This window comes from Nansenia antarctica (genome assembly GCF_963989245.1).
Source record: "Nansenia antarctica genome assembly, chromosome: 8".
Classification (NCBI taxonomy): Eukaryota; Metazoa; Chordata; class Actinopteri; order Argentiniformes; family Microstomatidae; genus Nansenia; species Nansenia antarctica.
Window position 1 is genome coordinate 46,789,221 of NC_137678.1, and position 72,089 is coordinate 46,861,309.

General features: G+C 43.7%; 1 protein-coding gene and 1 pseudogene across 2 annotated transcripts; both read right to left on the reverse strand.

Moving 5' to 3' along the window:
- Positions 1–20,251: 20,251 nt before the first annotated feature.
- Positions 20,252–34,624, reverse strand: LOC308164283 (non-structural maintenance of chromosomes element 4 homolog A-like; annotated as a pseudogene). The gene is made up of 15 exons: positions 34,429–34,624; positions 33,817–33,897; positions 32,830–32,960; positions 32,433–32,584; positions 31,945–32,044; positions 31,027–31,112; positions 30,814–30,908; positions 30,572–30,620; positions 29,942–30,024; positions 29,175–29,237; positions 24,639–24,796; positions 24,371–24,495; positions 21,040–21,097; positions 20,772–20,896; positions 20,252–20,259 (listed from the first exon to the last, which is right to left on the reverse strand). The product of its transcript is annotated as a non-structural maintenance of chromosomes element 4 homolog A-like (transcript).
- Positions 34,625–40,069: 5,445 nt separating this feature from the next.
- Positions 40,070–49,139, reverse strand: LOC308164284 (tudor domain-containing protein 5-like; the record flags this gene model as incomplete). Its single annotated transcript, XM_080538418.1, has 10 exons — positions 40,070–40,252; positions 42,115–42,204; positions 42,591–42,695; positions 42,881–42,985; positions 43,125–43,325; positions 43,563–43,629; positions 44,140–44,349; positions 44,767–44,960; positions 48,369–48,790; positions 48,911–49,139. 10 exons carry the CDS (start codon positions 49,137–49,139, stop codon positions 40,070–40,072), a joined length of 1,806 nt encoding a protein of 601 aa, XP_080394544.1.
- Between the last annotated feature and the right edge of the window lie 22,950 nt (positions 49,140–72,089).

The following is a 72,089-nucleotide window of genomic DNA, read 5'->3' on the forward strand; positions in this document are numbered from 1 at the left end:
GTGTGTGTGCGTGTGTGTGTGCTGGGCTCACCCCGGTGTGTGAGGAGAGGGTGCTGTAGCCTGAGGACAGCTGCATGTGAGCCAGTAACGGGGGGAGGTAGGTGAGGGGCTCGTCTGCGCTGCGGGAGATGAGGACCGTGTCACAGCCCCAGGCGACTGCTGGCCAGCAATAGCTTTCAGCCACCGACGGCCTAGTGAACTTCTGTCTCACTAGGATCTGGAGAGAACACATATGACACATTCTAATGCTTTGGTCCTCATGTCGGGATCCGATGTAATGATCTGACTTTTCTTTCGAAAAATGTGAATACATTTCCGCGTTGTTGAAAATCAATGACACACACGTCGCTAGTCAACTAACACAGCTTGTTTTGTGAGCCTGCTAACAATGTAAAGTAGTGTTATAGTTAACTAGATAGCAGTGGAAATTACTCACCGGCAATCCATTGCCTTGCAGTATTTTGGCTTGACTAGCGAGTTTGTGTTGTGATTCTCAACAACGTTGAAATGTAGTGTTTCAAAAGAAAAGTCCGAACACTTTGATTGGTTGCCGACATGCGGACCAATGATCAGACTGTGTCACATATATTATACACATTCGTCACCACAACATCTGACTTAGACAACTGACAATCAATGAATGTGATTTCACATCTTCCAGATCACATGTAGAAACCCTCATTCAATATTTTTATTAATATCAAATTGTTACAGCCGTAGTGTGTTGCAGGGCTTAAAGTGGGAAAAAATCCTGTGCCTGAAACTTTTTCTTGGGGAGGGGGGTCACAGTTTGAGATATTGGGAGAGCGGGTACAGAAGACAGCTTCTTGTCTCAATGTTTAAATGCATTAATACTATTTTATAGTCAATACAAAATATATGTCTCAATGTTAAAATGCATTAATACTGTTTTATACTCAATACAAAATAAAATAATATATTTAGATGTCTTTAAAAGAACAAACTGATTAAATCACTTAAGGCCAAACTGATTGCATCACTTATCAAGCCACTATCACTATAACAATAGATCAATAGATCTACATCAAGTAGAATACTGATGACTAGTGACCAGTCAAGACCATTGGACTCCAGGATATCTTTGAGCTCCTGCATGAGGGCTGACGAGTTGGCGATGTTTACTTTCCTGCTGACTAGGTGTTGTGTTGTTACTTTGGCCAGATCCTAAAAAAATCGAACAAGGACATTGAGGATTTTGTCCATGTTAAGATTAGTAGCTTTGTCGATATTAATTGAAAACGTTGCTTTTTTAAGCTTTTCACACAGCCGTTTTTTCAATTCCGGGACAAAGGCCATGTGTGTTTAAATAGCTGGCGTGCTGATTGGAAACGGACAGCTTTGTCAGTGCATTTTTGTCTTCTGATAGCTTCTTGCACAAATCGACGAGTGGCTGAGCCATTGTGAAAGACAGATCATGTTCAGCTATAAACGCGCACACTCGGATCTTTTGCTCGCAAACACGGTCGGCCATTGAAGATGAAGTGGTAGGCTACCTGTAGCCGTCGCTCCCGGCAAGGTTGTTGTATGAGCAAGGTTTAAGAAACTTGGCTTCCATTTTAATAGACTCTTACTAAAGTTAGCGAGATAGCGGGCTGCTAAAAGCGAACGTCTCTACAAGCTAAAGGCCAATACACACAGCGTGCAATTTTTGTTGCACCACAACATTCGATTTTGAAGTTTGAATGGAAGTCTATGAGAAAATCTCATCCCAACGCATACGGCCCCGATTTTAATCGCACCGCGAAAATTCGATTCCATTCGTGGATGAATGGGACAAAGCACACGGCGTGCAAGTTTTGTCGCACTGTCAAATTTTGCAAATTTTGTAAAAGTTTGTGGTGCGACGGATTATTGCATCACAATGGGACAATTGGGAAAACTTCAACTGGTCTATCTAAATTAATTGAGTCACTCATAACGGGGAGAGAGACCACTGGAGCTAGCATCAAAACACTAGTCTATTAGGGCAGTGGTTCCCAACCTTTTTTGTCTTGTGTACCCCTTGAGCTGTTTTGCCATGCCAGAAGTACCCCCTCACTCATGCGTGTTGATTATTTCCCAAAAAAATCAATTAAACTCTAACTTGCAAATATAACATTTATTACTGACACACAGAGAGCAAAACCTCTTCTCATGTCTCAAACTCTAAACACATTTTCTGCTTTACACACATTTTGCTATTCAAAATGGCACTTTTTAAATGCACTGAACACGGTTTTCTGCACACAACAATCTGACATAAAGTCACATGTTTGCCATTTCAAAACATTGCCATTCAAAATTAGACTACATGAGCTAATTGGCCAATACATGTGCCACCTGGCCACCTCAATGGTTAATTGTTACCACATGCCCACACACTCACTGAAAATAGAAAAATAAATAATAAATAATAATGAATTTGATTTGATATCTGTTTCTTTTCCCTTTCTCCTGCTCCTCTTTGGCTTCTGTCTGAGGTGCAGTGATGTCATAATTTTCTCATCCCAGAGTCTTGACTGATGGGGAGAGGAAACAGACAAGATGAGACAGGATAAAACTTATCACACACACACACACACACACACACACACACACTTAAACTTCTTATCTAACTCTACTGATTATTAATGAAATCATTTGAACCACTCCCCTTTAATACATAGATATTTACACCATTGTGAAAAATAGACTCACCCAGTAGCAGTTGCAATTCTTTTTTTCATCAGTTGAGCTTTAATGAGACACTTGAGGTTGCTTCTCTTTTATAAGCTTTGACAGTTCTGGAGGCAGTGTGGCAACAGCAGTCACCAGGCTGCTCTCCACACTCAGTATGTTCCTTGGCTTGGTTTTGATGTGGGTCAAAGCTGAGAAGGTCACTTCACACATATATGTAGATCCAAAAGGCAAAAGTTCATTCAATGCACACTTTCCCAGCACTGGATATTCCTTTTCAACATCACACCAAAACTCTGTCAATGACTTGTCAGCATGTGCCATCTTCAACCCACGATCAGAGGACATGTCCATCAGATTTTCCTGCAGGCTTGCAGGAAGGCTGCTGCTGCTCCTGTCATTCACTCTGAATGGGTTCCTCACCCAGTCCAGTTTTTCTGACTTTGTTTCAATGTCATGAAAGTACTGGTTGAAGTCAGTGTCAAGTTTGGACAGATGTGCTTTAACTATTTTCACCACAGGACCTCTGTCAGCATCAGTGGTGGCGAGATGGCCATCAAGCAGTGGGAAACAGCTCACATCTCCATCCTTACATTTCCTCTCCCATAATTTAACCTTCTTTATGAATCCATTCACTTTGTCATACATGTTAAGGATGTGTGAGTACTTGCCCTGAAGTGAAAGGTTGAGCTCATTCAGCTTAGTGAAGACATCAGCAAGATATGCCAGCTGCGCAACCCACACTGCATCCTCAAACAGGGCTGCAAGAGGGTGGTCGTTTTCTGTCAGGAAAGCAAACACCTCGATGCGCAATTCATAGAGCCGCAGCAGCGTTTTGCCACGAGACAGCCAGCGAACGTCTGTGTGAAGCAGTAGCTGCTCATGCTCTGACCCGCTGTCATGACAAAGAGTTTGAAACAGTCTGTGGTTCATTGGCCGGGACTGAATGAAGTTAATCACCTTAACTGCGTCATCCATAACTGCACTTAACTCGGGGCTCATCCTTTTGCTGGCGAGTGCCTCCCGGTGAATAATACAGTGCATCCACTTAATTTCGGGGTTCACCTTCATCACACGCCCAAGCAGCCCACGCACCTTACCCGTCATTGCTGCCGCTCCATCGGTACAGATGTGACTGCAGGATTTCCACTCCAGATCGTTGTCTTTGAAGAAATACTCCAGATCGTTGTCTTAATCAGAAATATTTCCTCGCCAGTTGTCTTTCCTGGCAGCGTCTTGCAAAACAAGATATGCTCATTTATGTCCGACTCTTCTTTATAACGCACAAAAGCCAGCAGCTGAGCCTCCCCACTAACGTCGGTCATTTCATCTAATTGCAAAGCGAACTGACCTGCTTGCTTCATTTTATCCACCACTTGTCCGACAATATTTATGGACATATCATCAATCCGACGGGAGACGGTATTGTTAGATAATGGTACCAACTTGAGCGTGTCAGCTGCTTTCTTGTCCAGCATAGTTTGAGCCAAAATCATAGCGGCAGGCAAAATCAGATCTTCGGCGATTGAATGTGGGGTTTTTGACTTAGCCACTAGTAATGAAACAGCATAGGACGCCTCCAGTGCTTTGCTTGACACACTTGCCGCTTTTTTCAGTGTAGCCTGACTTGACTTGAACTCTGACAGTTTTCGCTTGAAAAAGTCGTCAGTTTTACCAACAGTTGCTAGGTGTTTGGTGCTCTGGTGTCGCTGTAAATGGGCTGGCTTCATTGAATTATTAGCCAGGACTTCGCAGCAGAAAAAGCACTGTGGCTGTGGTGGATCAGCCGATGTACATGTAAATCCCCACAAAACATATGTTTCCAAGTAATAGCGGGGTCCTTTTTTTCTTTTTTTCTCTGATCTGACCGTCTGATCTTCCTCTGATCTGACCGTCTGATCTGCCTCTGATCTGACCGTTACTGTAGCTGGTCGTTTTAGCCATCTGTCCATCTTTGCGGTATACTGACAGGCCTAGCTGACGTGCGCGCGTAAATGAACGTAAATGAACGTGATTTAAATGTGACGTGACTACCGCTTGTGTTACAGTCATTACCTGTCGGGGAGGAACTTAAGTTGCAGCGTACCATTTTAACAACAGTTTATGAAACGACTATATTTAATTATTTTTGGGGAAAGGGAAATAAATTATAATTCCAAATCTTTCCACGTACCCCCTGCAATCCCCTCACGTACCCCTAGGGGTCCGCGTACCCCCGGTTGGGAACCACTGTATTAGGGTACTGTACTGTTATAAACTGTTTAATAACAGCTTCCAATACAAACGGAACCAAATTAATTGTAACAGTTGTTTGTTTCTACCTGGCCCTGGCTAACAAACAAAGAGGTGGCTAGCTGGCTAGCTAACATTTCGGAGCTAGCATCAAAACACTAGTCTATTACGTTACTGTACTCTTATAAACTGTTTAATAACAGTTTCCAATACAAACGGAACCAAATTAATTGTAACAGTAGTTTGAAAAACATTAGTGTAACATACATAATACATACATGCAATTTCAAAGTACAAATATAGTGTTGTCAGGGCTTGACATTAAGCTTTTTCAGTGAATTTATCTATAACTTTGCATACCTGCATTCTTATGAATATGTTGTTTTTGTTTTTGATGAAATACGTGCTTTAGGGAGGGTATTAAGTTATTTAACATGATGGCATGTATTACATGTGAATAAAATATTACTAAAAAAGTATTATCATTGTTGTTATTTGTATTTTGTACTGTGCAGCCAAAAAGGCTATCGTAAATCTTTTAGCAAGTAACGTTATTTATACTTATAATATATACTATACTACAGGTGCTGGTCATATAATTAGAATATCATCAAAAAGTTGATTTATTTCAGTAATTCCATTCAAAAAGTGAAACTTGTATAATGTATACTGTATATATTATATTAGTTTACTCAAAGATCTACGATAGCACGGGGTTGCCAGATTTCTAATCTAGCACGACTGAATGACCAGCCAAATTGTACACACGTTGTATAGACACTGTCCACTGAAAACCGGACATCTGGCAACCCAAAATTAATATTTACTCTACTGTACGTGTATGTAATTTACCGGTAACCTGAATGGATGAAATGGATGACGAAAAGCTCATAACTTGTCAACCAGTCAACCTGACATCTTCAATTGTGGATGGAGCAATCATCTATTTTAACGGTTTGACAGTCAAGGGCAATATATGAACATCACCATCAGCCAGCCACTACACCTAGCCCACAGCTGCCACTATACACATTACTAGATCTACGAATTACTGCATGCATGATTTATTTCCGTGTCATGCCACATAGCTACACGGCACATCTCACATACAAGACGCCTATATTACATAATAATAACAATCGAGCATGTAGGCACAATATTGTAGCGCGAACGCAGGAACATTCGCTGCCGTGTAGTGGTGAGCACCCGGTCTTGCTGACCGCCCCTTGTAGTGGAGTTGTGTGGTGTCCTATGGCCTCGTGTCGGCCCGTATGGTTATGCTGTGGCTCGATATGAGCGTGCTTCTATGTGTGGCTTTATGAGCGTGCTGTGGCTCCAATAGAGCGTGCCTTTTTTGTACACTGTTTGTAATGGTAATTAGGGAAACCAGCTCTAACTTATTGAACTATGCCGTCCTCCGAATCTATGTCCGGCTGATCATCGCCCATAATAATAAAGTGGCTTTTATAATACACCTTTCTGGCTGTGTGTTTTGTGCGCTCCCTCTCCTGACATTTTACCAATACCCCTAAATCAGGGGACCCACATATTTTATCACAATATGTCCAGTTGTATCTTGTAGAAATTGTGGAAGCAAGGCAAGCAATATTGGTAGAGCCTATTGTAATCAGCCTGCCTGGTCCGACTACGTAACAATAAAGTAACAATTGAGAATGGAATGTTGTGGTGCAACAAAATTGCATCGCACGCCGTGTGCATTGGGATGAGATTCTTTATGATTTTCTCATAGACTTCAATGGTGTGAGTTGAAAATGGAATTTTGCGGTGCAACAAAATCGCATCGCACGCCGTGTGCATTGCAATCGAATGTTGTGGTGCAACAAAAATTGCACGCCGTGTGCATTGGCCTTAACATTACACTCATTCAAACTTCTTAAGGCCCGCCCCACTACTCTGCCTCCGATTGGCTAGAAGTCGTTGGTTGGCTTGAGCAATGTGATACCATTGGTAGGCGGAACTGTCTCTTTGCTGAAGATGACTCTTTAAATTACGATTAGGGATGGACGGTTTTTCGGTTAAACCGAAAACCGGGGTTTCTAAAATTAGAAACGTTTTTTTATCAAAACCGTCTGAAACCGGATTATTTATTTTTTTAATTTTTTTTAGAAGAATAAAATAGAATAAGAATAAAACTGGAACATGTCACATATTTGTCGTGTGTGAAAATAAAAATGATACAGTCTGAATCTGCCGCACAATGAGTGAGAGGTTTGGTCAGTTGTGAAGAATAACTGAGGATTAATATCTAATTGGGATTATATTTAAGGGTAACGAATCACTCTATGGGAAAGATAGTTGCCTTCAGTTATTGGTAGATAGGAAAGGTTTTTTACAATTACTCGCTTACATTTAATAAGATCATTTTCGCTGCTCTCTGTAAAGCGCATTGGGTCACTTTTGTGAGAAATGCGCTATAGAAATAAAATGTGATTTGATTTGATATCAATCAATCAAACTTTATTTATGTTCTATAGCACACATCATGCATTGAATGTAACTCCAAGTGCAGTATTTACTAAACCACAATATAATAAAACAAGAGCTATACGGATCAAGAGTGTACTTTGTGCACAGCGCCACTGTGTGTCACAAGTTCACCTTCAGAGCGGGTGTTCAGCGCAGCAGGCAACATTGTAAGTCCGTTCCGAGCGCAGCTGAATCCTGAAAAGGTGAACATGCTCGTGTTTCTTGCGAAGAACCTCGATTAACGGACTATTTAATAGCCTTTATGCTCATTTTTTGTTACTGCCAGTTTTTGTTATTTAGTTATTAGCCATAGGTTGTGAATTAGAATTAGAATGAATGTGATCAGTGATATCTTTGCACAATTGTTTTACCTGCTTGCACTCAATTTGCACTCGTTTGTATTTATATTTATAGATGTTTTTGTTTACGTTTTCTATTCTATTGTATATTCTATGTTGCTCAAAGAATAAAACTGGAACATGTCACATGTTTGTCGTGTGTGAAAATAACAATGATACAGTCTGAATCTGCCGCGAAATGAGTGAGAGGTTTGGTCAGTTGTGAAGAATAACTGAGGATTAATATCTAATTGGGATTATATTTAAGGGTAACGAATCACTCTATGAGAAAGATAGTTGCCTTCAGTTATTGGTAGATAGGAAAGGTTTTTTACAATTACTCGCTTACATTTAATAAGATAATTTTCGCTGCTCTCTGTAAAGCGCATTGGGTCACTTTTGTGAGAAATGCGCTATAGAAATAAAATGTGATTTGATATCAATCAATCAATCAAACTTTATTTATGTTCTATAGCACAAATCATGCATTGAATGTAACTCCAAGTGCAGTATTTACTAAACCACAATATAATAAAACAAGAGCTATACGGATCAAGAGTGTTTGTGCACAGCGCCACTGTGTGTGAAGGCGCTACTGAAAGTGATGACAGAACGCATGTCTCAGAAGATACGCGGTCACTTAGTGACGCAAAGGTAGTTCTGTATTTATCTCTATCTGTATTAGTACATTTATTTTGAAAGCTCTATTTTGACAGCTCTACCATGGGCACTTTTATTTTGATGGGGCATTCTTTGTTGATTGACTTACGACAGTTCAGGACGAGTCAGTCTCGCGGCATGTGGTTTTTATGAAAAGCTTTAAGTATGTTCACTGCATAATTCTAAGTCTAATATTTCAGTGATTATTGAGCAGTATTCAAATATTTAAATACATTGAGCAGCAGCTGAAACTTTGTCTAAGAACCAAGATATTGAGAAAGCAGTTCATTCAATGAAGACGCTGTTCCAAGAGATGATCTTCCGTGCAGGCGTGCACCCTGGATCAGCGGAGCTGGTGTGTTAAGTGTTCATGTGTTTTCATGTATGGTGTAGCTTACAAAAGTCTGCCTTTCCACTTATATTTGTGAAACTAAGTAGCCTAAATGTGTTGCGACTGTGCTTACGGTGTTTTAATGGTGTTCGACACGAGTGTATTGTAGCAGTAGGGCTCAATTATTTGAAATTGGCGGGTTTTTTTTAGTTTTTTTTTTACCTTTTCGGTTAACCGGAAAACCGCGGTTTTAGACTTTGACGGTTTTTCGGTTTCAATAATTGGAAACCGTCCATCCCTAATTACGATGTAAAGAAATAGCATGTGATTTTATTTTATTTTATTGCTCAAAATTCCCCCGTGCCGCCGGAGAACTTTAAGCCCTGCAATATAGCAACATTCTTCAGGATTTCATGCACATTCTACAGCCAGAGACAGATTACATTACATTCTTGTAGCACCTGAAAATGAGAACCCCATATTGCTGCGAGAGACAGACAGACACCACAGTCACACAGAGTTCCCCAACCCTCCATAATGTTATTCATCTTTTTTCCTCCTCCCTCCACCCTTCCTCCATCCTTACGTTTGGTTCTTGCTCTGGAGCTCCTGTAGCTCCGCTCTGGGCTCCAGCTCCTGTTCAGCCTGATTTCTTTTCAGCTTTTCTAAACGATACTACAACTGGTAGATTTGGGCTTCTATTAAGGGGGGGGGGGGGGGGGGGGGGGACAATTAGAATGCAGGAAGCTCAGTATAAGTAGTAGCACCTGGAGATATAAAAGCAATTTTCATACAATAGCACAAATAAAATCAACCTGATGGATTGCTTAAATAGCAGAGAAATGCATACCTCTCTATGTGATAGTGGTGCTACTGTTAGCCAATTCTCTCTCCAGCTCATCCCTCATGTCTCTCTCCTGGGACAGCTGCCTCTGCAGCTTCCTCAGTCTGAACTGAGGAGTGTTCATCAGATCCTGCAAGGGAGAGCTGAAGAGCATAAAAGTATTTGCAAAAATGTCTGCAGTGTACAGTACATGGGTGATTTAATTCATCAACACTAAATTCAAATGTAATTTGGCAATACCCATGCCTCGGAACAGGCAATGTACCTAGAGTCTGAGTTGCCGTTGTACCCATTTCAACACCCCCAAAATGACATGATCACAGTAAATGGAAAAGTATACCTGACTGAGGAGGAGGCCACAGTGTGGAGCTGCATGAACTGGACCCTCTGTTTGCGGTTGAAGACAGGCGACTCATCATCCGTGAAAGAGGAGGCACTAGACCCCCATCTACTAGCAAAGGCTGAAACATTTGAGAGAGAGAGAGAGATACTTGCTGTTATTTCAGAACTCTGTGCAGACCACTGCAGGGGCAGTGTTGTTGAATATGAATATGAAACACAGAAAAATGTTGTGACTTACTTTTCCTTTTCTTCAGATACTTCTCCAGATCACTGCTCACAGAGGCCGTTCTCGTCGTCCACAACAAAGCGAAGCATGGTGACAAGCTCAAGCTAAGGGATAAGGAATGAGCCACTTATGTATTTACAAATATAACTTATAAATGACATGCTACAGTATGGAACTGTCATTTAAAAACTGCTTTAAATGCTGTGGTTACTTAGGTCTACAATAATGAGGCCCTGTCCCCTACCTCAATGTTATGCCCCAGTGTGTGAAGGGTATAATGATCATTATACACAGCATGGTGGAGCAGCAGTAGAACCACCTGAGAAAACACAACAGGTATGATTGAGCACACAGGGTGACCCCACTAGTAGTAGCGATGCTCTAGTTCTGTCCAGTTCTGTCCGTGAGTGTGGATTACAATTCTGAAACTTGGTCTGTGTTTGGTCTGTGGTGGTTGATATTTCTCAGATGCATTAATATGCTTGCCTTGCTGTGGGATCATGTGATGTTATAAGGGATTGGGACAGTCAGATTGTGCCTGGAAAATCAATAACTGTCATTGATGGAGCTATTAAAGCAGATACCTTTGATAGCTCCATCTCTAGGTTTACACCATTACTGAGATGTTCCCAGGAGACCATAGCTCCGTGGTCTGAACTGTACCTGCAGTCTCCTGAAAAATAGATAGAAGGAGAGACATGTGGAGAGTTATGAGGAAGACTGACTGAGAGAGGGAGCTGGCCATCTGGGGAAATTAAGTAAAAGACTACGGCCCGGAAAGGTATTGAAGACTTCCGGTAATGGCGGCGTGCTGAGAAGACTGGTTTTCTCACCTCCACTAAAATCGTCAAACAAATTCTGTTACAAACCTAGCTAAAGTCAACGAAAATCAGCCATACCACTCGTAAAAGATGTCGTCTACACAAGGGAAACCGAGTACCCGAAAGAACCCACAAGTACAATCTAAAATTATGGACTTCAGCTCTCCTAGAAACAAGGACGATGCTAAAGCTAACTCGAGCAGCGCGGGGATCACAGAAACTGCCGAGGAAGAAGGGGGAAAATATGACAGGATTCTGGAAGCTATCAGAGAATTGAGGTCCGAGTCTGCAAACCGACATGAAGAAATGTTGGTCGCAATTGATGGACTGAGGAAAGATATGGGAGAATGTACGGAACGAATTACACATGCAGAGGTCCGTATTTCCAACATGGAGGATGAGGTGAATGTCCTCCAGGCTAAGGTCCACTCTCTGGAGGGAAAGAAACAAGAACTGGAAGACAAGGTGACAGACCTAGAATCAAGAGCCAGGCGGTCTAATCTGAGACTCGTTGGCCTGCGGGAGGGAGAGGAGGGAGACGACGCCTGCACCTTTCTCGAGAGTTGGATACCGGAGACACTGGGGCTCGCAGCACTAAGATCCAAACTCACACTGGAGAGAGCTCATCGCATTGGTCAGAGACGGGAGCCCAACGCGCCTCCGAGAACGATGATCATGAAATTCCTGAACGACAGAGATAAGGTGACTGTATTAAGAGCAGCCAGAGCCCAAAAACAAATCCTACACAAGGACAAACCAGTACGTTTCTACCCCGACCTAGCGACAGGAGAACACAAGAAGCAGAAGGAATTCGACTCGGCCAGACAGAAATTACGTAGCATGGGGATAAAACATGGCATGTTGATCCCGGCTAGATTGCTGGTGACACACAAGGACAAAACACAAACTTTTGGCACACCGACAGAAGTGGAAAGTTTCATCAAACGAATCCAAGAAGAGAACGGTAGTGGATGAGTATATGAGACACTACTGCTGGCTTTGATAACGAGCAACGTCATGTTAGACCTCTAACACGGGTTTATATTGTTCTTTTTTCTTATATGTTTATTTGCAAACCAGTTAAACTGTGTGTGTCTAGGTGATTTAACATACTATTATGTTTTCGGAGAAAATATTGGGGTCATTCAGTTGAGGGTAGCTCAGAAATTAGCACGTTAAGACTCAATGTCCCAAAATGCACTACTCGAACACAGTTCACCGTCAACAATGATTCAATGCTACGCTAGACCCATGATACGGGTTTACAATGTTATTTCACAGTTATTCGTTTTTTCAAGTTACATGAAACAAGTTGAATTGTGTCTATTTAAGCGATTAATATGCCAATGTGTTTCCCTTGAGGATATCAGAGTGGATCGGTAGGTCAGAAAGTAACGGAAAGGGTACACTAAAACTCATAATCCCACAATGCACTATTCGAGCAACACTGTTTCCTGAACAACACATGTATGTGTATGTACTATAACAGCAACACCCCATAACATGCCGCTCAAACTCAGTTTGGGCTCAGTTATTTTCAGGGTGTCAACTGCTGATCCACATTCTTTAGTTATTATAATATACAATTCACAATGGGCTTCTATACTTAACATTTAGTGGTGGTTGACCAATATACCAACTTTGTTAATTAGGTTTTTATTTCACATTTAGTGGAGGGAGAAGGTTACTCTTTATAAGGAGATTAATCAGTTCAGCCTCACTACTCCTCACTCGGTGTGGAGTAGTTTTCAGCGTTATGGGAGTGAACAGGTGGGTGGGGGGAATGCTCAGTTCTGGAGCATTGGGGGGGTCTCGGTTAGTTTGTTGAGAGACCCAGTTTGTTTGTTTGTTTTTCTTCGTTTTTCTCTTTTGACCTCTTTTTTTTTCTTCTTTACATTATTGCACAATGATACAAGGAATTTACAAATGTATTGCTATCTATGACTGGTAAATTAGACATCAAGTTCACATCCTGGAACTGCAGAGGGCTACAAAAAATAAAAAAGGTAAAGCAGGTGATGGGGAGATTAAAAAGTATTAATTCCCAAATAATTTTTCTTCAAGAAACACATCTTTCAAAAGACAAAGACATTGGGATTAGGAGGAGGTGGCAGGGTAAGGTATTCTCAGCGCCCTTTAACACTCAAGCAAGAGGGGTCATGACTCTTGTACATAAATCTATTCCTCTTAATGTCACAAAGATAATTGCTGATACGGCAGGTAGATACCTAATAATTCAAGGCATGCTTCTGACAGAACTTCTCAACCTGGTCAACATTTATGCGCCAAATAATGATGACCCTGAATTTTTCAGTAATTTGTTTTTCACTCTATCAACCCTCAAAGGTCAATATATAATAGCAGGAGATTTCAACTGTACACTAGATCCCTCTAAAGATAGGTTAACACATATTGATAAGTCCCATAATAAAAGCAGAGGAATTATACATCAGTTTATCAAGACATTAAATCTTAGAGATATATGGAGAGACAGAAACCCTGAGGTATTATTCTATTCGTGTTTTTCCAGTACACATAAAACATACTCCCGAATTGATTATTTCTTAATTTCTGCAGGCCTGGTGTCTAGAATCAAGGAATGTAATTATGACAGTATTCTGATATCAGATCATGCCCCAAATAATTTGTGTTATGTAGACCCAGGCTTGAAAAAGGATCCACCAAAATGGAGATTGCAGCAAAGTTGGCTACGGGACCCAGATCTAATCTCTTTCCTTGAGGTACAAATTGATGTATTTTTCATAATCAACACAGATGAGACTTCTGCAAGCACCAGATGGGAAGCTTTTAAAGCTTACATTAGGGGCCAGATTATTAGTTTTACAAGTTCTAAATCTAAAAGAGCTAAACAAAAATTTACATTGTTAGAGTCAAAAATCAAAGTTTTGGAGAGAAATTATTATCAAAATCCCGATCCAAAAACTCACCAGGAATTGTTATTGTTGAGAACACAGTATAATGAAATGTCAACTGCAAAAGCTACAGATAATCTCTTAAAACTTAAACAAACTATATTTGACCAAGGGGAAAAATCAGGAAAAATCTTGGCATGGCGCTTAAAACAACTTCAAACCGAAAGAGCTATTACCAACCTCAAGACTCATAATGATGACTCTATTATAGATCCTATTAAAATTAATGAGGCATTTAGAGAATATTATGGAAAACTATATAGTTCCGAAAGAGCTCCAGAATTACCAGACCAAAAGCTATTCCTAAATAATATTGATATCCCTAGTATATCAGAGGAAGAAAGGATGGAACTGGGTGATGACTTATCCTTAGAAGACATCACTATGGCAATAAAGAGCATGAAATCTGGGAAGGTGGCAGGACCAGACGGCCTACCCATCGATTTGTATAAGAAATTTGAATCTAAATTAAGGAAACCTCTTCTTGAGATGTTTAATGAATCATTTCGGGAAGGGATCCTCCCTCCCTCCTTGAGAGGGGCTTTGATTACTCTCCTTCCTAAACCTGGAAAATCAAATGATAAATGCGAAAACATGAGGCCAATCAGCCTCCTCAACTCAGATTTAAAAGTACTCTGCAAAATTCTAGCAAAAAGATTAGAGATTATTCTACCAGATATCATAAAGGGAGACCAAAATGGGTTCATTGTGGGTCGTCAGGGATTTCATAACGTAAGAAGGGTTTTAAATATCTTACATTCCCAAAGAGAGTTACCAGATACAGCTTTCCTGTCATTGGATGCTGAGAAAGCATTTGACAGGGTGGAATGGGCATACCTGTTTGAGCTTCTCGAACGATTTGGGCTGGGAGAAAACTTTTGTAAATGGGTGAAATTATTATATAAAGAACCATATGCAGAAATAATTACTAACAACAATATATCTATGCCAATTAAAATCAACAGGGGATGCAGACAGGGGTGTCCATTGAGCCCTCTCATATTTACGATGGCAATTGAGCCCTTAGCAATTGCAATACGAAATCACACATCAATATCAGGCATACCTATAGGTCAACTTGAACATCGCATAGCTCTCTATGCGGATGACGTAATCCTGTTCCTTAAAAATCTGGGAGAATCGATCCCGGCTCTTATGGACCTCATTAAAAGATTCGGCAATATTTCTGGGTACAAAGTTAATAGCCATAAATCTGCCATATTACTGCTTAATTCGAATGAGAGAGAGAACCCACCCAATTATATTGGTCACTTTAAGTCAGTTGACAGCTTTACTTATTTAGGAATACAAATTACTCACAGGTTAGAAGAAGTGGTACAGACTAATTATAGCCCTGTTGTAAATTCTATTTGCGAATCAATTGATAGATGGTCATCTCTTCCTATTTCCCAGATAGGCAGAATTAATATATTGAAAATGAACACTCTCCCAAAGCTATTATATCTCTTTCAAAACATCCCCTTGCCGCCTCCCCCAAACTTATTTCCTAGACTAAGGACATTATATGGAAAAATAGACGCCCCAGACTTCGCCTGTCTCTTCTGTATTTACCTTATGACAGAGGTGGCCTACAATGCCCAAACATGTTGTGGTATTACTGGGCAACTCAAATCAGAACTATGAGGTTTTACTACTCGACAGAAGGACTACTTTCACCAGCATGGAAAGACATTGAGTGTAACTCTATAGGGCTCCAACTGCCGACATATATATACTCTGATAATCCGAAAAACCTTAAAAGGAAAACATCGAACCCTATATTGAGAAACATGATTTCTGTATGGTACGAGGTACAAAAATACTTGTCGGAAACACCTGTTCTCTCTCGCTATAGTCCCATTTGGGGCAATAATTACTTTGTGCCAGGTAGGGCAGACGGGGGCTTTAAATTATGGGCTGACAAAGGAATAACACAAATTAATGACATATTCGACTCAAAGGATGAGCATATGGAATCATTTGAAATTCTAGTAAACAAACATTCTATCCCTCGCAAGCATTTCTTTAAGTACTTACAGCTCAGGAACTTTATTTATTCTAATCAAAATCACTCCCTGGCCATACCCGCTCTATCCTCATTGGAGAAAGTTTTAATTAAAAATCCTTTCGGAAAGGGAATTATTTCGGATGTATATGATTTGTTGATTGCTAGATCACTAGAATCTTCAGAACCCAAATTGAAAGCATGGAGGAGTGACCTTCAAGAGGATATATCAGTGGAAAAATGGAACAAGGCATGCAAAAGAGCTCAAACCCAGACCGCTAACACTCGTTTAAAGCTTCTACAGTACAATTGGATAATGAGAGTATATATAACACCAGAAAAACTCAATAAATTTAACCCCAACATTCCAGACTTATGTAACAGGTGTAGAGAGGACAAGGGTACATTCTTTCATTGTATATGGGAATGTCCAAGAATTCAAGAATTCTGGGAAGAACTTGGAATAATAATACAGGACATTCTGTCAATTAAAATTACTGTTGAGCCTAAGCTGTTTATTCTTGGCATTTATCCAGAGGGACACAGGATGAAATGCAGTGAACAGATCTTTATGGATATGTGTATTTTACAGGCCAAAAGATCAATAGCACTAACGTGGAAAAGCACAGGTAAACCAAGTATTGTGCAATGGTTTAGGGAGATGTCTCGGTGTCTACCATTAGAGAAAATTTCATACACACTCAAAGACAGGCAGGAAAGATTCCAAAGTATTTGGGGCCCATTCATAAAATATCTGGAGGACAAGGACTTATCACACTGGATGGACGAACCTGGGCGTGAACAAATGTAAACTCTGCAATAAACCATTTGAACAAGTGTGTGAATTGACCAGGAGTAGAGTAGGATATAATTAATGTATCTGTTGCAATGTACCCTTTTCTTTATTATATATATAATTATATTTTTATTTTTATTTTTTTTACAGTTTCATGTTTTTATTATTACCTTTATTTTATTTTTTCTCTCCCTTTTATTTTGTATGTGTATATATGAGCTCAGTTATATGATTGCCTCTCCATCAATGTACGTACTATATATAGGCCTACATGTGTATGGCAATTCTGGTGAGTTATCTGCTTGTATGTACAGTATATACATATATCATTATTACTAATTATTTATTTTCAAGATTTGTTTTATCGTTTTCAAAAACTCAATAAATATATTGTTGAAAAAAAAAAGACTACGGCCCAAATTACACTGGAAGCGTCAACCTCGCCTTACCTCAGCGGCTTGTGAGTTTCATTTAGGCGCCCATGCTAATGGGCTAGAGCTCTCACGTGCACCTCATGCTGGCTCCTCCGACTCGCTTGCTATAGAGTCAGAGTCTGGCCTATTTTTCACGTGTGAGGCCGACGTGAAAATTATCTTAACCAGCAACATAGACTACAGTTTCAATGTCTACATCTAAATATGTCTAACTTTTTTTTAAATCAATACTTCCGCTATCTGTTTCAAAGCAGAAACCCCAGGTAGACTATAATCATATTATGTTAATAAGTTAAAAGAACATCATGCACCATGAAGGGCAGTATTTTTCCAGTGATTTCTCCCTCTCTCTCTTTGTTCGGTAGTTTGGTTATTCTCTTGCCACGGCAACATTGTGACGGTATACATTTCCATCTTGCTTATGTTGAGATCGAAGTCGCATGAAATGACATGTCGTTGGCACGATCGCAAAATATTAAAACCAATAACATTCCTGTGGAAATGGACATGCTCTGAATAATTTGTCCACTACTCTTTCTACCGTTCTCTCTCTTGCTCACACACACACATACACACTTTCTCTTTGCTTCTCTCTGTGTTTCCCTGTCTGTGTGTGCATGACTGCGTTTTGCTTATAACCATTGCACTTTTTGAATCGCTCATTAAGGATGGATGACAGTAGAGACTGAACCCAGAACTATTCATAGTGAAATAGTTTGGACTATTGTAACGGTCTCCTTTCTGGTCTTCCGAAGAAAGCGATTGGCCAGCTGCAATGAGTCACAGCAAGAGTTTTAACCAAAACAAGCAGACAAGCTCATATAACTCCTATTTTAGAGACTCTACACTGGCTTCCTGTTAAGTTCAGGATAGATTTCAAGATCCTTCTGCTTGTTTATAAAGCTCTCACTGGCACAGCACCAGAATATCTGAAAGAGCTTTTGCTAGCATATCAGCCCAATAGAGCTCTCAGGTCTTCTGATGGTGGTTCTCTGTGTACCACATGTACAAAAGAAGAGATTTGGTCAATCTGAATGTACAAAGATAGGCCTGGCTGTAGCAGCTACGCATTAGAGGCGTAACAAAAAACATGGGCAGTAGGGAAGACAGAAAGTTCTGCAAAATTCTGCCACGCACACACAGCTAACGCAGCCAGTGTAATTTGGGCATAACAAGGTGCAAGGCATTTGTATTTTGAGTGGACAATCTAACCAGACAGATTAACCTAAACTGATTCTCTTATCCTTGAAAAGTAGTTAGATAAGTAGTCAATTGCACTTGGAAAAGACTGCAAAATGAAGCTTAACTGATTAAGTTAAGGCAACGTATTTAGAAGTGTGCCCCACCTTGAAGGAAGTCAGAGAGCAAGCTCAACCGCGCCTGAATGGGCTGGTCCAGGCAGGACTGAGGGGTCTCCACTCCCTTCCTGTTAGGGAGAAAGCTATCAATAAAGACAAGCACAACACACAAGATCATCTGCACAAAAAGACCCAGATACATGGCTGACTGCTGTGCAGATACATCAGAGAGAATGGAAGCCACACACATCCCCCCAAAAACACACATACTGTGTAGAAATGTCTACCCTACACATAGGGTGCAGAAACTTGGGCACCCCTGGTTTTAATGTCTGTTACAATTAATCTCCAAGTGATTGAAAGCAAACCTGAAAGTTAAACATGACACCTTTCCGCACATTTTAAAGAAAGGTTTCTTTTTATTTCAATGTTTTGTTTTTCTCATTTCTCATTTTTTAAAAAGGAAAAGGGCCCTGTGCAAAGGTTTGGGAACCCTTTTGGATTATTCTTTGTTACCTTTTGAGAAGATGATTACTAAGGCCCAGACCAAGGTGATTCAGTCGTTAGGGCTTCAATGAGTCAGGTGAATATAATTCCAGGGTTGAACTATATATTCTGAAGTAACTCCATGCCTTCTAAAGCCTGACTGTGGTGGCTGTTGTGTCTGGAGTTAAAAACCATGGGTTCCTCTTAACAGTTGTCCAAGGATATCAGAATGAAGAGACAGTTCACTTCCACCATCAAGGAGAAGGCTACAAAAAACTCTCGCAACGTTTCAAACTACCCATTTCCACTGTCAGAAACATCATGAGAAAATGGAAAATAAATGGAACAGATGAAGTCACGGCAAGATTTGGAAGACCAAGAAAAATGTCAAATAGAATGGCCCGAGATCTGGTGAGAAATGCTCAGAAGAGCCCACAGATCACTGCAAAAGATCTGCAAAAAACAGTAGCAGACACCGGTCTAGTTGTTCACAGGACAACAGTACAGCGTACCTTAAACAACAAAGACCTACATGGCAGAGTTGACAGAAAGAAGCCTTTCCTACGACCTCAACACAAAATGAAGCGTCTGAAGTATGCAAAAGAAAACCTTGAGAAACCTGAAGCCTATTGGAACAATGTGCTTTGAACTGACAAAACCAAAATTGAACTTTTTGGCCACAACCAAAGAAGGTATGTTTGGAGAAAAGGGTGAAGCATTTGTAGAGAAGAACAGAAAGACTCTTAGCTGGCTACAGGAAGCATTTGCAAGCTGTTATAGTTGCCAGAGGAGGAGTTACAAAGTACTAGCTGACAGGGTTCCCAAACTTTTGCACACAGCCTTTTTCCTTGTTTTATTATTTTGAAATTGTAAAAAGACAAATCTAAATTAATCTTGCTTCAAAATGTGATGAAATGTGTCATGTTTACCATTTAGAGCTTAGGTTTGCTTCTTTTTACTTAGGTATTAATTGTAAAAGGCATTTTGACTAGGGGTGGCCACATTTTTGCACCCCACTGTAGGAATTTAATGTAAAATATAACCAAGCACATTCGCTTTACTCACAAGTTATGCATTAATCTCAGCAACAACAAGCCATCTTGTAACTGATTGATTTGTAGCAATGGTTGGTCCAATTTCAAGCTGTTGATCTGGAGATGAGAAAAAGGTTTGAGTCTGCATGAACAATTATCAATATCAACTACTAGAGCTTGCTAGCTATGGCCTGTGCCATGTCATATCAAATAGTAAGCTACAGAATTGAGCCTAACTTCTTACTTACCCACTCCAACAGGACCAACACTTTGTCTTCGTCTAGTTCCATGTTCACGACTATCGTCCATTACCAGGCTAAATGGGGAAACATGTCAACACAACAGCAAAAAAGAACAACATGTCAGTCCTGATACACACTTTCCAAGTGCAGATAACTAGCTCCGTATTATCTCGCAACAACAACATTTTAAATACTAGCTAGCTACTTTAGTAGGCTAATAGAATAACAATAACACAAAGTATGTAGCTAGCTACCAATGACTTAGTTAGACGAATAATGATTTGTAAATGAAAATTCTAATGTAGCTAGTTAGGAATCACATACATTGGCTTTACATAGAGCGTTACGACTTTTTACGATACATTTGCCTCAAAATTGGAGCCAGCTTGCTACTTACTTGCGACGTCATCCGTGTTACCACTAATACTATAATATATATTACATACAGACACCACCTCCACTTACATACATACACCTCCTCCGCAGACATGCAGACATACAGACACCTCCTCCACTTGCATACATACACACACTCACACACTACAAAATCGAATACTCTGTGTCCAACTGGAGTCCACAAGCTCACCGCTGACGTTGATAGGGAGGTTCAGGGCTGCTGCCGTGACGATGGACGCACAAACAGTGGCGGCAGCTCCCATGTCAGCCCTCATGGCGTCCATCCCCGAGGGCGGCTTCAGAGAGATCCCACAGCTGCCACCAGAGAGCAGAGAGAAAGGGAGAGAGAGGGTGGACAAGGTATGAGTGAGTGCCTGAAAGGTGATGTCTGTTGTGGTGGAGGTGGTGGTAGGGTGAAGATGATGGCGGTGGTGAAGAAGGAGGTGTGTGTGTTTTACCTGTCGAAGGTGACACCCTTGCCCACCAGCAGCAGTGGAGTGTGTGCTGTTGGGGCAGCTGTTGTAATGCACCTCCAGGAAGACAGGGGGCTCCTCTGAGCCTTTAGGACACACTTAGGAACGCCCCCGTTTTCTGCTCCTCGATCCACTCCAGAGGCGTTACAAGTTTGCTCACACACACAAAGGTTGGTCAACACACACACACGCACACACACAAACAGAGACGCGTACACACACACACTCACACCTTTTATGGACGGTGACCCAGCCATGACACCACCCTCCAACCCCAACACCCTCCAGCCAGCCATGACACCACCACCCTCCAACCAGCCACAACACCACTACCACCCTCCACCCAGCCACAACACCACCAACCTCCACCCTAAAACACTAAACCCTCCACCCAGCCATGACACCACCACCCTCCACCCAGCCATGACACCACCCTCCACCCTAACACACTCAACCCTTCACCCAATGACCTAGCCATAACACAACCACCCTCCAACCCAAACACCCTCCACCCAGCCATGACACCACCACCCTCCACCCAGCCACAACAACACCACCACCCTCCACCCTAACACACTCAGCCCAGCCATAACACCACCCTCCAACCCCACCACCCTCGACCCAGCCATGACACCATCACCCTCCAACCCCAACACCCTCCACCCAGCAATGACACTACCACCCTCCACCCAGCCACGACTCCACCAATCCTAAATAAAATGATTTATTGCCTTCGCTAAAAGTATATTTATTTACAAGTGTTTACAAATATTAGACACCACCACCCTCCCCCCAGCCACGAAACCACAACCCTCCACCTAACCACAACGCCACCACCCTCAATCCATCCATCCACCCAGCCATAACACCACCACCCTCCACCCAGCCACAACACCTCCACCCAGCCACAACAACACCACCACCCTCCCCCCAGCCACAAAACCACAACCCTCCACCTAACCACAACGCCACCACCCTCAATCCATCCATCCATCCAGCCACAACACCAACCTCCACCCATTCACAACCACAACACCACCACCCTCCAACCTCGACCCAGCCATGACACCACCACCCTCCAACCCCAACACCCAGCACCCTCCACCAAGCCATGACACCACCACCCTCCACCCAACCATGACAACACCACACTCCACCCAGCAATGACACTACCACCCTCCACCCAGCCACGACACCACCAATCCTAAATAAAAGGCTTATTGCCTTCGCGAAAAGTATATTTACAAGTGTTTACAAATATTAGACACCACCACCCTCCCCCCAGCCACGAAACCACAACCCTCCACCCAACCACAATGCCACCACCTTCCATCCACCCAGCCACAACACTATCACCCTCTACCCAGCCACGAAACCACCACCCTCCACCCAGCCACAACACTACCACCCTCCACCCAGCCACAACATCACCATCCTCCACCCATTCACAACCACAACACCACCACCCTCAACACCACCACCCTCCAACCCCACCACCCTCGACCCAGCCATGACACCACCACCCTCCAACCCCAACACCCAGCACCCTCCACCAAGCCATGACACCACCACCCTCCACCCAACCATGACAACACCACACTCCACCCAGCAATGACACTACCACCCTCCACCCAGCCACGACACCACCAATCCTAAATAAAAGGCTTTATTGCCTTCGCGAAAAGTATATTTACAAGTGTTTACAAATATTAGACACCACCACCCTCCCCCCAGCCACGAAACCACAACCCTCCACCCAACCACAATGCCACCACCTTCCATCCACCCAGCCACAACACCACCACCCTCCACCCAGCCACGAAACCACCACCCTCCACCCAGCCACAAAACCACCACCCTCCACCCAGCCACAAAACCACCACCCTCCACCCAGCCACAACATCACCCTCCACCCAGCCACAACATCACCATCCTCCCCTCAGCCACGAAACCACCATCCTCCCCTCAGCCACGAAACCACCATCCTCCCCTCAGCCACGAAACCACCATCCTCCCCTCAGCCACGAAACCACCATCCTCCCCTCAGCCACGAAACCACCATCCTCCCCTCAGCCACGAAACCACCACCCTCCCCTCAGCCACGAAACCACCATCCTCCCCTCAGCCACGAAACCACCATCCTCCCCTCAGCCACGAAACCACCATCCTCCCCTCAGCCACGAAACCACCATCCTCCCCTCAGCCACGAAAACACCATCCTCCCCTCAGCCACGAAACCACCATCCTCCCCTCAGCCACGAAACCACCATCCTCCCCTCAGCCACGAAACCACCACCACCCTCCATCCATCCACCCAACCAACCTCCACCCAGCCACGACATCACCACCCTCCACCCTGCCACAACATCACCACCCTCCACCCAGCCACAACATCACCAACCTCCACCCAGCCATGACACCACCCTCTTACAAGTGTTTACAAATATTACTGACAACAGTCATATAACATTAACAATGACCCAAAAACAACTGGGGATTAACAAAGGGTAGGAGAAGGACCATGCGAACGGTGTCACAACAAAACACAACCCTATTCTTCCCTACCCCTCTGACCTACCTATATCACATACTAACTAACCTACCCGGAACCTAAACTACCTGCTACAGAACTACGGGGCGTGACACCCGCTCGCTTCTTACCTAATGTTTTTAGACAGCGGTTATCTACGTGATGTAATGTATACCCCAGGGTATCTTACCTAGCCCTTCTCCCGTGGGGAAGAAAAGAGAAAACAGGGGTCCATCAACACACTAAACCCACAGCTATGAACAAAAGAAACAATTTCTGGTAACAGATTATAAACAAATTAGTCAAACAAAACACCACCCCTTCCCTCTCTCGCTACACATGACAAAACACACATTAAGTAGGAGATGATCTTCTGGGTTTGGATGACAACTGATTGAACACAGGTGAGGGCTGACGAGATAACGATGATGGACAGGACCCAATAACCAACAGGGGAGGAACCACATGCACACCACTTCACCTAGGGGGAGACAGACAGAATGAAAACAAAAACAGACACAGGACATAATACAATACATACAAGTCTGTAACACTTGCATACATACAGACACCACCTCCACTTACATACATACACCTCCTCCACTTACATACATACAGACACCACCTCCACTTACATACATACACCTCCTCCGCAGACATGCAGACATGCACACAGACATACAGACAGACATACAGTCATACAGACACCTCCTCCACTTGCATACATACACACACTCACACACTACAAAATCGAATACTCTGTCCAACTGGAGTCCACAAGCTCACCGCTGACGTTGATAGGGAGGTTCAGGGCTGCTGTCGTGACGATGGACGCACAAACAGTGGCGGCAGCTCCCATGTCAGCCCTCATGGCGTCCATCCCCGAGGGCGGCTTCAGAGAGATCCTACAGCTGCCACCAGAGAGCAGAGAGAAAGGGAGAGAGAGGGTGGACAAGGTATGAGTGAGTGCCTGAAAGGTGATGTCTGTTGTGGTGGAGGTGGTGGTAGGGTGAAGATGATGGCGGTGGTGAAGAAGGAGGTGTGTGTGTTTTACCTGTCGAAGGTGACACCCTTGCCCACCAGCAGCAGTGGAGTGTGTGCTGTTGGGGCAGCTGTTGTAATGCACCTCCAGGAAGACAGGGGGCTCCTCTGAGCCTTTAGGACACACTTAGGAACGCCCCTGTTTTCTGCTCCTCGATCCACTCCAGAGGCCTGGGAGAGGGGCGTTACAAGTTTGCTCACACACACAAAGGTTGGTCAACACACACACACACGCACACAAACAGAGACGCGTACACACACACACACTCACACCTTTTATGGACGGTGACCCAGCCATGACACCACCCTCCAACCCCAACACCCTCCAGCCATCCATGACACCACCACCCTCCAACCAGCCACAACACCACCACCACCCTCCACCCAGCCACAACACCACCAACCTCCACCCTAAAACACTAAACCCTCCACCCAGCCATGACACCACCACCCTCCACCCAGCCATGACACCACCCTCCACCCTAACACACTCAACCCTTCACCCAACGACCTAGCCATAACACAACCACCCTCCAACCCAAACACCCTCCACCCAGCCATGACACCACCACCCTCCACCCAGCCATGACACCACCACCCTCCACCGAGCCACAACAACACCACCACCCTCCACCCTAACACACTCCACCCAGCCATAACACCACCCTCCAACCCCACCACCCTCGACCCAGCCATGACACCATCACCCTCCAACCCCAACACCCTCCACCCAGCAATGACACTACCACCCTCCACCCAGCCACGACTCCACCAATCCTAAATAAAATGATTTATTGCCTTCGCTAAAAGTATATTTATTTACAAGTGTTTACAAATATTAGACACCATCACCCTCCCCCCAGCCACGAAACCACAACCCTCCACCTAACCACAACGCCCCCACCCTCAATCCATCCATCCACCTAGCCATAACACCACCACCCTCCACCCAGCCACAACACCTCCACCCAGCCACAACAACACCACCACCCTCCCCACAGCCACAAAACCACAACCCTCCACCTAACCACAACGCCACCACCCTCAATCCATCCATCCATCCAGCCACAACACCACCAACCTCCACCTAACCACAACGCCACCACCCTCAATCCATCCATCCAGCCACAACACCACCAACCTCCACCCAGCCACAACACTACCACCCTCCACCCAGCCACAACATCACCATCCTCCACCCATTCACAACCACAACACCACCACCCTCAACACCACCACCCTCCAACCCCACCACCCTCGACCCAGCCATGACACCACCACCCTCGAACCCCCAGCACCCTCCACCAAGCCATGACACCACCACCCTCCACCCAACCATGACAACACCACACTCCACCCAGCAATGACACTACCACCCTCCACCCAGCCACGACACCACCAATCCTAAATAAAAGGCTTTATTGCCTTCGCGAAAAGTATATTTACAAGTGTTTACAAATATTAGACACCACCACCCTCCACCCAACCATGAAACCACCACCCTCCACCCAACCACAATGCCACCACCTTCCATCCACCCAGCCACAACACCACCACCCTCCACCCAGCCACGAAACCACCACCCTCCACCCAACCACAATGCCACCACCTTCCACCCAGCCACGAAACCACAGCCTTCCAGCCACAACACCACCACCCTCCCCTCAGCCACGAAACCACCATCCTCCCCTCAGCCACGAAACCACCATCCTCCCCTCAGCCACGAAACCACCATCCTCCCCTCAGCCACGAAACCACCACCACCCTCCATCCATCCACGAAACCACAACCCTCCACCCAACCACAATGCCACCACCTTCCATCCAACCACGACATCACCACCCTCCACCCAACCACAACATCACCACCCTCCACCCAACCACGACATCACCCTTTGGTCGTCTTTTACACGTTCATCATGAATGAACAATAACTAACCGGCTAACCCTTTAAACTGAAACAAAACCCCGGAATTGCTAAACGTCAAACAATAGTCCAAACTTAAATAACAAGATAGTAATACGTCATTGTCGCACGCTCTCCAAACACACAGCCAACTCTGCCACAGGTGTCTGTGGTTTCCTCTCACTCATTCAATCATCTGTCACGCCCCCGTGCACTTCCTCAAACTAAACAACATTTATACAAATTAATCAATGGGCAGAAAGAGTGATACTATAGGCATACATGACTTGCACTGGGCAAAACAATTACACCACCATGCATCACTATTGTAGTGTTTGGCAAACTGTTGCGTCGCTGAGTGAGCATTGGTAGATCCTACTAGTACAGACTTTACACTCAAACAGGCTTTCTCTCTCTCGCTGATCTCCTTATCTCAGGTTCTGGATTCACTACACTTGTCTTTATGAATGAGTTAACATTATTTATTTAGAATGATTGAGATCAAAACAATGTACATTGAATGAACAATACTGTTTAAATGCGTTTACGTAGCACTCATCTGATACTGTGACGGCTATGAGTAGCCTGGTTGTCTGTGTGTTTGTGTGTATGTCTCTTTAACAGCCATAGGAGATAAGTCCAGTCCAGAGGATCCCCCCCCCCTTGATAATTGCCAATCAACTCCAGCAGTGGTCAATCAACTCCAGCCAATCAACTCCAGCCGATCAACTCCAAACCAGCCAATCATCAGAGGCCACATCATTTAAAAGACATTGACATGAAAGCAGCAGGAGCTGTGTGCCCACCATTCTTTTGTTGTACTACTTTGTTAGTTTGATACTTGTTAGTTTGATACTTGTTAGTTTGATACTTGTTAGTTTGATACTTGTTAGTTTATACCTTGTGTTAGAAACCTGTTAGTAATTATTGTTTAAAGAACCATCACGGATGAGTTTATTGTTTATTTTTGTTTGAAGCATTTGTTGTAACTCCAGTTCTGTTTTTCTCAATACCAATAAGACTTTAATTTATCCTTGCTATAATAAAACTCCTTGTTACATAACACCAGTAATACTTTGTTACTTCTTCTTCTCCCTAGCGAACGTAGAACGTAACAGATACACTGCAATACTAATGTATGAACACGTGAGGGCGCTATCATCACGGCCATATAGCAGAAACACTAGGCACGGCGCCATCTGGTGGTCAACTGTCGTCAGCACAACACAAAGCGAATTGGCGAATCCAGAACTTCATGAGAATATTTCCTATTCAGTGGTTGAAACTATCACACATCTGGCACTCCGAATTGTTTCAGCAGCAGTATAAAAAACTGTTATATTTTCCAATGTTTTTATTTATATGAAAGGCCTCCTATTATTGATGAATGTATCCAGCTGTGTAGCAGCACAGTAACATTCCACTCCATGGAATGGAAAAGCAGTGGGATCACCAGCGCCCTCATGTGGACAACATCATAACCTGCAGCCTGCCACCTGGGTGCACTGATACTGTAGCTACAAGGAGGAAACTAGACTCTCAAACAGTCTGGATAGAATAATGGGGTGACATACGTTTTATTGCATAAAAATAGCAGGAATACAATGACCATTTTAGAACAGGAAGAATGGTTGAACTGACTCAGGCTGTAGAGCAAATATAATAATATCAGTTTTCACATGAATGTTTGGCAGAGACTTTTGGCTATGTTTTGTTGATAGCAAAACATGTCTAATATTGATAATCTGACTCCAATGTAATTATCCTATGTGCTTAGTTTTTTCTCCTCATACAGGGTTAGGGTTACACTGGTCAGATCGCTGTCATACAAAATCTCTGCTAGTCTGAGCAGAACAAGGATAGCGGGAGGATAGAAATTAATAATATTAGTGTTTCTGTGTGTCAAAGCGGGAAAAGCAAGGCTAGATGTATGCAAATAAATGATGTATCAATTTCTTCCCCGTGTATGATACTGAAGGTAAATTTATCAATGTTCAAACCTTTAAAAATGAAAGTGTTGAAAAAAAGTTCTGTGGAAAACGTCTGGCCACAGCACATAGTGAGAGGGCTGCCACACGGTACACGTTTATCATGAATGAAAAATAACAAACCGGCTAACCCTTTAAACTGAAACAAAAACCCGGAATTGCTAAACGTCAAACAACAGTCCAAACTTTAATAACAAGATAAAAATACAATACAATTGACAGATTGGTTTGGTTCTCTCCTTCTCTGTGGTAACATTCTTTCGACTGACCATTGCCAAATACCACACACTATCAATGCGCTTACATCTACTGAATTAAAATGTAAGACCTTACCAACACCGGCTTGTTTTCTGCAGAAGATCAAATCTGGATGATGTTTAGCCATTGTAGGCGAACGCAGGGCATGCGATAGTTGTGGCGAACTTTCAACTTTGACCCATACAACTCTATGAACATAAAATTCTTCTTTTCTTATATTCTCTTCTTCAGATCGCAAATTATAAATTATCTATCCTACATAGAAATGATCGTGCTATAAAAAAATAATTGTGAATTAACTAAGAAAATATTAATTATCGTCGCTCAGAAAGGTCAGAACTAAACAAATGAACATTTCCAAAAAAATTGTATTAACAGCTTCTGATGCCTCAATCTGCCTGAGCCTGTGTGCTTGGAGCATGGATTAAGGGCTCCGTTATGTCAAAGACATCAATGAGTTCCTAGGAGACAGAAAACAACAAAGCATGAGATGACATCAAATAAAACAACCTTTTTACAATCAGCTGGTTGTCAAATGTGTGAACATAAATTATATTAACTTGTTGAAAAAGAGCATTAAAAAAGTCCTTTAAGTTATGAACAAAAATATGATGTTTGGTGTGTGAGATAGATGAGCTTAGTGAGTAAGATACAAAGGGTCTGATGGGTACAGAGCTAGAGTGATGGGTATAGAGCTAGAGTGATGAGTATAGAGCTAGAGTGATGGGTATAGAGCTAGAGTGGTGGGTATAGAACTAGAGTGATGGGTATAGAGCTAGAGTGATGAGTATAGAGCTAGAGTGATGGGTATAGAGCTAGAGTGATGAGTATAGAGCTAGAGTGATGGGTATAGAGTGGTGGGTATAGAACTAGAGTGATGGGTATAGAGCTAGAGTGATGAGTATAGAGCTAGAGTGATGAGTATAGAGCTAGAGTGATGGGTATAGAGCTAGAGTGATGAGTATAGAGCTAGAGTGATGGGTATAGAGCTAGAGTGATGAGTATAGAGCTAGAGTGATGAGTATAGAGCTAGAGTGATGAGTATAGAGCTAGAGTGATGAGTATAGAACTAGAGTGATGAGTATAGAGCTAGAGTGATGGGTATAGAGCTAGAGTGATGGGTATAGAGCTAGAGTGATGGGTATAGAGCTAGAGCATCCCTCACCCTCCAGCTCTTACGGCTGATGGAGATGACACACTGCTGTGTGGACGACCCTCCAGCCTCCACCTCCCCTTCCTCCACAGGAGCTGAATCACATGAAGCACTCACATTAATAATGACCCAGTATTATTGAATCACATGCACTCACATTAATAACGACCTGTTATTCCTGCAGAACAACCTGAGATAATTCTTGCAGAATAATGGGAAGGAAGCAACATCAAGAACAGGACTCGTAAACATGAAACCTCACAGATATTACTCCTACCAGGGCGGCTAATACAACCACAACACCTTGTGACGTTAGAATTATAAGGTTCTATCTCCATTTTTGTCAAAATTGAGTTTTTTATATAATCTGATCCATTAGGTGTTTACTAATGCCTGTGTGGTGTTATTTTTTAAATGTTGATTTTTTTTTGTTAGTAATTCATAAAATACAAAGGTTTCATCTCACAAAACATAATGGAATGTAAAAACTTTGACGCTCAATATCTCTGAACTACCCTAAACGGAGATAGACCTAGAACCTTATCATTCTAAGCTCACGACCTGCACACATATTTATGACTCATTAAAGACTCATACACATGCGTACGGAAGGTGTGATGGGAAATGTAGTTTTTTTCTTACCGATACAAGGCAACTTGTCGTTATCCAGGTACATCCTTGCCAAACCATCCTAAGGAACACAAAATATAGGAATACAATAATTCTTCCATTGGCTATGTAATAGTAAATGTAGGAATCTTAAAGTTGTATCTCCCTATGTATATACAGTACTATCTGCATCTCATAAATGAGTAGCAGTGCTGCAGTGGTGGTTGCCCCCCCCATCGATTGATAACTATACCTATCAAACATAAGCCACTCACCCTGATCAGAAAAGACGTATGGAAAATGTTCTCCACTGTCCGCGAGAACGAGTTGGGATCGATCACAAACGCATAATATGAGATAGGTGATGTCGCTGTGAAGAGAGACACAACGGCTATCGATCTGATATACAATTATTAACTTAAATGTAAACATCAAGTCGATATATATAATACAATATAATATATATCAAAACAACAGTCAAAACTCACGGTCATCAGTAGCTTCGCAAGTATCCCAGAATCCTCTCTACCTCCTTCTCAGTTGCCTCCTGGTGGGATTCTTCAAAGTTCATCAACTGCAAGATAAAGTCAAGCAAACTACAGTTAAAAAACATGACCTATTTCCCCCATCTTGGACTCTGGGTGACCTCACTTAAAATGACAAACAAGTGTAAACATGTCGTCCTCCACAAATGATGTAGCGCCACACCGTGTGTGAATTGGTAACAATTAGGTATTCAAACGTATGACTAAAAAGCTACCAGAAAGTGTTGTGCTCCTTTGCTTTTTACAGAGTTGTTGTGTTTATTTGAAAGCGGTCCATAGATTTGAGGTAGGTGGAAAAGTTACCGTTGCTGGCCAAAAGATGGAGTCTGATATGTGATATATAACTAGTAGCACGAGTTATAGTGGTGCTATAAATAGATAGCACTAATGGTGGTCTAACAATGATACTCCACACTGTCTGGACTTGTACCTAGCTGCCTGAAGCTAAACGTTATTCCAACAGCAGTGGAGTTTAGCAGACAGGAAGATGTTAGCTCACGCATCATGTGACTTGGATGAGACGTAGACCCCCCCCTCTAAAAAATACATAAATTAGGTAACATCACTATCCTCCAAACACAAATCGTGAGCTTAGAATTATACGGTTCTATCTCCGTCTACGGTAGTTCAGAGATATTGAGCGTCAAAGTTTTTACATTCCATTATGTTTTGTCAGATGGAACCTTTGTATTTTATGAATTACTAACTCAAAAATGTCAACATTTTAAAAATAACACCACACAGGCTTTAATAAACACCTAATGGATCAGATTATGTAAAAAAACTCAATTTTGACAAAAATGGAGATAGAACCTTATAATTCTAACGCCACGATATGTTGAGTGTGTGAAGTACAGAGACCTGCATGGGCATGGTCCTCTTGGCTTCCTGGCCGGGCACCTTCCTCTGCCTCTCTACCCGTTGCCTTGGTGGAGGTGGCTCTGCCGGGAACGAGCCCAGCCTGGTAGAAAACAGACACTGGGATTAATCAGAGATATACTCTCCATGCAAAAATACAGGGGAAAATCATCCAAGACGATAACAATTAGTTATTATTAGTCAACTTGATCAATTTCTTCCATGCACATAACGAGATGGAGTGGTGTGTGTGTACCCAAGTGCTGCAATAACGCAGGCGTCAAGGTTCACAATAATCCAAAACGTAGGTACTTTACTAGGAAACTCAGGTAAATACAGATACATACGACAGTGAAGGCTCAGGACTGAACATAGGGTGACAATTGAGTCAGGTTTATATGCTGGTCGGATAACAAGACACATGTTGGTCAGTACGGTAGACACCTTTGTCTCGATCCTCACAAAGAGGTGAAGGAGAAGGAGACACTCACATGTAGTGGAAGGTCGGGGCTGTCCTGAAGCAGCACTCTGCTCTCTTAGCCAACTTCTGCCAGGCATCAGCGGGTAGGTAGCCGCCGGTTGCGCCATCCTTCTCTGCTTCCTCCTCCTCATCCTCCAATCGATTCAGCCCCATGAAGGAGAGCTGGGTAATCCATCCAAAACACAAACAGTGTTTCAGCAATCAGACTTATACAAAGTCCTGAACAAGCAAATTTGACAAGACTTGTGACAACCATATCAATAGACATCCTGACATCTGGCTAGTTAAATGCAGATACAATGATATGGTCCCTGACAAAGATACTTTGCTTCTGGGAGATTACTAGAGATGATTTCTATCAGAGTAACTACTATCTTCATCCTCCACCACCTCCTACTCTGACTCACAAGGTTCTCAGTGAAGGCAGCCGGGTCAAAGGTAGATCCCCCAGCATGCAGTTGGCTGGCCTTCTCTTTGCCAAGGTCTGTTGCTAGAATGAGGAGCTGGGCATCCAGCACTGCCTCCCGGGGCTGATGAACTGTGAGGGAAAACAAAGAGCGACGTCATTATTAAAGCAGGAGGGGAAATGGACTGTGAAAGGTGGTGGGAAGAGGCACTTTGCTTATAGAGTTCATAGGTCCATATATATTTGGACACTGACAGAACGTTCATAATTTTGGCTCTTTACACCACCACAATAGACTTGAAATGAAACAATCAAGATGTGCAGACGTTCAGCATTGATTGAGGGTAATTTGAGGGTAATCAGATGAACAGTGTAGGAATTTCAACAGTTTCTACATGTGACCCCCCTTTTTTTAATATAGTAGGTTAAACCCTGAACACCATGGATTGAATAGGTTGGAAAACCCTAAAACAAATAGCACACAAAGCAAGGTGGGTAAACTCTATTCACTAAGATAAAAAGGTTCAAACAGTTTACTTGCATTCACTGGACTAACATCACTGATGCCATCGTTGGTATTGTGTGGTTTAAATAAAGTTTAGTAAACCAAGATAGACGAGAGACGCACACAAATAAACAGGTGAAGTTGTTTCTTTGAACAGTAAAGATAATGCACATTATTTAGAAACTATAACCACAGCCCTGAGGTTACAATGTTTGACAATAGAAAACAGGCTTGAACAAAGCCACTTACTCCGCGACGATGGCATTTCATAATTCAAGTGCAACTCCCAAAATAGATCTATCATGTACCGAACAGATGGGCTCACTAACATTGTTTACTTCTTCTTCATTCTGGTTTCTGCCTTTTCCATGGCGTAAAAGAGACCGTCGACAAAATACTTAGGGCGAAAATGAACTTCACAATTTTGGACTCCGGCCCATGCCTTATGCAGAAAGGTGAGAGAGAATATTTATCATAGCATACCTTCTTTAAAAAGTTTGTTGGCCTCCTCCAGAACCTCAGTGAGTTTGTTGTTTTTGGGTTTCAACATGTCCTCTCGGTTTTCTGTGAACAGATATAATCAATGGTCAAGCCAACTCAGTATCCCTGAAAGGTGTCAAAAATAGTTACACAAAGTGGGGGAAATATGGCAGTCCTAAACAAGACTATCATGCTTTATACAACAGTTAGTTCCGACCAAGTAATTTGATTGGACAAGAGGCATTCCATGAGTGCTGATATACAGTATAACAGCACTGGGACCTTTAACTATGTATCACTCCGCCGCACAGATGTTCTACTAAATGACCGTTAATTAGACTACATGTTTGTGTTCAGGTTACTAGGCAACCGTCCATTTGAAGTTCAGTTGCGGAACTATTTTTTGTTTATTTTTATGATTAAATAAACAAACAAATCATAATCTGTTGTCGCTTATTACTGTTAACTAATAAATCGCGCTGTAGAACTGTTGTATAAAAGCAATATCACACTCGAGGTCTGCGGCCTCGTACCTACGACCGAATCACAGCCGTGCTGATATTCAGTATAACACACTCCCTCTCGTGTGATATTGCTTAAGTGTCCTCCACTCACGTTGAACCGTGCTGATGAGGTCTCGGTACTTGCTCCGGATCTCACTCCTTCGAGCCAGGTCATCACCATCATCCATCATGTCTACCGGACTGCATCCTGCCTCATCATCATCACCACCTGTGTCTCCGCCCTTCTCCGCTCTCCCATCCTGTCTGGCCATGGACTCTTCACCTCTGTTTACTGCTCTCCGGCTCATCTTGGACGAATTAGGTGTTCTGTGGTCTTCTAACCTCTTTTCCTCTTCCAAACTGAGACGTGATGGGGGGGGGGGGGGGGGGGGGAAACGTTTGGATTAGTAAAGAAGTGTAGCTAACCCTTCTGTGGTGGATGTTGGATTAAGAATGCCACGGTGATTCACTTAGACAGATATATATATATATATATTGTAAATCGATTTGCATGAAGGCTTCGGTTAAATGTAAAAATAAAAATAAATAAATCAATCAAGTATCGAACAGGCAACCTTCAGACTAGGGCTGCAACTAACGATTATTTTGGTAGTCGACTAATCTGTCGATTGTTTTTTCGATTAGTCGCGATTAGTCGTGTGGCCGCGGCAGTGGCCGCGGGCTCCAGTGCATGTTGTACCTCACCTTCTCAAGTCTGCACACCTGTGAATGTCACCCTGTTGTCCAGTCTCTCTGGCTTAACATACGTTCCCATTGCAAATTCAAATAATGACTCATGAAATATTTGAATTTGGACCTTCCAAAACATTTAATACATACAATAATCAATCTTTGTTTCAATGAAACAAAATAAATAATAAACGGATTTATGCTTCTGCGTCACACCGACGACGCGCCCCTTCCCCGATTACTCACTCAATCCATTGCGTCGCAGTATTTTGGCTTGACTAGCGAGTTTGTGTTGTGATTTTCAACAACGTTGAAATGTATTTCCGTGTTTCAAAATAAAAATCAGAACATTTTGATTGGTTGCCGACTTGCGGCTCAATTGACCAGCCAGTGTCACATATGCCCATGTCGGCATGGGTTCAGATCCATGCCCTGCTGCAATACCCTCTCCTCCTTACTTCCTGTCTTTCACTAAAGTCTCTGTTATGTGATTAAGAAAATAATTGACACACAGACAGACACATACACACACACACACACACACACACACACACACAGACAGACACATACACACACACACTCACACTCTCACACACACACACACACACACTCACTCACATACACACACTCACACACACACACACACACACACACACACACACTAAGTGTGACACCTCTTTTCACATCTACTCATCGAGCTGAGTCCAACGGTATGAAAACCTCTAGCACAAAGTAAGTGTGTGTGTGTGTGCGCTTCTCTACTCCAGCTCACACAGCTCAGCACTGTCACCATGGTCACCATACACCCCAAACCCAGGATAGAGGGGCTGAGTGAAGGTGGTCTGGACTCTGTGGAGGAGGGTCATGGTGTCAGAGGAGACGCTGTAGAAGGACAGACTACCTGCCCTGTGATCCCACAGGCACTAGTCACTAGGAAGCATCCATACCATCGGTAATAGTCACTAAAAAGTGTCCCTACCATGGGCACTAGTCACTAGGAAGTGTCCCTACCATGGGCACTAGTCACAAGGAAGTGTCCCTACCAAGGGCACTAGCCACTAGGAAGCATCCCTACCAAGTGTCCCTACCAAGTGTCCATAGCATCCCAACCAAGTGTCCCAAGCAATTGTCCATAGCATCCCTAGCAATTGTCCATAGCATCCCTAGCAATTGTCCATAGCATCGCTAGCACCTGCACTCACCATCAACACCGGAGCACCGCAGGGTTGTGTGTTGAGCGCATTCCTCTACACAAGTCTACACCAACGACTGCACCAGTCCATCACCCATCACTACCTAACTTAAGTACTCAGACGACACAGCCATTCTTGCCCTGCTCACAGACAACCACTCCGCCCTGGACTACCACAGCTCCATCACACACTTCACTAAGTGGTGAGAGGACAACCATCTCCACCTCAATGTGAGTAAAACAAAAGAAAGATGTTGACGCCAAGCAGTTGAAATGGTCGACAGTTTATACTCAATTGACAGTTATACTTTAAAAGGAGCAAACAAAGATTATCCGTCATCCGCAAACTTAAAGGTCTGTATGTTTCCCCCCTTCTTCTCCTACTACTGTACCAGAGCATTATCCAGCCCATCCTCATGTACTGTTCCTCCTGCTTCTTCAACATGCTCACAGTCATCAACCGGGCCAAACTCACACACATCACCAACACTGCAGACAGGATAATTGGACTCCCCACACCCAACCTCACAGCACTAAACAACAGGGCCATCTCACGCATCGCAACCACAATAAAATGGGACCCACTCAATCTGTACCTCGCCCCACTGCCATCCGGGCGTAGGTACAGAACGCTAAGGTGCAAAAGGGCTCGCTTTGGCAAAAGCCTGATCCCCGCAGTCATTGTTGCCTAATAATAGACCGCGCTGAGTGTGTGTACTTGTGTATCTGTCATGTGTAGTACTGTCTGTTGTTGTCTGTGTTATATGGTGTTGTATGTCTATACGTATGTATACTGTACAGTGGTGTGAAAATGAATTTCCCCCTTGGGACAATAAATCTAATCTAATCTAATCTAGCAAGTGTCCATAGAAATCTAATATAATGAATCAACCTTCAGGTCCCATGAAAGGAACTATGTTTAACTTATCTTATTTCCTTATTGGTATACCGTGGCCTGTTTGGGCCAATAATGTATTGATAAGAACTGTTTAGACCAATGTCTATGTGACTCTTAATGACTACAGACTGGAAGAGGAGGGATTTTTGTGAAAAACACTTCCTTGTTGTTTCAGAGCCACACCTGCCAGACCTGTGTTTACCGTACAGTACAAGGAAGTGATGGTACATGCCTTTGAGAGGGCTGCATTCAAGGACCTCTCTCACGTTACTTCTGTTTCTAGCCCACAGATAAACAGTGCAAGCCTTTTGAACTTTTGAATACATGAAAGTGAAATATGAAATATCACGGTATGATCAAATATACATTCACTTTATTAGGAACACTATACTAACTATACACTATACTGGGTAGGGCCTCCCTTTGCTTTCAAAACAGCCCCAATTATTTGTTCCATTGATTCCACAAGCTGTTGGATACATTCCTTTGAGACTGGTCCATGTTGACATTCATGCAATTCTTACAGTCTTTTTCAGGTGCATATTCAAGCTGTGAATCTCCTGTTCTACCACATCCCAAAGGTGTTCTATTGGATTGAGATCTGGTGACTGGGAAGGCCACTGAAGAACACTGAACTCATTGTCATGTTGAAACCAGTTTGAGACAACTTTTGCAGTGTGAAATGGTGCATTATCATGCTGGAGGTATCCATTAGAAGATGTTACATTGTGGCTATGAAGGGATGCACAAGGTCAGCAACAATACTTAAATAGGGTGTGGCATTCAAGCGATAAATGATGGGCCCAAAGTGTGCCATGAAAACATTCACCACACTATTACACCACCTCCACCAGCTTGGACTGTTGACAGGTATAATAGATGTGTTCCTAATAAAGTGTTCAGTGGGTGTATGTTATAGCAAATGTTATGAATTTAAAAGATGGCTTCATGCAGTATTTTCATTAGAAACAACTGATATTCCAAAGTATTTTGTCAAATTGAATTGTACCCAGATAAATTCCACATATTTCATGGATCTTTCTGCTTTAAGGCATAATATTATGATGATAATGTGATATGATAGTTCAATATATTCTTTTATTTGTTATATATTTTATTATGTCACAATGTGAGACTGAGCAGTGAATCTATTTCACAACGTAAAACAGGTACCTTACACAGGCGCTAAAGATCATAATCATACGAATGGGAAGAGAAAGTAAACAGAAATAATTTATGGAAATAAATAGATACTACATAATAGTGATCATAATGTCTACATATATAAACAGAGAAACATGTAGCCTCCTTTGCAAAAATGAATAAATGAATATGAATAAAGGAAATAATACACAAATACTACTACAAAACAACTTTAATAGTTCTAAGTAAGATGTTATCTCTAAATCAAAGCTGTTGTTGTGAATAACAAGTGGATGTAGTGGATCGTGTGTCACATGTGGAGTTAACACTTTGAACCAAACCACTGATCACGTTTTATGGCGATGCCAGCCCCTTAGTCTGAGGAGTAACTTCTCTATAAAAATAAATGGAGGAGAGAAGAGAGCATCAGTTTTGTGACTCGACCTTGAAGGCGAGGCTATACAACATACATCTATAGATATTGAGTTTAAGTTGTTAGACTTATCATTAAGATTGAGTGTTTCAATTCTTACATTTAGCAAGAAAAGGGGAAACATCGGTGAGTTACTTATACTGTACTGTATGTGTTTGCAATAAGAGAACAGTGATCAACATGTTTGATTGATAACTGATATGGTATCATGACAAGGTGCATATGTGGCTGTACAATGAGTATACTGCACTCTCTACTGAGACTTGTTTCAAGGGCCACATTAGTTGCTGTTTTTTCACTCCAGCAATGTCCACATCCCCATTTTACACCCAAAATAATATCTTCATTTAATCCTAACTTTTCATATACACAGTGTGTGAGGCATTCATGAGAAACGTCTCCTTATTATGCTCTGTAAGTCACGCCCACAGCATCTGGAATGAATGGGAAATAAGGGGAACATGCTCACATTTGTCTCTAGCGATCCTTTATTACTCCAGAACAACTGGTTCCATATGGTTCCTTCCTCTCATTCTAGCCTCAGTCCCCCACCCTCCCATTCTGGGAATGCTGTAGCTGCAGGCTGTAGGGTGATCCTATAACCAAACATGGATCAGCCAGAAAAGCCAGTAGATCAGGGGTGTTCAAACTACGACCCACGGGCCAACTGTGGCCCCTTGCCTGTTTTCTGAGGCCTGAATTTAAAAAAATAAAATGGATATGGCCGTTAGAAAATAGTCTTGCGGAAAACAAAATAAAAAAACCTTGATCAAAAAGAAAATAGTCTGAAAATGAGATTGAGAAACCTGGTATTCAAGACCAAATGTGGCCCCTGAGCCAAAAGGTTTGCCCACGCCTTCTGTAGGGTGATCCTATAAGCAAACACGTATCAGCCAGCAAAGCCGTACAGTAGATAATCTGGCTCAGTGGTTTAATATGTAGTATCAATTATTTCAAATTAGGAGCAGTTTGGAGATGCAATACATTTGATCATATGTATCTTCTCTAATAACATGCAGAGAATAAATCACATGAACACAATCTCTTTGTCGTGGTTAGACCTGCAGCATGACTGATACAACATTACCACCCAAACAGTCTCTATGCATAATAGAAATCATGAACATTACAAACTCTTACCTGATTTTTATTACATTTTTATTAACATTATAATAAATTTAACAGAACTGGTTCCATGTGGTTCCTTCCTCTCATTCTAGCCTCAGAGTCGTCTACCTCACCCAGCTCTGTCTCTAATCTTCACTAGATGGGCCAGGCAGTCAGATGTGAGGCTAGATGGGACAGGCAGTCAGAAGATGTGAGGCTGGTCTAGATGGGCCAGGCAGTCAGATGCAGTGGATGCAGATGCAGTGGAGCGCTGCGTGTGCGGGGGGGGTTCAGTCCATTTTGTGGGGGGACCAGTGGAGGAGGTGGGCCCCGGCCGCCAGGCGGGCAGATGGGCCCAGGCTGAAATGCCAGGGGTGACGGACATGGAGCACTTCCCCCGACCCGAAGAGAGGGAAGATGAAGCTGGATGAAGCTGGAGGCTGCCCAGAAGGCTGGGGCGGACACACACACACCTGGACAGGACATAAAAAACCCTTAGAGAGGACAGATCTCTTCAGTGTTAACATCAGTGGTAACCATCTACCACTGGGTTTGCAGGGTTGAAATGTACATGCCCTTCATGAGGCTAACTTCAATGGGGTTTTCTAGCATCATTATGAATGAATGAATGGTCTTTATTGTCATTGCTACATTACAGGTACCAAACAACGAAATTTGGGAGGGGTGGCTCCCCTGGTGCTAGGAAAGAAAAAAAAAACAACTAAAAAGACAAGAAGGGAAAGGAGCACAGCAACAGTTGGCTATGCCAGCCTTTATTCAAGCAACAAAAACAGTACTCTGCAGTACTCAGTGACCAACTGGTTAAAACAATTTAAACAGCAGCATTCAGCATTGTAGAAAAAAAGAGTTACTGTCTGATTTCTAGTTTTAGTGCCTTCAGGTTTTTATTCTATTTATCTTCCCTTACAAATGGCAAATCAATTATAGGACCCTTTTTAAAAGTGTAGCCTAGTGACGCTGCTGGTGAGACCAGAAATCGAAGGGGTGTCAACAATATCTGTTTTTCTTTTTTTTCAACTCAAGTACCCAGTCCATATAATAAAAAACAGTTATAATCTGTGGATTGGATTAACTATTCTCGTTTTTCGGAGGCTACCAGTAAGTGATAATGACTTGTAAACATACTCTCGTTTTAGGACGTGTTCAAAAGCAAGGACTGTGTGTTCATCTAGTTATGTGTAGTTATGTGTTTTTAGCATGTCCATGTTCTCTCAGTATGTTGTGTGATGATATAAAAACGCAGTTAGACGTTTGTAGCGATGTACCACTGTTAGCCGCTAGCAGCGTTTGTTGTTGTGGTTTGATCAGTCACTTTTCTCCTGTCGCATTCCCATTCGGTGCACCAACATTCAAATACTCATGTCACCTTGAATTTTTTTCCGATTTCAATGTATGACGCATCATTTGAAAGCTTACCATCTGTAGTTTCAGACTATGTAAATAACCGAAAAATTACTTAAGCAAATGGTTTATGATTTCGCCAGCTAGCATCATGACATTGTCAGACTCATTACAAACAGGTAGCTACTAGCCAACTCTCCTGCATGTGACCACTGACTACTACTGTTGTCATCACGTGAGTGACACGCCAGATCGGCCATGCAGATCGAAGCCTATTTTTTTCTGGTGCGATCTGCAATCCAGCATTCAGGACCAATATCGCAGCGATATGCCATATCGATATCGGATCGGGACATCCCTAGTTTTCAGCTGTGCTAACGTAATTGCCCAAGGGTTTTCAAGGTTTTTCTAATCTATTAGCTTTTTAACGCGATTAGCAAACACAATGTACCATTAGAACACTGGAGTGACGGTTGCTGGAAATGGGCCTCTGTAGATATTCCATTAAAAAACAGATGTTTGCAGCTAGAATAATCATTTTCCACATTAACAATGTATAGAGTGTATTTCTGATTAATTTAATGTTATCTTCATTGAAAAAAACAGTGCTTTAAAAAAAAAAAAAAAAAGGACATTTCTAAGTGACCCCAAACGTTTGAACGGTAGTGTACATGCATAGACTGGGACAACTAAATGAGCTTTCTCATAACGACTGTTTGGAACTGGCTGGATTTAGTCTTGTTCAAAGAAAACCGAGAGAAATAGTGAAACCAGTCCATACACAAACCCTCAAATAAAAGCTGAGAATCTCTACTGTAACTTCATGGTTATTGTTTTTGATTTTCAATCCAAACTTTTGGAGTGTAGATTCAAGAGACTAAAAAACACTTGACTGTCCCATTACTTAGGCAGGGAACGGTGTGTTTCATTTTAGGATATCACCGACTAAACACAGTCAAGCCTGTGTCCTTACCTCAGTTGTGTCTCCATGGTAACCCAGGTCTTGGGCTGCCTTGGGCTGTACCACCTCTGGGGTGGGGGGGTCCGGGGTCCACCCCTGGTCCTATTAACAAAATTAAAACATTACACACAATAGAACAGTTAAGGCATTGGATATGACGTCTGATAAGCCATCAGATACGCTACTGAGAAACAAGAGTAAAGGTATAATGCTATAATGGTAACTATAAAAAAAACGTTGTTCTAATTCACGTGAGCCAGTGTTTCCACGGCAATGCCAAGTATAAAACAGGGCAAACAATACCGAAAAAGTACTGTTGGGATTACTTTTTGTGCATTAAACAATACAACACCCTTTTAGAAGGTCGGAGTAATATTATAAAACTATAATAATCAAATTGATTTACTTTTAATAGACATGCATTATCTATTGTACACATTCACACTCTTGTTCAATCTGAGGGCGTGATACAGGGTCAGTGGTCCTACTTGGGCCTTGACGTTGACCTGTGTCACCTCGATGTACTCCAGCTCTGGGAGGTCAAGTAGCTCCTCCACTTCATCTTTGATCCCGACAGCAGGGCGGGTTGCAGCCTAAAACACACGTATCGCTCACCACATGCACACTCACAGAAATAGCACATCTAACAATGATATGTTATATGAAGAAAGCTTGTATCTATTGTACGTGTGTGTGTGTGTGTGTGTGTGTGTGTGTGTGTGTGTGTGTGTGTGTGTGGTGTGAGTATTGTTAGAATGGGGAAAGGGGAGCTCTTCACCTGGGGTGTGTCAGGGGTTTGGTCCATGTCCATGTCTACTTCCATTCCTTCATCAAACACACCTTCTCCCAGATAGAGGGTCACAGGGTTGAACTGGTCACACAGCTGAAAGGAGAGATAAGAATATATCAGAATAAATGGATGAATGCAATGGATCATTGTTGTTGAATGGATATATACAGTATGTGTATGCAAGTGTGTGTGTGTGTGTGTGTGTGTATATGTGTGTGTGTGCCTTACTGACCTCTGAGTTGACTGCAGGGGGACAGGAGATCCCGTGGCCCTGGCTCTGCAGGACACTGTGAATGTACACGTCCTCCTCTGTGTTTGTGTCACACAGGAAGACCTGCAGAAAGTCTGTGTGATAGCTGTCCAGGGCTCCCACCAGGGGGCGCTCACAGCACAGCTTCTGGAAGGAGCTGGTGGCGTTCAAACTCCAACTGCCCTGGAACACCAAAACACTGGCTTTTAATATTGTTAAGTAAGTAAAGTAAAGTAAAACTTTATTTATATGGCGCCTTTCGTACATGAATGCAACTCAAAGCGCTTTGAATGGGAGAGTGCTATCCTGAATGTAAATGTGGGTTATGGAAGTCAATGGGACTATGGGAACAGTACAGTGTTAAAAGCTTGGGGAGATTGGTGGTCAATAAGAGTGATATGAGATTGTGTGGAGCCTTACACCCATTGGCTTGATTCCAGTGAGCGATGAGGGGACTGCTTGTGCCGGGAGCTCAGAGTAACAAGACCTTGGGGTGAGAAACCAGAGAGATGGAGGGAGACGACAGCAACACAGACAAGGAGGTCTAAACACTTGTCATCAAAATGACCGTCACATTTACGCAACATTGACTTTACACTACAGTATGTGGCAAGAAGCAGTCTCCCACACTATGGTGTCGACCCAAACCATACGGACACAGTACGACATCGTTACGGGCCAGACTGCTTTCTTGTCACATACAGCTTCTCAACATCAGCTTTATTTTAGAGAGCCAAGCTACAATGAAACACAGAGTGAACACCTACACACAGAGCTGCCAAGTCTCACGCTTTGGTCGTGAGACACACGCATTCAGGACTGAAGCCGTAAGCCTTGTCTGTGAAACCGGCCCATTGACTTTCATTGATGCATACTGTCTGAACTGGACCAGAAGAACCCTACTTGTCTACATTGCTGTCTGTCTGTCTGAACTGGACCAGAACAAGCCTACTTGTCTACATTGCTGTCTGTCTGAACTGGACCAGAAGAAGCCTACTTGAGGAACTTGAGACTGGTCCTGTCCACAGTGGTGAGGTCCCCATAGTCCACGTAGTAGACCTCCACCTGGGTCTGGCTGAGGATGCGGTGGACGACGACGCGGTAGAACCACATGTCTCCGGGATCCACGCAGCACACCTGGCCCTGACGCACGAAGCCTGAGGGAAGGGCGTAGCGCTCCGCCACCTCAGGACAGGTGTAGCAGCTCCTAGGAGGAAGACATGGTCCCACAAACTCTGACAGCATTGGGCTACTTTACACCTCTATCCAAAGTGACTTCAAACAAATACATTTAAGTAAGTGAATAATCTATCCATCAGTCATTGTAAGAAAAAATCATCTATGCTAAGATCTATGCTAGGCCATTGGCAGTCGCAATGCTAGAAGAAGGAAGAATTATTATAATTAAATTTTTTATTCTATTCATGGTTCTATTTGACCAGTGAAGATGCAGTACTCTGATCTAACCATAGGGTTACGTTCCAGCTACTATGTCATTCATGTGGTTACCTGAGATATTAGACCTGATAAGAGATCTGATCATCTGCAGCATGACTACAACCAAGGCAACCATTAATTTCCTGTTCATGTTTCCTTCCCGGTCTGAGTGGCACCGTCTCCTCACCTCATCTTCATCATCATGTCCACCAGGGCGCGGGCCTCCTGGGTCTCGTTGAAGCGGATGTAGAAGTTGCTGGGTGACTCCACATGCTCCACCAGCACAGATATCAGCTCCCGGGGGCCCCTGCGCGTGGGAGCCCTCAAGCGCTGACCCCGCAGGGCGTCCAGAGGAACCACCTTCCCAGGACTGGACCGGACCTGGACACACACACACACACACTTGTGTTTTTACTTGTGTCACCACAAAGAGGCTTTGAGGACTGAATGAAGGTTCTCTAAGATTTACAATCTCTAAAGAAGATGTACAGGTGATCAGACATACAGGTGATCAGACAGACAGGTGATCAGACATACAGGTGATCACAGACATACAGGTGATCAGACAGACAGGTGATCAGACATACAGGTGATCAGACATACAGGTGATCAGACAGACAGGTGATCAGACAGACAGGTGATCAGACAGACAGGTGATCACAGACAGACAGGTGATCAGACAGACAGGTGATCAGACATACAGGTGATCAGACAGACAGGTGATCACATCTATTCTTGTGAATGCATTTTGGTTTCAGCCTCAATTGTCTATGAATTTGTCCAGCTTTCATTGCAGAAGCTATGGATTACACCTTGAACAAAAGGGCAAGTAGGACATACCAGCTGCCCATGTCTTCTTAGACCTGAGTCAGACATACCAGCTGCCCATGTCTTCTTAGACCAGAAGAAGTCCATCTTAGAGTCAGATGGGTCTCTTCTCTCACCTGTTGGAAGGTCTTGGTGGTGAAGCGGAGGTCTGTCTCTGACTTCAAGTCTGTGTCATTGGAGGCAGAGTCCTCCTCCTCCTCGCCCTCCTCCTCCTCCTCGCCGCCCTCCTCCTCCTCCTCCTCTCTCCGGCCCTCCCAGGGCAACGCCCCACAGCTGAGATGGCAGCCTTGGCTGGAGGGGTTCAGACCTTCACCCTGCTCAGCATCTGTGGGGCTGTCGGCCTCTACAGCCCCTGGCCAAAAACAGGGTGCTGCGTTTCTACAAGACCATGAGCTAGAAGATACAGTACTCAGTTCTGCTATAAGATACAGTACTCAGTTCTGCTATAAGATACAGTCCTCAGTTCAGCTATAAGATACAGTCCTCAGTTCAGCTATAAGATACAGTACTCAGTTCTGCTATAAGATACAGAAGATACAGAACTCAGTTCTGCTATAAGATACAGTCCTCAGTTCAGCTATAAGATACAGTCCTCAGTTCTGCTATAAGATACAGAAGATACAGAACTCAGTTCTGCTATAAGATACAGTCCTCAGTTCAGCTATAAGATACAGTACTCAGTTCTGCTATAAGATACAGTCCTCAGTTCAGCTATAAGATACAGTCCTCAGTTCTGCTATAAGATACAGAAGATACAGAACTCAGTTCTGCTATAAGATACAGTCCTCAGTTCAGCTATAAGATACAGTACTCAGTTCTGCTATAAGATACAGTACTCAGTTCTGCTATAAGATACAGTACTCAGTTCTGCTATAAGATACAGTCCTCAGTTCAGCTGTAAGATACAGTACTCAGTTCTGCTATAAGATACAGTACTCAGTTCTGCTATAAGATACAGTACTCAGTTCTGCCCCTATCTTCACATGACCCTTCCCCCCGATGGGACACATGGCTCTCAAGAATGTGAGAATGCAGTGGGATTAGCTGAACAGAATCGATAGGATGCATTTTACTTTTTAACTATTTAGCAGCGACTTACAATTACAGATTATAGAGACACAGTAAATTAGGGCTAAGTGCCTTACTCAAGGGCCTACTAGTGGTGGTGTTCCCAGGTCTTACTCAAGGGCCTACTAGTGGTGGTGTTCCCAGGTGGGATTTGAACTCATGACCTTCTGATCACCAATCCAACTCACCATCCACTAAAACACCACACCCTCATGGCCATGTATAGTTAACGGTAGAAAACAGGGACACTGAATGAGCAGTATGGACACAAGTGCTAAACAATTGCAATATTGATAATTAGTGTTGTTCCGATACCGATACTAGTATCGGCATGGCCACCGATACGCACAAAAATGCTGGTATCGGTATCGGCGAGTACTAACAAATAATAACACCCGATACCAAACTTGTGATGCGCGTTTTGCACAGGCTGCATTCGTAATTCGCTCTTAGAACGCTGGAGCGCACAGTGGTATCAACGTCATAAAGGGACCAAGCAATTTGATTGGACAAGAGGCATTCCTTGAGTGGTGATCAGATTTCCAGAGCGAATTTACGAACGCACCCACAGCGTCCCGCAACTCGGTGAATGAATTGTCTCCGGTGACGGTGTGAAGACACGAGAAACATTCCATTTTTAAAGTTGAGCAAAGTAAATAGGATTTTACAAGTCCCGTTAACAAGTATATCATCACCTGTGATCGGCAAGCATGGCCCCTAAGGATTATGTGGCAGAGAAAGGTACGTTTTGTTTTACCGGCGTTACTCATACAGACAGTGTGTGGTTGAGTTGCTGCTACTGTTCAATGAACAGAACATGCAAAGCGACAGGCACTGCTGGGGATGAAGAGCTATGTAATGTTATACGCGTAACTAATAACTAGCTATCGTTCTTGACTTTTGATTTCAACAATGGTGCCACGTTTGCCCACTTTTCACCAGGGTAACTAATTCTGTTGGCCAATGCATGGTAGCTAAAAAACCAACCCCGTTTCATGAAGCACACACCGGACTGTCAAAGTTATAAAAACCAGTGTCTAGAACTTTTAAGTCTACTTGCGTTTAGCTAGAAACTTTGCTAGGAGTCTCCGACTAGAATGTTTAAACCCTAGCAGCATTCTTTGCTTGTCAGGCTTCAAAACTACCTGGATGGAATAACTCGGAAGAAGTCCGGGCCAGTCTCCGTGTCAAACCTAGTCGAATATGGAAGTGATTTCACAAATTCATTGAACTGCACTTTGACAAATCGTGTGCCTTCACATATATTAGTACCTGGCCACATTCTTCTTTTGATGGGCGACACCGCCTTCACTCCCCAGTCCCACAGGCCGGCCCTGCTGTTATGATTAGTTACAGAACCAAATGGTACCTTGATTGAGTTGGTTAATTGATTTTTGTTGATACTTTTCACGATACCAAACACCCGATGCCAGACTAAGTGTTAGCAATAATTTTACATCGAGGTGAGTATGCGGCTCAAAAAACATGTTTTTTTGTTTTGTTTTTTCAAACGCCGTGGTATCGGATCGGTACTCGGTATCGGCAAGTACTGCACGGTCAGGTATCGGGATCAAAAAATGGTATCGGAACAACACTATTGATAATGTATTCCTGCTTTCACATCAGGTGCTTGAAACGGATACATTGAGAGATGTTTTAAGAAATGTGAAGAAAAACCAATGTTGAACAGAAAACATACCATCTTATCTGTCTACACAGATATATCTGCACTATACTATACTACACTACACTATATATATACTATACTACACTATACTATATCCACTGCAGCATCAACCCACCTGTGTCTCCTACCGGCCTCCCTGGTGTGTCTGTTGAGGGGTTCTGCTGTGGTGGAGGTGGCTTTATCTGTCCCGTTCTCCCTGGTGTCACCCGTGGCGCCATCGACACCCCGACCTGCCCCGCCAGCGGCCCCTTGGCAGGCGCCACCTTTAGGGTCAGCAGGAAGCCCGTCCGGTTCTGCTTGATCGCCACCAGGTCAGCCGCCGCCGCCAGCATCTCCGTGACGGAGTAGAAGCCGTAGTCGGTGACGCGCAGCGGGCGGCCGAAGCGTCGGGCGAAGCCAGCCTCCAGCTCTGACAGGCCAACGGGCCCCTGGGTGAGCAGCTGGCCGAGCTGGGCCCGGAGCTGAGCAGGCAGGGCCGGGGGCGCGGGGGCCCGCCGGGGCGGCGCCATGGAGGACGGCTTTCTGTAGCGCGGGGAGAAGAAGCCGCCCCTGCAGGGTTTCTTCATCTTGAGGTTGCGCTGCCTGGCCACCAGCTCCCCCATGCCTCTGGTGCTGTCGTCCACAACCGCTGCAGAGGGACCACGGGATGGGAGGAAAAAGAGAAGCAAAGGGATTGGATGGAATGAAGTCATTGTTTTTCATTTCATCCATGTGCTCTGTGCAGGTCAAAGTATAAGACTGGGCTTACCTTTCAACACCAAGCTGCCGTCTCTCAAATACCTCACGTTCACCACGTCAGGCATCGCCATCACCATGTCCAGCACATTGCTGAAGCCCAGGGCCTTCAGAGGCAGAGGGTGGCCCATCATGTTGATGTAGTCCTGTTTCAGTTGGTCCAGGGACCGGCCTAGCTTGCTTGATATGAGCAGGGAGCGCACATCCTTCTTCAGCCTCGAGACCTTCTGGTCTTGGGTCATCCTGCCTGTCAACTGTCAGACCAAGGAGAGATGAGGAGAACAGATACTTTAGTACAAACCTAACAACATTTCAAAATGTTATAGTGACAATCAAATTAAACCCATGTTTCTTAGGCTGCTAGTTACTCACGACCTGTTCTTTTCTTTTCTTTTTTAAGGTATTCTTTTTTAAGTCCAACCAAGTCAACTCGAATCTGCAAAGCAATTTAGAGAAGAAAGTTATCTATACATTTTGTTGGCCAATAGTGTCTTCTATGGATGCAAAGCAACTTACTCACTACTTGAATAACAGTTCAGCCAAGTCGATTCACGAGAGAAAAGTCAAATAAAGACACGTATTGGCAGTGTTTTTTAAGTCGCTGTTCTCACACTTCAGCGAGTAACCTTATAACCGTAACCCTAACTAACCTAGGTTAGCTAACCCTAACCAACCTAACCTAGGTTAACTAACCCTAACCAACCTAACCTAGGTTAACTAACCCTAACCAACCTAACCTAGGTTAACTAACCCTAACCAACCTAACCTAGGTTAACTAACCCTAACCAACCTAACCTAGGTTAACTAACCCTAACCCAGCATTGACATTGACTTCATAGCTAGCTAGCTAGTTAGCGACCATGGTACATCTGTCTTATCATTATTGTTGCACGACAGTTGCAGCTTGCAGAATATAATATAATAATATAATCTTTACCAGCCTCTATTCAGACACGGTTGTCCATGAGGGTTTGTGCACGTTCAAATAAGATTATTATTATTATTCATGAAACAGTACGTTCAAATAAGATTTTTGAAATGTTATGAAACAGTCCTCAGTCTTGAATCAGCAACGTGCAGGTGTTAATGAGACAGACAGCTGGCGTCATTATCACACTGACTTCAGTCATGAGTCATGACAGAATAACTATACTTATTATAACTATATATATATATATATATATATATTAAGTACTATAACTTTGAGAATCACCTAAAAGGTTGCATCTGAAGGATATTAGATATTACTTACTAAAGGAAGGTCCTGAAGAAACTTTGTGGGCAAGCCTTATTTTGGTAGTTAGAGGGGAGATGGATAGATTCATAGATAGAGTGCTTAATGTTTAAAGAGCCTCAATAGTATCAAAAATATGTTTAGAAGTGGGGTCAGTCAGTACACATTTTAAAGTTGGATTGAGATTTCACCCTCAATGCATTGACCGATGAATGATCAGCACTAGCAGTAGCACCCTCTGGTGGTATTCAGCTGTAAATGTAGGAGTATGTTCTATTCAAGTGGTGTCAATGAAGCACACACACTGGTAATGTCCATGATTAAATCCAACTGGGAAATAAGAAAAGGAGGTCTTGAAGGGGTTACACAGCCCTGACAGCTGACACCCTCCAACTGAAGAGGGCTGCTAAAGACACACACAGAGAAAGAGAGAGATTAAGAGATTAACTATATATAAACCCCTCAAAAAAAGTTCGGAAATGCTTTTTTGGTTGATTATTCCTCCCCTTTAATAATACCAATTGGTATTGTATTTTATATCGTTGGAAAGCCTGATTGGTCACCTTTACAATGAGGTACAACTTGTAAGGATCATACATTCATGGAATGAGTAACACAGCTAAACGTGTGGGTAGCGGCCCCAAAAAATGTGCCAACCGATCAACAACCATGACGTGCGCCGACACCCACCATCGTTTGTTCGGGAGGGGGGAAAGCTGAGGACTAGAATTTCAAGTCCTGATCTGGGCCCACTGAATGTGTGACCGATGACAGGACGCTGATGTGTACTTTAGGCACTTTTAATCTGTACAATGCACACAAAAATAATGCTGTAATGAAACGTCAATGTAGGTGTCTTCTCAGCACGAGTCAACCTAGCACAAAAAAGGACAACTGAAGCATTTCAGCTAACTGACGCGGAGAACAGTGATAAGCGCTAGCATACAGAAAAATGAACCACGAGGTTAGCTAAATTAAAGTCTCTAAAACGCTCATAACACCTATGTTTTCGATACAACATGACAGAATGTATGTGCACTCATTCTTAAATGCATGTACAACTTCTCATGTGCACTCAAATTAAAGTTATGACAAGTATATTACAAGTTTACATTGCACTGCTGTAGACACGTACCTCTCTCCGTCTCATAGAATGCAGAATGAGAGAGAAACGCGGAAATTAGGCAGAGGGTTGATTGGGAGTGGAGACAGGTGTGCTGGTTTGGCTGATAATCCAATTAGCGGGGACAAGCCTCACCTGCGGCGGAGAGCACGCTGTGCTCGAGCTGTGGGGGCGGGGGAGGGTGTGTGTGGAGGCCCAGCCGTAACACTCTGTCTCTCTCTCTCTCTCTCTCTTTCTGGTCCAGTGGTGGGCATGTTGCTGTATTCTGTGGTCCTGTTTTGGTCTTGTCTGACATGGTGGCGTCTAGGCTACTCTGATACAACTGTTGGCTCTATCATGTGGTTGCTGTGTCATTAGGAGCACTGCAGCTTGATTTGCATTGAGTGTGCCTCACAGGTGCACACACACACACACACACACACACACACACACACACACACACACACACAACGGATGTTATCAAAATGATGTAATGTCCTGCTAATTTGTACAGTATTGTACACAGCAAATATTCAAGTTTTGTCTATCTGTCAGTGTCAAATGTAGCTGTCTGTCTTGCTACTGACATAGACAAGCTACTGTGTTGCTAACATAGACAAGCTACTGTGTTATTAACATAGACAAGCTGCTGTTACTAACATAGACAAGCTACTGTGTTACTAACATAAACAAGCACCTGTGTTAACATAGACAAGCTACTGTGTTACTAACATAAACAAGCACCCGTGTTAACATAGACAAGCTACTGTGTTACTAACATAAACAAGCACCTGTGTTAACATAGACAAGCTACTGTGTTACTAATATAGACAAGCTACTGTGTTACTAACATAAACAAGCACCTGTGTTAACATGACAAGCTACTGTGTTACTAATATAGACAAGCTACTGTGTTACTAAAATAAACAAGCACCTGTGTTAACATAGACAAGCTACTGTGTTACTAACATAAACAAGCACCTGTGTTAACATAGACAAGCTACTGTGTTATTAACATAAACAAGCACCTTTATTAACGTAGACAAATTACTGTGTTTTTAACAAAAACAAGCACCTGTGTTAATATAGACTAGCTACTGTGTTATTAAGTTATTAACATAAACAGCACCTGTATTAACATAGACAAGCTACTGTGTTATTAACATAAACAAGCACCTGTGTTGACATAGACAAGCTACTGTGTTACTAACATAAACAAGCACCTGTGTTAACATGGACAAGCTACTGTGTTACTACAGTTTTTTACGGTCGCTAAGTCACCATGTTCAATACTGAAACCACAGTTTCACAACTCTTCATACAGTCAGCAGAGCAGAAACCCATGTGAACAAAACTGTGACTCTTTCTCTGTGATTTGTGCATTGCTTTCATACAGAATGCATTCAATGACTACGTTCTGCAAATGCCATAACACTTCTCTCATTCAAACTCCCCCACTTGCAAAATACTATGTATTTGCAACACATTTTTTCATTGCTAACATACTGTGTTCAAAACTCTGAAGAACACATTCAAAACTGAATTATTTGGTGCAATTTTGCAGTAATCATATTCCTATCATATATGACAGAAAGCTCGCAATAAACAGTTTTTTTGCACAGTGTTTGAGTGTGCAGATGCTGTTATTTTGCACTCTATTGGCTTTATTTTCCTCCCTAGTTAGAATATGATAGCATCTTTTTGTGAATGCAGTGTGATTTTCCGACTTTCAAGGTGAACACTTGTCACATCCCTGAGACTTTGTTATTGCCGTTGTTTAGACAAGAACTCCTCGTTGGAGATCAAGTACCGTCCAAAGAAGAGCCGTGAGAAGGAAGCTGAGCCTGAGAGAGTAGAGAAACAGTGCAGCACCCCCGATTACAAGACCGAAAGGCGCCGTGGATCTAAGTTTTTTTTAATCATCTTAACATTCTAAAATCTTAACATTCTAAAATCTTAACATTCTAAAATCTAAAATCTTGACAGTTATGAGGTCTTGTGTATCTTCTGTGATCTCTCCCTCCAAAATTGTTTCTCTTTTGGACTACAACTGCATTGGCGTTGAGATATCTGTCTGTTTTTTTCCTTTGATTCAGGTCAAGCGCTCTATTCGCAATTTTCGCATGTGTGGGGAGTGTGAGCCATGCAGGAGGACCGTGGACTGTACCCAATGTGACTTTTGCAAGGATATGAAAAAATTCGGGGGTCCCAATAAGATAAGACAGAAGTGCAGATTTAGGCAGTGTGAGGTCCAAGCCAGGGTGAGTTTGCTTATGAAACTTGCTTCTTTGCTCTTAATTTCCCCCCCTTTCATATCTCACTTGACTGAAGAAATTCAGAGGTATTTTGACTATTCCATGTTCTCAAGTGTGTTGCAAGAACTTGTGTATACTTCCTGCAAAATACAACATTTTGTCCCCTTTTTCCTTTTGTTCAGAAAACGCTACGTGTGAAAGAGGAGGAGAATTCCTTGCGTGAAAGGCGGGAGAATTCGCACCACAGGCGAAGGCGATATTCAGACGACTACGACAGCGAGGCGGAACTCTACCAGCAGTACAAGGCGGCCGGATATGATGACAACAACATGGTACAGTGTTTCCTCTATATGCATTTATTATTAGTCGCCGGTCCCTTTAATCCCGTATCCTAATCGAAAATGCAACATCATCAGCGACGACTGTGGGTTATTGCATTTACTGCTGTTATCTGGTTCATGCTCTTATACCAGTGCTCAGTATAGAGTATTTTAAATGAACATTCGTAATGTATGTCTCTGATGTTCATGGTCAATTAAATCAGCCTATTTTGTTGATATCAATAAATACAAGGCACTCATTAGTTGTTGTTTTTTAAAATCATTTTAGAATTTCCTTGCATGCATTCATATTGATATGTTCACGGTATCTTTGAATTCATGAAATGCCCCACATGTGTAATAATTACATGAACAGCCTCCTAACAAAAGTTTCCAACGGCGCTCTTATGTGTATGTATGTGTTTGACAGAGACACTTGTTGCCCTTTCAGTTGAGTCAGACTGATGAGTTTGGGACGCAAGAGGGGGGGGTGCAGGATGGCAGGCAAAAACCTCAGTATACATACGGTCGCAAGACAACCTCAAGGAAAAGCAGTAAAGCAGTGCCGATTGACTTGGAGTACACTGATGAGGAGGAGGAGGAGGAAGAGGATGAGCGTTCCATGGGAACAGTGAGTTGCCCAATATGACAGGGAATTGCAGAGCAGGGAAAGTGATATGCTCACAAGTTTGAGCTAGCATTATGGTCCCATCTCAATGATAGGTGATTTTGGATTCCCCTCTCCCTTTCTGATGTTTGTTATTGTTGTAGGGACGCTGGGCCAGGGGCGTTGAGCAGACCAGCAGTAGTAAACGGCGCTTTCACGAGAGGCACTTTGGAAATCACCAACCGAGAGTCCAGGTTAGATTCAAATTATTATTTAAAAAAAGATATGCTATAGATATGCTATTTTTTTTCCCTTTTTTAATCTATCAGTCTCAGTGGGATCCACTATTCCTACCTAAACCACTTGCCCCGCCCCCCTCTCCCCCTGCTCATTTTGCAGGCGACAAGAGAAAGTGTGGAACCATTCCAGAGGAATGGGCTTCCTGAGAGCGTCCCCAATATCAGAAACCATTCAACTTCTCCAGCAGTGAGTCACCCCTCTCTTCTTTCACAGTATGCCTCAAGATCCCTCAACCATGTCGTGTTTCATTGTAGAATAAAAAGCACAATGTAGGTCGGTGCTAGTAATTGTTTGACATGTTGCCTGTGTACTACTCTTGCTGTGTTTACCTTTTGAACGTTTGGAGTAATGGTGTATTTTCCTTTCTCTTTGCTCAACAGACAGACACTGTGTTTAGAAAGGCTGATGCCCAGGGCAGACTGAATGGAGGGGACGGAGGGAGACTAGTCGTGGACCAGGAAGTAGACGCGCACTCTAGAAAGCCGGACGTGGAGGATGAGGGCACACCTATGGTAAATGAGTAGCTCGTACCCTGTTGCATAGCTGGGCCTTTGAACCATTATTATTCATAATATTAATTGCCTAAAACTGCCTAAAACCAGTGTTCAATTTGCCAATACTTTTGGAGCCCTGAAATATGGGGAGTATGTTTTTAAAAAAACAACAACTATACTTTCTAAATTGTGCACCCAATCTGAACCCCCCCCCCCCCTCCATTAAATTAAAGTTGAGAATCTCTACATTAACCCCATATTAATTGTTAATTGTTTCAAATCCGTATTGAGCTAAAAGAAAACCCAAATGCTTCCTCTTTCCAATACTTATGGAGTGCACTGTATTGTAAACACAATATTGCACATTGCATAGCTCACTTCAATACATTACCAGATATAAGATATAAGTCTAGATATAAGATAATTTGTGCCTTTTTAAGCCGTCATTGTAAATCTTCAGACAATCACATTTGATAGACCTTTTGCACAATGCACGGCATAGGCCTACCTATCTCGGTCACGCCATAGCCATGCAGCCATTCAGAGAGGACGGCTTGGGTGGGGAACTTACATCGTCTCCTGTCCTTGATAGTAGCCTATTTTCCTATCCAGTCCTCAGTCTTGCTATGATGTAAAATCCTGACTCCTGTCTCAATGAAAATCCCTGTATATGCTGTAATATGTAGGGTGTGTTTTTATAACACTTCTTGCGCTCTTATTGAAGAGCTCTGCTGCTGTCGTGTAGTAGAAGCAAAAATGGGTATTGAAAGTTCACACTTCAGAATCAGAATTACTTTATTCACCAAGTAGGTTTTCACATAAAAGGAATTTGCTGTGGTAGATTGGTGCAAACAGGCAACATAATAATAATAATAATTTAAAAAACAAGTCGTGCAAAAAAACAAGTAGTGCAAAAAATAAAAAAGTAGTGCAAAAAAACAAGTAGTGCAAAAACAATCAAGTAAGATATAAATATGAATCGGCACTTGTGTGCCGATAAGGAATGGGCTCTCGATTACACGACCGTAGTTCAAATGGACTTGAGACCAAACAACACATTTTTTACCTTGATGCGATACTGTTTAGATCACTCCGATCTTCAGTCTGGCTGACAGCACGGCGAGCGCCACCAGGACGGACCAGTACCAAGGCCTGCTGCAGCTGTTAGAGAACCTGAGGACTTCAGCTCTGCCCATCCTCTGGTTCGCCATCATGGTGGAGGGCCCGCGGCTACAGCTGCTCCAGTGCTCCAAGCTGTCTGCCATGACGGACACACTCCTGCACATCGACCCAGGCTTTTACTATCAGGTCACTGTGCAGGGACAGCCTCTGCTCCTCACTCACCCGCTATATGAACTCCACCCACCCCGACTGAACTGTGTGACCCTACTCCTGGATCTGGAGAGGTACAGGGTATGCCAGGGGGTCCCCATCGAGGAGTCACCACCACTCATCCAGGCTCCAGTAATCTGTGAGAGGGCGTCCACCTGTGGCTTCCTGGTACAGAAACAGGTAGAGTGCTGTAACAAGTGCAAAGACTTGCTCGGCCATTTTGTTTTTTATGTTGTCCCTAAATGGTCCAGTGGAGTAATGTACTTGTGGTTTGTGTGTCCTCAGTCAACCTGTTCCTCATGTATTCTGTGGTCAAACGGCTGGGAGGCTATGAGAGGGTGAGTAGACAAGGCCTTCGGTTACATACACACTATCGCTCCACAATCCCTGCACATTTTTAAGGCCATTAAAATGTATATAATATGCTGTATTACAGTGACAATGTCATGTGCAGCTCCGACAACATTCTAATTTTTTAAATGTACACCCTCCAAACCTACATTAAAAACAGAAAATCCTTTTGTATGCCTTCATTTCCTATGTTGTCTTGATGACGTCCCAGAGTTACGAGCTGCAAGGACAGATGGGGTTGTTGTGTCTTGTCTGTCTATCATTGACTAATTTGACCTCATGGATATTGAAAGGAGAAAAAGTTATATCTGTGATTAGCAGGCAGTGCCTGATAAGCCTACCCTTGATTGGATTTATATGTTTAATTTACCAATTGCTATACTGTCGATCATAATGAAGGAGAAGGCCTACCACAGCCAAATTGCTTTCTTAAATTACACAGTCTAAGTGTGTTGTATTTCTCACCCATGAAACTACTTCTGTGACCCATTCTTTTTTGTTTTGTTCCCCCTCTATTTCCCCCCCCCCCCCCCCCCTTGTGGTGTGCAGTCCTGACACATGCAGTCATCTGAGACTATGATGAACACCAAGCAGTAGCACTGTATTTCCTTTTCACTGTACAGCTGTTTTTCGTGTACTTTTTTTTTGTATGATAGCACTTAATTGTGATGAGATCAAATAGTATTATGTGTCTGTCTACTTATTGACATGGCCTTACATGAAGCTTGGTTTCTTCAAACTTTATAATATTTTTTAAAACTCACTGCCATTGCTGTTGTATCTGAACATGAGACAATATTTTGTTATATAACTCTGACATGAAGCCTATGCAGATTGAACTTGTGGTATTTATTATAAATGTCAAGATGCATTCTGTAAGCAAAGACGACATATCTGCTACCTGTCTAAATTACTATAGTGATGTTGCAGGTGTTTAGAAAATTGATGAAGATCACCCACCTTATATTCCTTTTGTAATTCAATATGTTTTCTCAAGAATTGTGTATATTGTGAAGAAACATGTATTTGTAAATATAATATGATTTAGTAAATCTATTCTTCTAAACACAGAGTGATTTTGTGATGGAAATTGAATGGTAACCATTTTGCCTTTCAACTTTAAACGACTAGCCTAAGTTTTAAGATAATTTAAGCCAGTAGAGAGCCAGATCAGGAGACGGAAGTGGGGATGGATTGGTCACACCCTGCGCAAACCAGCAGCTACCATCACACGACAGGCCCTGACATGGAACCCACAGGGAAAGCGGAAAAGAGGAAGGCCCAGAAACAGCTGGAGGCGGGACTCTGAGGCGGAGTTGAAGAGGCAGGGTACCAGCTGGGGAGAGGTGGAAAAGAAAGCCCAGAGCCGTGATGGATGGAGAAGAGTCGTTGATGGCCTTTGCTCTGCAAGAGATTCAACGGCATAAGTCAAGTAAGTCATGTGTGTGTATGTGTGTGTGTGTGTGTGTGTGTGTGTGCGCGTGTGCGCGTGTGTGCGAGAAAGGGAGAGAATGTTTGTTAGAGAGAGGTGAGTGTACTTGACCAGGAGAGTATCCTTTCATCTGTGAGAGGACAAACTCGTCGCTCTTGAGGGTGAAGTTCTCTCCGGCCTGGACCTCACACCAACTCTCCTCATACTGACTTCCGGTTATGGCGTGGTACTAGGAGGTCACGGCTTTTGAGCTCTGCTGCTAGCATGTAATTAATCCTACAATACTAATCATAATATTATTTAAAGTCAAGCAACACATTTGTAAGAGTACTGGGAATCAAAATGTCACGAAAAAGTGCCAAAAAAGATAAAAAGGAACCACGACTTGACGACAAACATTCGGAGAGTGAAGGAACGAGCACTGTCATGGACCGGCCTCAGCCGCAGGGTCATCCAGGTGTGGTTCCAGAACTGTCGGGCTCGCCACAAGAAGCACGTCAGCCCCTCCCACCTGGCCCAGAGCGCCATGACATCACAGACCATGACATCACTGCAGCAGAGCCAGCTGACTCCGCCACTCCTCCTGGACGACCTCCAGTACACCGCCTACGTGCCTCTGGACACGCCCACCATCGCCACCCTGCACACCTACATGGACGCCTCTGCTCTCCCATTCGATGTCCCAGCTGCCAATCAGCCTCATCTGATCTACACGTCCTGCCCCCTGGAGACCGGACCTTCCCATTGGCTCTGAGCCTGGAGGGAGGGGCCTATGAGGGAGGGGCCTATTAGGGAGGGGCCAATGCCTTGATCAACATGAAAATTGTTTGAAATCTGACACTCAAATGTTTATGTAAAATAACCAGGTCAATGTTTAAACATTTTGTTAATATATCTTGTATTATATTATCTATTATCTGAGTCGGTTATGTTGGTTTAATTTATTTGATGTGTTTGTGACGGAGCACTTTGTTATAAAGTAACTGAGGTGGTGGAGTCCTCAATTGGAGGTGGAAAGCTGATCTCTGACCAGTTTCTGTTGAATAACGCCATGTGACCTGCTGACGGCTGCCTGTGTGTTCTGTTACCACGGTTACATTACTGAAACACTACTAAACACTGTTACCACGGTTACTAAACACTGCTCTGTTACCAAGGTTACTAAACAAACAACGTTACTGAACACTGTTACCACGGTTACTAAACACTGCTCTGTTACCAACGTTACTAAACAAACAACGTTACTGAACACTGTTACCACGGTTACGTTACTGAACACTGTTACCACAGTTACGCTACTGAACACTGTTACCACGGTTACGCTACTGAACACTGTTACCACGGTTACGCTACTGAACACTGTTACCATGGTTACTTCTTCTATCAGGACGACTGCCAATGGCCCCGGGCCTGAGCTAGATTCCTCTTCCTGCTACGACTGGTGGATTGATGATTTACTTGCTTAGTCAAATGTATCGATTGTAAGTCGCTTTGGAATAAGGCGTCTGCTAAATGCCAAACATGTCATGGCTGACATGGAGGATGACCCCGATGAGGGAGATGGCGAGGTATTGGACCCAGACAGGAGTAGCAATCAAGATATCATGAAAGCCATACTGTCCTTGAAAAGCGGTCTTTATAAGAAAATGTATGTTGTGCAAGCAACCATTGCGGATGTAAGGAAACAGGTAGAAGATTGCACAGGGCGCGTAGCACATGTGGAACAACGGATTTCCGATGCAGAAGACAGCGTCAACGGGCTAATATCCAAAGTCAGCGCATTGGAAAGCACCGTCAAAAGCCTTACCAACAAAGTGGACGACTTGGAATGCAGAAGCCGTCGAAACAACGTGAGAGTGGTGGGTTTACCGGAGAAGGCAGAGGGCCAGGATGCAGTCGCATTTTTGGAAAAATGGTTACCGGAGGCTCTGGGGTTGGACCCACGAGCTGCCTTGGTAATTGAACGGGCTCATAGAATCGGCGCTCCACCAAACAACGACTCGAACACGACACGTCCAAGGACATTTATTATGAGGTTCTTGAACTTTAAGGACAAGGAACGAGCATTGAAGGCAGCCAGAACCAAAGGAAAGGTCCTTTACAACAAGGAGCAAGTGCGTTTTTATCAGGACCTCTCCGTTCGGAGACCTTTGATACACATATTCTGCCTCCCCTGCAAAATTAATATATGTATCAGGAGTCCAAGCAGTCTTTCAGATACAACTCTGCATTGTTGATAAAGAATGCCAGCCTGCAGGAACAGTATGAGACTTTCCGTACAAAGAGAAGAGATATGGGATACTCAAAGGAGGAAATGGAGGAATCGTATGGCTTTTTGCTATTCGAGGATAAAGACAAGGCAAATCAACTTGGAGAGACGGGCATAGTCACTGGGCACAGCACATGCTCAACACTTGGAGATCCTTCAAAGGGTGTGTACGTATCCAAGTTCTCGGACTGCCTCGACCTCAACCGCTGGTACCATGGGAAAACTGGTCACATCGCCATCATCAGGCTGACCAAGGGCAGAGTCAAAGAGGTGACGGAGAACTACACCAATAACTTCACCTAAAGTTTTTGACATTCCGTTCTGTTTTGAGAGATGGAAACCTTTGTATTTTATGAATGACTCACTAACTCAAAAAATGTCATTAAACATTTTAAAAAGAACACCACACAGGCGTTAAGTACGATCAGCGGAAAATTGGCAAAGCCTTCCAAAAAGCAGTTTTGCCTTTATTGCCATACACCACATAGCAAAATTGCAAGACATTTATTAAGGATGCATCCAAACGAAGATGACGTTGCACATGCTTGTAGTTTTCCGAAAGGTTCCAAAATCAGATTAAGTTTGTTGGATCAACTCCGCAACAAAGGGAACTATCAACACAATTTTGCAGTTCTGCAAACTGGAAACGGGGAAATTGTGCCCAAGAGGCAAACTAATACAGCTCTGTCAGTGCGTGACTATCTGCCGTGCCAATATTGTTTCGCTTTTTACGTCAAAACTGATTTGTGGAAGCACGAGCGCAAATGTAAAGTCAAAGCGGAGCAACTTGACAGTGATGTGCAACCGCATTTATTACACGAAATGACGCCTCCTTCAAATCCAGAGAATGAAGTTGCAGTCCGAAGCTCGGCACGACAGAGGAACAAACCAAAACCCCCAAAAGTGCCCCCTACTAAGGGTGTCAAAAGAGAGAGGACACCACCTTTGGAAGAGGAATCCAGACCTAGGAAAGTAAATGTGAAGGATGAAGATACACATACAAGTGGTATGTCTGCATATGAACTTGAACGTTTGGAAAACGTTAAACAAAACCAGGATTTCCTGTCCTCCATTAAACTGCTACAGGCCAGTGAAGCTTTAAAAAAGAGAGTTCTTCAGAGCAAGTCAAAGAGCACAGTGACTGAAGTTCTGCCTCCTCGCAAGTCCATGCGCCTACAGTACAAAGATTCTGAGTCAGTCGCCGTCCCGCTGGAATCCGGCTCGGATGCGCCCCTTCAATCGGCCGAGATACCGGAGGGACCCGTCAGTATGGAAGCAGTGAACATGGACGAGGGCAGTCAGCTACCTCCAGAGTTCCTCAGGCTGTGGGCCGAGAACTCCATAAAAGAAGAAAAGCCAGAGTTGAACCCGGACCTGAAAGAGTATCAGACCGCCCTGAGGAGCCTGCATCTGACCTTCAAAACTGAGTATGAAAATCCCATCACCCGTGCAAGGGAGAAGGATGCCACCCCTGGTGAGAAGGCACTGGGACTCAGGATGTCAGAGAACCTCATGGCCATCATAAGTCCATACTTCCTGAGGAGGACAAAGGCAGAAGTGCAGAGCAAAAAGCAACACTGTACAAAAGCCAGTGAAAAAGACTTGGAGTCAGAAGAGAAAGGGAATGTGTATCTTCTGGTGGTAGAGGAGGAAGAGAAGGTAGATGTGATGGTGAAAGAGGAGGAGGAGGAAGGAGGAGAGGATGAAGAGAAACGTCAGAAGTGTGTCTATGCACACTGTTGGAGGACATGGTACTGGAACCCTCTCTTCTCCTTCGTGGAGCCTCACCAGAGACTGTTCTGTGATTTTCTCTTTGTGTGCAATGGTAATAGTCAGATTATCTGATATGTTCGTAACACATATGTCCAGCCTGGAGCGGCCTTCCCACCAGCAATGTGGAATGTGTTCGAAAGAAACATGGAGCAAAGGACCAATAACCATGTTGAATGTAAGTGTAACAATGACAGATCTGAACAAAACAAATATAATTTCATCTAATAACTAAATCTGAAGTATTAAGTTAATTATTTTATATTGTTAATATAATATTGTCTGCTAATTATGGGTTAATTCATTCTTATCCTATCACCTCTGGGCCTGTGCGTATATCGAGTATAGGTTTAACTATGAGCCGAAACAAAAATTAACGAAACATCAAACACAGCAGAGGACAGGAGGGCTCTTTAAACAGGAGGGCTCTTTAAACAGGTGGACGAGTTGCCAATTGGTCCGGTACAGGCGCGCTAATGATGATGGACGTAACATCAGTCCAATCATGGGCGAGCACCGTGATTGAGAAAGGATTAAGAAAGGATTTAAAATTGTGAAAGGAGGAGACACAGAGGGGAAAATGTTCAATGTCAAAATGTTCATGCCAAACTAATAACATTTAGGGCCTGTTACGCTTGCCTGGCTCAGGACAAGGTGACAAAAAGGGAGACGACACATGGAGAACAATAATAGGAGATTTATTAAAGAATAATATGTTAAATGGAAATAATGATAAAGTAAATAGTAACAACCAACAAAAAGGCTGCTGGTCGACAAGGAAGAGACCGAGTCCATCAATTTGACCCCCTCTTAAAGTTCCTGGGACAATCAGGATGATCACCTTCACCTGTGCCCATCAGGAACCAAGAGAGAGGGTCAACAAGACAACAGATAATTGGCGCCCACTGGTGGTACCAGTGTGGATCGTCACATCCCCCCCCTTAAAACAGAGGCCTACTAAAAAGGTCTCTGCTAATTTGTTTCCCAGATTACAAATAATACAAATAATAACAATAGTTTATGGCAACAAAAAACGGTGATCTCTGCCACACAGCCTAAACGTCAAATCCCAACCTCCCCTACAACCTGCCCACCCTCCAGCAATTCCTGGTACCTGGAAAAGCTCTATTTAAGGAGGGAGGAGCAAGAGAAAGAGAGATTAGAGACAAGAGTTTTAGACCGGCAGCATTGATTCACCTGGAAAGGCGCTGGCTCGGACTCTGCAAAGAATGCAAAAAGGTCAGGGGGTTATGATCTTAACAAACGACCACTGGATGGGACCCCCCTCCCACATAACATCAAAGTGCTGCAGAGCCCAAACCAGTGCCAAACAGAACCCAAACAGTAACCAAACAGTAACCAAACCATAACCAAACCATAACCAAACCATAACCAAACTCCAGGCCCACTCACATCCTCCTCCCCTCCTGCTGCTACGACAGGAGTGGACGGAGATGGAGACACCCCATGCACTGTGGTCTGTGTAGACCCTCTACGGCTAGGGGCATCGATCAAATAATTCTGTTCGGACACCTGTCGTACAACAGAGTAGGGACCAGTAAATTGCTTGGAAAACTGGGTCACTCACAGAACAATCATTATGAGGAAGCCATTGACGAACCAACACATCCTCCAAGAGAAAACAACCACTTTCAGAGCTCTCCAGCTCATCCTTAGGCTGAATCCCACTGAGCAGCAGCTTCAGCTCAGGATCCTCCTGTTGGGCTAAAATCAACTCACTCCGAGACAAAGACGGCGGCAGATCAGGAAACTGAAAAACAGAATTGTCAGGAGTGAACTTATCAGACTCTTTACCATCATCAATTTTTGGGTCCATGCAACTCATAGCACGAGTCATGGCGCAGGCAGCAAAAACCTCAGGAAACTCCTTCACACCAAGGTCGGGTCCCGTTGGTCGTGTAAACCCAGAACTAACTACCAGAGGTGGGGGCACATCACTCCACACTCTTCCTCCAGCCAGGTTATTTCCTAAGATGACTGCCACACCCACCACAGGCAGAGAGGGTCGAACACCAATGGTCACTACCCCCTGGACCAGATCAGAGCAAAGCTCAATTTCATGCAAGGGGACAGACAAAGTCTGCATCCCCATCCCTCTAATCAAAACGCTGGTCCCCACACTTGACTCCTGAGAGAATGTTAAAACCGATTCCAATATAAACGATTCTGAAGCCCCTGTATCACGAAGTATCTGGACAGGCACTTTCTGTGGGCTTCCCACCAGAGAAACGAAACCTGTAGTAATAAACGGGCCAAAATCAGGATCCTCCTCGCTAATCTGTATGGAGGCAGAGCCCTGTAGTGCCACCGCCAACTCAGTAGCCGCAGGTGGGCTGGGTACTGAGGATGCCATCACCCCTGGTTTAAAGGGAGACCCCTCGGCAACCCCAGACACTCTTACTCCTGCCCCACAAGCATGCACTGCAAGAGCCAACGGTCTAACAGAGCCCCCCTTCCCACTGTAGGTTTTCTTTCCTTTTAGGACAGGACACTCCTGTTTCCAGTGACCCTTCTCAAGGCAATAATTGCATGTCGAGTTAGGATCTACTCTACTCTGACTGCCATGCTCCGACTTTGAAAAGGGGACAGAATAACCAGGACCTTCGTTAGGGAATTGTGTACGATTTACCAATAGGTCAGTCACGTTCGGATTATGTCTACGGCTCCCCTCGCTACGAAAACGATGTTCACCAAACTGACTCTTATTAGTCAGTACAAATTCATCTGCCAACACCGCGGCTTGACCTGCTGTTTTCACCTTGTGTTCGTTAACGTAAGTGGCAATGCGATCAGGGACAATGGTTTTAAACTGTTCCAAAATAATCAAATTTGACAGATCCTCCAGAGTATTCACCTCTACCGCCACGCACCAACGATTGAAATGGCTGGTTAGTTCTCTTACAACCTCAACATGAGTTTGTTTGTCATGTTTCTTCCATTTTCTAAACCGCTGTCTGTAAGCTTCAGGAACAAGTTCATATGCCCTAAGGATAGCGGCCTTAACTGTATCATAATCTTTCCTCTCTCTACCATTAAGAGCAATATAAGCTTCCTGAGCTCGGCCAATAAGCACACTCTGTAGTAATGCGGTGCGGTCTGAAGTAGACCAGTCCCTATCGTCGGCAACACTCTCAAACAGTGAAAAGAATATATCAGGATCTTTTTCATTAAACTTTGGCAACAGTCTAACCATGACAGACATATTATCCCTCTTAGAATTACTCGAATCGCCACCTCCACCGTCAGATAACTTTCCCTCAGCCATCAACTTAAGGCGCTCCCGTTCATGAGCCAATTTTTCAAACTGCAATTCCCTGTCCCTCGCACGCTCTTGTGCCTGAAACTCACGCTCTCGCGTCTGCTCTCGCGTCTGAAATTCACGCTCTTGCATCTGAAATTTACGCTCTCGCGTCTGTGATTCCATCTGTAATGCTAACAATTCCTTCTGTTGATCAAATGTTAACTCAGTGGACCCAGATGCAACCCCAACGGATATTTTAGGGACAGACAATTTACCCTTTAGTATGCCCCTATTAATTAACGTAGTCTGTAAAGCCTCCACTACGTCCTGTTTCTTTGCTCGGCCTTTCACCACCTCAAGCTTAACCTCATAATGTTCCACAACCTTCCACAGTTGTTCCTTCGTTAACTGTAACAATCCATCGACCGACGGAGCTGCCACAAACTCCTCAAAAACATCCATAACTCAATATAATCAAATAACCAATATTAACCAACCCTAACAAACGGGAATCTCCCCTCCTATTACAAACTCCTCCTATAAACTACTCCCATATCAGCCATAATCTTCAGCCCATTTAAAGCGAGTAACTGTGCACACATACAAAACAGAAAAGTAACTAATCTACTTCGTAAGAGCTGCCCCGCATCTAACTCAGTAATGACTGACTAACCACTCAGCTAGTCTTCAGTGCGTTCACATGCAACTCTTCCACCAAGCAAATGCCTGGTGGCGCCCCCGCGTTCAACACACCAAAAATAACAAACGAAAACAATAAACAAGCGTTAAGCGCTTCTACTCCTAGCACGGGGGTTCACGTATAGCTCTGATGGTATCTAAACCACCCGCCCTACCTATCCTTCTCTGCTTTGCATAGAACACAGCACTCACCAAACTCGAGCCGAAGATCACAGCCAATACCAAGAGTTACGTCCTTGTCAGCACAGTCGGACGGCCAGCTCCCCCTCGTCACCAGCACCCAAACCAACGTACCAAATATACTAAACAATACATTACATCCAATCCAACCAAAACCCAATAACTATAAACAATAACCATGCGGGTCTCCCACTATAGAGTTGGACAAATCCAACAATCCAATCCCGAATATCAACTATGAAAAGGGAGAGAATATTGCTCTCACCAAATTCACTCCCGGACGAGCACCCAATTTGTTACGCTTGCCTGGCTCAGGACAAGGTGACAAAAAGGGAGACGACACATGGAGAACAATAATAGGAGATTTATTAAAGAATAATATGTTAAATGGAAATAATGATAAAGTAAATAGTAACAACCAACAAAAAGGCTGCTGGTCGACAAGGAAGAGACCGAGTCCATCAATTTGACCCCCTCTTAAAGTTCCTGGGACAATCAGGATGATCACCTTCACCTGTGCCCATCAGGAACCAAGAGAGAGGGTCAACAAGACAACAGATAATTGGCGCCCACTGGTGGTACCAGTGTGGATCGTCACAGGCCTGATTTACTAAGATCCCAAATAACGAATACTAATTGAAGTTCACACACAGGGGAAGTTGTGAGATATACTTGTTATAGGCTATACTTCAAATAAGGCCCGCTATCTTCTACATTGGAAAGATCAACATGATCAGCTTGCAGATGTAGAACCAGTTTGCAGTTTGCACATTAATAGGCCATTAATAGGTTAATAAGTTATAATTCTGTATTTTGTTCTAGCTTATCATCGTACTCTAAATGATGCTGTCCAAGTGCGCCATCCTTCACTTTGGTTATTCCTTCGTCACCTGAAGGATCAGCAAATGCTTTCAGAGGATAAGCTGGGGATGGCAGACAGAGGCCACGCTCCCCCAACAAGGAGACGGAAGTGGAGGGAGTTGGAGGCCCGTCTACTGAGGCTGAAAGAACAGTATATTCAGGGCCTCAGACATCTGGCTTCGTACTGGAGGGCTGTCAGCCGTAGTGTCGTTATGGGCTAGATCTTTTTGATTTTTGCATTTTTGCACATTTATTTGAATAGCACTTTGGCCTATGTTGTTGTTATTATTATTATTCGCCTAATTTAATTATTATTGTTATTGTTATTATTGTATTGTATTACAATACTGAGGTGGTACCTCCACCGGAGGCCCTGGCTCCCTCAGACAGCCCTGTAAATACTCGGGATGAAGCCACTCCTGTGAAACATCGTCATGGGGACACCAAGATGGAGGTGGGAGGAGCTACTGAGGAGCCTCCTGTGGACTGGTTTGAACCTGTAGAAGATGATGATGATGATGGCGATGATGATGAAGAAAATGACGCACAGAGCTTGGACTACTCTGTTGGGGAGAGACGCGGAAGAGGAGAGTCTTGCAGGGGAGAGTGAACGGAGCGGGAGCGTGGCGGGCAGTGAGAAGAACTTCAAGAAGAGGGCCAATAACCATTTGTCACGTCGGTACAGAACGAAACCTGAAGAGGGATGGGAGGAATGGCCAGTACTTGGAGACGGGTGGATGCGCAAAGCAGTCGTTCGTCGCTCAGGTTCCAGTGTCGGCTAGAAAGACGTTTATTACATGAGTCCGTTGGGGGAGCGTGTGAGAAGTCGAGTTGAACTTTCCAAAAACCTGGGAGGAACTCTTGACATGTCAATGTTTGAGTACAAAACAGGGCTGTTCGTAGATGGCCAACAGAAACCCATGCATAAGAGAAGGAAGAAAGTGACAATGGAACATTCTCCCTCAGTGGATGGTGGCTTTTCTTCTGAGTCCAGCTGGATCGACAAAGGGGATCGGGCAGACAGTCCTACCACAGGCCAGACTCCCAGACCCAACCACAGCAGCATGTCCCCTCTGAGTCCCAGCTCCATGGGCAAACCAGACAGAAACCCCCACCTCTTTCCAGCCACAAAAAGTCCAACCTCTGTCGCTCATAGGCACCATGATGCAGATGGCATGAAGCACAATGCAACTAAAGTGCCTAGGTGCCCTACATCAAGGCCACCGTCCTCCACCAATGGGAAGGCTGGGTCTGAGACCTGCATTTGCATATGTTCCAAGTGTGGTATTTCATATACAGACTGAAAGACAAAGAAAGAAATCCTGTTGTCCTAAATGCAGGGCCAAGAGTCCAATGGACAATCGAAAAATTACCTTCAGAAAGTGGCTTCCTTGTGGTCAGTGTATGGCTTGCCTCACCACGAAGGATTGTGGGATGTGTGCCAGCTGCAGAAATGGGATGCTGAACCCTGACTCTCGAAAACCTGTCCGCTGCCGGAAACGCAAATGTTTATGCCCCATCCGCAAGAACAAACCCGATGTTCCCCAAGTGTTTGAGCCCATAATGCATTTTCAGAATGAACGTGTGGAGTCACAGAACTCCAGTCATCAAAACAGTGACACTGAGGACTTCTCAATGTATATGGACGGTGAAGATGAAGATGGATGCAGGTATCCTGTCAAAGGTTGACAGAAGTGATTGGGCCACCCCTGTGGTGCCTATCATAAAGAAAGATGGCTCTGTCAGGCTGTGTGGTGACTTTAAGGTCTCTGTGAATCCCAAGCTGCAGGTAGATCAGTATCCCCTGCCCCGTATAGATGACATATTTGCAGCTATGGCTGGGGGGAAACATTTTAGCAAAATAGACTTGAAACAAGCTTACCTACAGCTATCTGTTGAGGAGACATTCAGACCGTACTTGACCATAAACACGCACAAGGGCTTGTATAGATATAACAGGCTTGTATTTGGTATTGCATCAGCCCCGGCCATTTGGCAACGCACTATCGATCAGATCCTTCAGGGTATCCCAGGGACCCAATGCCTGTTGGATGACATGATCATCACTGGACAAACAGATGAGGAGCATCTGACCAACTTGGAGAATGTCCTCAGACGGCTAGAGGAGTATGGACTACAGGCTAATTCGCAAAAGTGTGAGTTCTTCAAGGAGAGAATCGTTTTCTGTGGACATGAAATCGACAGCAGTGGACTGCACAAAACACAAGACAAGGTAGACGCTGTGGTTGGGGCACCGCAGCCACAGAATGTGACACAGCTAAGATCATTCACAGGGCTGATAAACTATTATCGGCGCTTTCTTCCCAACCTCTCCTCAGTACTGCAGCCCCTCAACCAGCTGCTGGAGAAGAACAGAAAGTGGATGTGGACAGAACAATGTGAGAAGGCCTTCAGAGAAGCAAAACAGCTCATCACATCTGAACTGGTACTGACACACTATGACCCGGAACTCCCAGTGAAACTGGCATGTGATGCCTCTCCCTTTGGTCTAGGCCGGGGCAGTGCTGTCACATGTTCTACAGGATGGATCAGAGAGGCCAGTGGCCTTTGCTTCAAGAGCATTGAATAGTGCAGAGAAGAACTATTCACAGATTGACAAGGAGGCATTGGCACTTGTCTGGGGAGTAAAGAAATTCCACACATACCTGTATGGCAGACATTTTACTCTAGTGACAGACCACCAGCCATTATTGTCCATATTTAGCCCACAGAAAGGTATTCAAGCAATGACTGCAGCGTTATGCACTCTTCCTATCTGGGCATAGGTATGACATTGAGTATAAACAGACAACCCAGCACACCAATGCTGATGGACTATCGAGACTGCCTTTGGCCACTGGAGAAGACGAGTCCAGGATGGACGCAGTGGAGGTTTTTCATGCCTCACAGCTGGAAGCCTTGCCGCTGACCAGCTCAGTGGTGAAACGGGAGACAAGACGAGACTCAATCTTATCTGAGGTGTACCAATATGCCATGTCCGGATGGCCTGCCACAGGCCACAAGGACCTTGCACCATACCTGCAGAGAAAAGATGAGATAACTACACACCAGGGATGCTTGTTGTGGGGCATGAGAGTGATTGTACCCAGTAAATGCCAGAGCCAGGTTTTGCAGAAAATTCATGAAGGCCACGTAGGGACAGTAAAAATGAAAATGCTGGCCCGTAGCCACTTCTGGTGGCCCGGAGTGGATGAACAACTAGAAACGATGACAAAGAACTGTACTGGGTGCTTAGAGAACCGCAACATGCCAGTACCAGTCCCTGTCCATCCATGGGAGTGGCCTACAGAGCCCTGGCAGAGAATACATGTGGATTATGCGGGACCTTTTGAGAAACACATGTTCTTGGTTATCGTTGATGCACACTCCAAATGGCCAGAGGTTTTTTGCACGGGAACTCAGACTTCAACCCAGACCATTGAGTGTTTGAGAACAACATTCGCTCGTTTTGGGCTTCCCCTTCAGTTAGTCAGTGACAACGCACAAACGTTTGCCAGTGAAGAATTTGCACAATTCATGGCGGTAAACGGGATCAAACACACAACCTCAGCTCCATTCCACCCAGCCACAAATGGGTTAGCAGAGAGGTTTGTACAGACCCTCAAACAAGGACTCAGAGCATCCAGACAGGATGGAGGAACGTTGCAGACTAGACTGGCGTGGTTCTTGTCAGCATACCGGAACACGCCACATGCCACCACAAGTGAAAGCCCAGCGGTCTTGATGTTTGGGCGCACTCTGCGCACACGCCTAGACCTCATGAAGCCAAACAGACGCGATGAAGTATTGAACAAACAGGCAAGGATGCTGCATGGCGGACGGGAGCGTCAAATCGCTACAGGACAGGAAGTCATGGTGAGAGACTATCGGCGGGGTGGGAAGTGGGCATGTGGGATAGTGCAAGCACAGACAGGCCCCCGAAGCTATGAAGTACAGGTGGGACCAAGCATGGTGTGGCGACGGCACATTGATCAGATGCATTCGACTGGAGAACAAACAGCACCGACAAAAACACCTGTACAGCCAACAATGGAGCAGGGACACTGCAGAACTACAGAGAAGGCAGACACAGCACAGCCGATGGGCATCCAAGAAGATACGGATGTAGGCGATGGAGATTCAGGGCATGAGACAAGGATAAGAGACGGTTCAGAGACTGTGGTACAGCCACCACAGGAGCCACCGGCGGCCTACAAGCGATATCCAGAGAGAGTACGCAACCCACCAGAAAGACTGGACTTATAAAGCCCTAAATAAAGAGGCCCTCGACTAGTTATGTTCAAGTAAAGAGGCCCTGGACTAGTTAGGTCAACCTAGTTATGTTAAAGAGAATGTGCAGAATGTATTGTGTTATTTGTCTAGATACAACTTAAATTGTAGAAGGGAGGAGTGTTATGTTCTAGGCTCCTTTAAGAGCCTACGTCATTGTGTGCACCCGGTCGCACTCTTGTTGTTATACCGAGTCCTAACCACTAAAGCTGTAAACCAAACGTAGCACCTCTCTGTCTTTATTCTACAGTATATTATAGAAGCTAAGACACTACAAAGTCCATCAAAGAAAGAGGCGTAGGGTGGCTTTTCAGCAAACTGATGAAGGTGTACTGTGAAAGACAGGGTTTATCAATCAGACAGATTAGGTTTAGGTTAGATGGACAGCCCATCAATGAGACGGACACACCTGCGCAGCTGGAGATGGAGGATGA